The sequence below is a fragment of the Mytilus californianus genome, unplaced genomic scaffold (assembly GCF_021869535.1).
Source record: "Mytilus californianus isolate M0D057914Y unplaced genomic scaffold, xbMytCali1.0.p SCAF_7, whole genome shotgun sequence".
Classification (NCBI taxonomy): Eukaryota; Metazoa; Mollusca; class Bivalvia; order Mytilida; family Mytilidae; genus Mytilus; species Mytilus californianus.
Genome location: NW_026262723.1, coordinates 75,921,149 through 75,993,237, shown reverse-complemented (window position 1 = coordinate 75,993,237; position 72,089 = coordinate 75,921,149). Strand labels below are relative to the sequence as shown.

Sequence of the window (72,089 nt, the reverse complement as noted above, 5' to 3'; positions counted from 1 at the left end):
GATTCAAATAAAAATTCTCTGAGACTGACATTATCAAGATGCTTGATTTCGTGATTGACAGCATATTTGTTATGTTTGGACGACGTGTTTTTCAACAAACAATCGGCATTCCAATGGGAAGAAACTGTGCCCCTCTTCTTGCCGACTTTTTCATATGAGGCTGACTTCATACAGAAGAAAGAAAAAGTTAGCAGTATCCTTCAACTTTACTTTTCGCTATATAGATGATGTTCTCTCACTAAATGATTCAAAATTTGGTGACTATGGTGATCGCATCTATCCCATCGAACTTGAGATAAAGGATACAACAGATACAGTTAAGTCTGCCTCATATTTTGACTTACATCTAGAAATTGGCAATAATGGTCAGTTGAAAACAAATCTTTACAATAAAAGAGATGATTTTAGCTTCCCAATTGTGAACTTTTCATTTCTATGTAGCAACATTCCAGCAGCGCCTGCATACGGGAGTATATATCTCCCAGTTGATACGATATTCCAGGGCTTGTATTTCCTATCATGATTTCCTTGATAGAGGGTTGCTGCTCACAAGGAAGCTAATAAACCAAGAGTTCGAAGTGGTGAAGTTGAATTAATCCCTTCGTTAGTTTTACGGATGCCATCACAAGTTGGTTGACCGTTATGGAAAATCCGTTTCACAGATGATAGCGGATATGTTCATAATGAAGTAACTACAATCCCGTCCCGTTTTCTCGAATGTGACCTACCGACTTAGACTTATTACCGGGTTTGTACTAACATGAGCAACACGACGGGTGCCACATGTGGATCAGGATCTGCTTACCCTTCCGGAGCACCTGAGATCACCCCAAGTTTTGGGGGTTCGTGTTGCTCAGTCTTTAGTTTTCTACATTGTGTTTTGTGTACTATTGTTTATAGATATAAGAAGATGTGGTATGAGTGCCAATGAGACAACTCTCCATCCAAGTCAAAATTTATAAAAGTAAACCATTATAGGTCAAAGTACGGTCTTCAACACAGAGCCTTGGCTCACACTGCCTTTTCCTTTTTTAGCCATAGCGTTGTCAGATTATTTTCGATTTATGAGTTTGAATGTCCCTCTTTCTTGCTCTGAACAAGCATACAATATTTTCTACTGAAAGTTTAGCAGTGAATTTTCAATCAATCAATCATTATATCGGCTGAAAAGGCAATCTTGGCTAAGAAACATAAATGCTGTACAAGTAATTCTTCCTAAATGCTGTGTTGCATACATGAATAAATAATCCTACTTTGTACATTGGATCGTATTGTGGATGATCCCTTGGTAGTTCAGTCTGGTTGTTGTTTGCATGACTGTAGATTTGAAAAAAAATTGCTAAAACTCTGTCCCTAACGGTAATCGATAATGGAACGGAAGGAGTTTTCGTATCTAAAACTTGTTTTGTGTTTATCAAATATGACGCTAATATTGTATTGTTAATGATCTTGTGCTGGTGCTGTCTGATATGTTATTTGCATGCAAATTTGATAAAACTGAACAAAAAATCTGTCCCTTGCCATAACGAAAATGAAGGAATGAGTTGAGTTTTTCGTTGCGTAAACTTTTCATGTGTTTTCCAATATGAAGCTAATGTTGGTTTCTTGATCATGCCCATATGTAGCAAAATTCCGATGAACGCTTTCATTTCTTCATTAAGGACTGGACGCAACATCTAAAGCCACGAACGCGGTTTCGAATTATGAAGGTTAACCTTTTGCAATTTTAATAAGCATGCAATATTTCCCCTGGAAGTTAAGCAGTACATTTTCGATCAATCAATCATTCTATCGACTGAAAAGACAATATTGGCAAGGACACTTATATGCTGTACTTGTAATTCTTTCCAAATGATTTGTTGAATTCATTAATAAATTATCTTACTTTGTTCATTGGATCGTAATATGGTTGATCCCTTGGTAGTTCAGTCTGGTTGTTATTTTCATATAGATTTGATGAATCTTTTCATTGCAATAACGGATCGGGAGGAGGGAGTTTGTCGTAACCAAAACTTGTCATGCGTTTCCCAATATAAAGCTAATGTTGGTTTCATGATTATGCCCTTATGTAGTAAAAGTTCGATGAACGCTTTCATTTCTTAATTGCGGAGTGGACGGAACATCTCAAGCCTTGAACGTGGTTTCAAATTTCACAGTGATATCCCATGTTTAGCATATCGTTGTGTTTCTTATACCAAAATATCTACTAGAATGTTCTTCATATTTTCTGGGTCAGTCACCATAGATAAGCTAATCTTTAAGTTTTACCGTTTCCTTACGATATTCAAATACTTAAAAAAAATAATTTTGCAGACTGTTGTTTGTCTTTTAATTGTTTTGTTTTTTGTCATGGCGTTGTCAGTTTGTCTGTTTAAATATACCATTGGTATTTTACGCCTCTCTTATAAATACTATTGAATAGAAAAAATAGTATTTTCCATTATTAAATATATATACTAAGTCATTGAAATGTTCAGTCCACTCTATGAGTGTATGTGTAACACTTCAGCTTGTTGTATCCATATGATGTTCCTTCTTATCGATACACTTTAAGGCCATAAAAAGTATTTTCTTAGGGACCGGTCATTATTTATCTCCGGGGGGGGACGGCAAAAAAGTAGGGGGGGTCATGAAAAAAAATTGAATCTGATAGAGGGGGTCATTCTTTTTCAGGTTGATCAAGTAGGGGGGTCATGAATTTATTGGCCAGAGATTCATTGATCGCCATATACAATGTACCATGACCATAGACTATACATGTAAAGTCAGAGCTAACCTGTCTTCTAGTTTGACTCTTTCACAAATATCAAACTGTCACTTTCAGTGATCTACCTAGAGCTAGTCACTTTACTCTTTGACTAATTCTATTGTCAAGTCACTAATGAATATTACCAAAAAATGTGCAAAATAAGTCACTTTTCTTATGTTTTTCTTAGCCATGATGTTATAGAACTAAAAAACTAGGAATAGAGACTATAAAATTGGTTTCATAATCCTGGCTTCACCACAGCAAAAGTAGACTTTGCTTTTTGAAGGTGACACCATTTTTATTTTTCAAGATGAACTCATATGTTTTACAAACTGTTGTTTTATGTGTACAAAAAAATATTCTATAAAGACATTTTCAAAGCATTTTATTTTTATTTTTATTCCATATCTTAAATATACCTCATATAGATTTCCACTATAAATAAATATATGAATGATTTTTTTTACATGTATAGTGGATGGGCCAGAACTTATTTTATAGGAAAAATTTTGCTTTCAATTTTATCGGTGTGTAGGAAATTTCTTTTGCAGGCACAAAAAACATAAAAGACATGGTCTCAACAAACTGGTAGCTTGGTTAATTTCTGTCAATTTTAAGGATTTAATTAAAGAATACAAAAGCTAGAATTTTCTTTTCGGACTAATTTCAGATAGTCACTTTTAAAAGTTTATATAAATTTTCAAAACCACTTGGATTTTCATATCAATTGTATTTTGACCTTATATAATACCAGGTTGTTTGATAGTTTGGTGTATTGCTGTCAAATTTATGGATTTTATTAATAAGAAAGAAAAAAAATCAAAAATTTTCAGTTTAGGCTAAATTCAGATAGTCACCTTTAAAATTTTTTATAACTTTTTCAATTCAACTTGGATTTTCATAAAACTCTACACCTATCTCATTCATATATTGATCTTACAGAATGCCAGGTTGATTGGGAGTTAGTGTATTGCTGTCATTTTTATGGATTTAAAAAATGGGTTAAAAAAAGCTTAAATGTTCAATTTAGACTAAATTCCGATAGTCATCTTTAAAAATTGATATAAAGTTTCAAATCAACTTGGATTTTTATATAGCTCTACAACTATCTCATTAACATATTGATCTTACAGAATACCAGGTTGTTTGGTACTTTGGTTTATTGCTGTCATTTTTTGTGGATTTAGTTAATAGGTAAAAGAAGCTACAATTTTCAGTTTAGGCTAAATTCAGATAGTCATCTTTAAAAATTGGTGTAACGTTTCCAAATCAACTTTGATTTTCATAAAACTCTACAGCCATCTCATTTATATATTTATCTTACAGAATGCCAGGTTGTTTGGTAGTTTGGTGTACATGTATTGCTGACAAATTTAGGGATTCAGTGGCGGATCCAGAAATTTTTATAAGAGGGGGCCCACAGACTGCCTAACAGGGGGCCCGCTCCAGTCATGCTTCAGTGATTTCCTATATAAGCAACTAAATTTTTCACACAAAAAGGGGGACCCTGGCCCCCTGCCCCCCCCCCCCCCCCCCCTAAATCTGCCTTTGGGATTTAATTAATAGGTAACAAAAGCATCAAAGTCAAAAACATGTCTGCCTAAATTGTTTTAAAAAGACCATAATTTCTTTCTTGAAAAGTAGAATGGATAAAGGGACATTGTATATTTGAAATATAAGAATGCTCTATTATAAAGACAATAATTGGTAATTCAGCATATGGTAATATGTTTACTAGTCTTAAGAGTTATTGTCCCTTAATTTAAATTATTCCCTTTATTTTAAATTAATATGGTATTTTGAAAATTGTATACAAATTGGATAGTTAGTTAATATTTTTTTGATTGTTAACAATAGTTTGAATAAATCTTTACGTCCTATGGTCACAAAAGGGGAAAAAAGTGGTGACCCTCAATTATTTAATAGAACAAAGACTTAAGAAGAGATACATTAAACTGTTTCAAATTTAAGATGACCTCAGATTTCAGAAAAATATAAACTAAGTACATTTAATAGTATGGTTAATATTTCTTCATATGTTTTATGACTTGCATGAATATTGTTAGCACTTCTTAAGCCTCTATGAAAGGCTGGCTGATATAGTATGCTATTACTTATGTCTTGAAATTTAATTGTGATATTGTATATATCTGAGGCTGCACATATAAAATCAAATCTATACATGTATATTCATACTGGTTTTAAAATTAATAAAATGTATGTTTCTGATACACACATAAATATATATATATGTGGAATTAACTAGCACATTTTGAATTTTGTATTTATACACCAAAGTCTATTCTTTGATTTCCAGACATAAACATGCAAATATTAAAATAGAAAAAGAACCTAAATCATTTTTGATTGTCTTTAAGTTTTAGAGGGGCAAGGACTCTTTTTATAGTTTTTTTTAGATGGGCAAGGACTTTTTTGCAGAATTTAAAAGGATGGACATTAACTTTTTTAATGAAATAATATAAAGAATGCACCGGCCCATCTATCTGGTATATATTGAACGTTCCTTTACATCAGTGTATTCTTCTATCGGATGTCGTCCTCAATGCATTCTCTGTGTATGTGTATCAAAATACCTTACTAGGAATATTAGCAACATACAATAATTGAATCATTTGAAACCTTTCAATTATAATCAGAAAAGAGAGGGGGGTCAAAAGTTTTTATGTACTTGAAAGAGGGGGGGTTAAATTTTTTAACACATTTTGAAAAGGGGGGGGGGGGGGTCAATCATTTTGTATCATTTCAAATTTACATTTTGCCGGCCCCCCTGGCGATAAATAATGACCGGTCCCCTAAACCTTATTACATAAACCATTGTAAACAGAGGTTTTGATTTTATTACCTTATCTAGTATATTCAATTACTATTATTTTAATCATAAATATCCCCGTGTTAAATAACACGAAGTCATATGTAAATTCAGTAAAGGAATAAATCAACTTTAACATGAGACTGAAACATCGCAGTTTAGATATGATCCCTATGACCATGTTATTACAGTCCAAATTGACATTAAAATAAAAAAAAAATACAAACAATCTTTGATCTGATTCAGATGATAAAATGATATGTATTTCAATAAAACATTACAGTTTTTACTTATAATATAGCTTAAGCACGGGTTATATAGCCATAAAATGGCAGTGACTTTAGTGAAATGGCGAAATTATGCAACATCTTAACGTTTTACTTGTATATGTCAAGAATAAATATAGAGCACAGCCGTCGCCCATAATCTCGCTAATGGTATCACAGTAAAATTGTGTCATCAAGGCTAAGATAATATTCACATTTTCTGAAAGCATTTCTACTTAAAAATGTAATTAATGAAGCTATCAAACATTGATTTATTTTAAGGTGAATATACAAGACCTAATGAAAATGCAACATCCCTAATTGGCCTCACTAGATATATCCTTATTATGTTATGAGTTATATAAGTATTGTATCTTTTTTTACAATTTGCTTATCTTTCAAAGTGTTATCAAATAGGTCAACCATGCTGTCATTATAACAATCAAGTTCACACATCTTTTTCACAATTAAATATCAAAATGATTTTATTAATTAAAACTGATATAGAAAACTGCTAAATTTAGAAGTTTTCTTTAACTATAAGACAACGACATTGCTAATATTGAACTCATTCAAACGACATTGTCCTAGTTCTAAGACGTCTGTCAGAAAACGACTGAATATAAAACTTTAAAGTTAAATGTAAATCGAGCCTTAAAATTGTTTATAACAACACTATACATGACAGCCGTCTACAATGACAATAAAATTAAAAGAGAAGTGCTATGATTAAAAATGGTTATTACAGAGTCAACTGCTTTCAAAATTCGACACACAATTGTTCAAAGATATATTCAAAAATAATTAAATAATCCAGCAAAATCGTTATGAAATTTTAGATAAGAGATAAAAAAAAACAAAAAAAAAAAAACGCAAACTTCATGGTAAAGATTGATTGTTACAGGTTCTCAGAAGTAAAAACTTTTACATCAGATAAAAATTTTTTTACATCCTCAAGACAGAATTTTGAACTACTCTACCGAGTTGAAAAAAATAGTCGGCTAAAAAAGGGAACTCGAATTTAAAAAATAAAAATTGAATGTGGTCTCTGCTTGAAGTAATAATCAGTAATGGTATTACAGACATTTGAAACTGAAGAAAAATCTTGGGTTTGTAGATCATAGATTAAAACAAGACCTTGTAAAGCAAAAAAAAAAAAGAAGAAAAAAATAGTCCCAATATTCAAAGGAAAATAAAACAAGTTGCCAAAATGAAATTGAACAGATTCAGTACAAAAATCTAGAACCAGTATGGTTTATGGACGCCATCACGAGTTGGTTGCCCGTTATGAAATATCTATTACAGGTGACCAAGTGTATGTTCCAATGGTCATAACTACAATCCCGTCCTCTTTTCTTTGATTGTAACATCCCCGAATGACTTATCATCGCATTTGTATTTGCGTTAGCAACACGACATGAAAAGCAGGAACTGCTTATCCTTCCGAAGAAAACGAGTTAATTCCCCCCTTTTTTTTTTGGGGGGGGGGGGGGTTCGTGTTGCTCAATCTTTAGTTTTCTATGTAGTTATTTGTGGACGTGTTTGTATATGTTGTGTACAAATTGTAATGTTGTACAAATTATAATTTGTACGGAATTTTTGTACAAGTTATCAGTGTTTTATGAACCGCTTAACATAAATGGATGATAAAAGCACACAGTCTTTTGTTTCGCATATTTCTGTCATATTTCCATGACTACATGACACAGTCTAATACTGAACATTGCTACAAAAAACATTATAAGAACACAAAAAGACTTTCTATGGATATGACTTTGGTATAAGGAGACAAATAAAAATAGAATTTAAACCATTCAGGTGTCCTATTTCCAGTTTTAGGACAAGGAGAATAGCACTAAATGTTAGCTTGAAGTATATAAATTTGAATTTAAGACATTAAGCTGATAAATTTTAGAAGATAAACTTTGATCACCCGGTGCAAAAAGGTGTGTATCAAAAAACTTATAACTTGTACAAAAACCCTGTACAAATTAGAATTTGTACAAACTTACATCTTGTACACAACATATATATTTTTGTCGTTTTTATTTTATTTTTTTTTTCGTTTTTCCCATGTCGTTGTCAGTATTTCTTCGAGTTATGAGTTTTGAATGTCCCCTCGGTATCTTTTGCCTCTTTTTAAGAAATATAACTTGAATGTTTTTTTTATTTTAATGAATGTTTTATTTTTATCTGAGTTAACTATTTGAAGCATCCTTCAAGTCAACTGTGAGGTAGTTTTGAAAAATAATTCTTTGTTGTCATTATGTTTGTGTATTTGTTGTTTTGTTTGAATGTAATATATTGTACCTTGTTTTATGGAGAGGGCTTACATAGGCTTTGCCTGTTGCCCAATCCAATTCAATTTATTTGAATGAAATACTGTTTAAATTAAACTAATGTTTTATTTACATTTAGAGCAGATTGATTTGTCCATGTTTAAGACAGTGAAAGGTATGAAAGATGTATATTTGTTGAAACAAAACTAACTGTTTTAGATCATCAAGACATTTCTTAAAATTACACTACACATCTTTTACAATAGAAAAAATAAAAAAAATAAAAAGGCAAATGATATCTTTGCATGCACTAAAAAATTTTGAGAATGGAAATGGGGAATATGTCAAAGAGACAACAACCCTACCAAAGAGCAGACAACAGCCGAAGGCCACCAAAGGGTCTTCAACGCAGCGAGAAAATCCCGCACCCGGAGGTGGTCTTCAGCTGGCCCCTAATTAAATTGTGTACTAGTTCAGTGAAAATGGACGTCACACTAAACTCCAAAACATATAAATGAACTAAAATTAAAAAACATACAAGACTAACAAAGGCCAGAGGCTCCTGATTTGGAACAGACGCAAAAATCTGGCGGGGTTAAACATGTTTTGTGAGATCTCAACCCTCCCCACATACCTCTAGCCAATGTAGAATAAAGAAACACATAGCAATACGCACAGTAAAACTCAGTTTAAAAGAAGTCCGAGTCCGATGTCAGAATAGGTAACAAAAGAAACTAAGCAAAATGACAATGATACATAAATGAACAAAGGACTACTAGCAGTTACTGACATGCCAGCTCCAGACCTCAATTAAACTGATTGAAAGACTATGTCTTCATCATATGAAAATCAAGCACAATCCCTCCCGTTAGGGGTTTAGTCTCATACCATCATAAAATATATGAGATGAACATAACCCGTATCATGCCAACAACTGGTTTTAGAATAAATGTGTTTATTTCCGATGCAAAGACCCTATGAGTGAATCAATATTAATACCAAAATATGCAATCCTTAATGACTTGACAACACCAAATAATATTTAAAATGTATTCATCAAAATGTCAGTTTGTTTAATTGTTACATAGATTAAACTCTATTGTAGCGGCGGCCGGGATACATTTATTTGTATTTTCAAACTATGGGAAAACACGTTATGTTCTACAGTTAAGCTTTTAATGGAATTGACTGTGAATTAATGTATTGTTAAAAATTGATTAAAATAAACCTAAGTTGCATTAATTATAGATTTTAATTCTGTAACTGGAACCATTCCAGAGTACATTTTATTATAATATACTAATAAATTATTAAAATAATGAAAGTGGTGTATGTTTAGATTAGGAGAATCTAAAAAGATATGATATTTCTCTTTTTACACCATAAAATGTGTACATAAAACATTTTAGAGAAAAATTAAACAATCATTTATATAGCAAATTCGAGAGTTGAAGAGAAAAAAGTATCGACGGAAAAAAAGAAAATAGTGTTGTTGAATATTTGTTATTGTCCTCTACATTATTTTCCTTCATTTTACTCTTTAAACAGAGTTTGGTCTAGTTTACTCACATTTCGGTGAGTGCTTGATCTCATTTAATCCAGTGAACTTGACATTTAAGGGTTGCTTCATATCTGGATGATCTTTTCTTCTTGAAATGGATACTAATAAACGACTTCAAACTATGATATAGATCAAACATGACGAATTTAGTTTTCACGTTATAAACTTTCCATTACGCAGTAGTAGCATCTCCCCTGCTCCCTTATATATGGCTTTCAAACTTAACAGTTGACTTTTCTCATCCGATGACAAACTGACAACGCTATGACAAAAACGAAAAACGACCTAAACACAAACAGCAAACAAAACACACCATTGAAAACTAAAGACTGAGCAACACGAACCCAACCAAAGACCTGGTGATAGCAAGTGTTCCCGAAGGGTACGCAGATCCTTACTCTACATGTGGCACCCTTCATTGTGTTCAAGTAAGTACAAACCCGGTGACAAGTCCAATTCGTTGATTTCACATAGTGAAAAAATACGGGGTTGTGGTTACGAAAATTGAACATCGTCGTCATCTGTGACACATATATTTTATAACGGCCAACCAATCCTTGATGGCGTCCGTAAAATTTTCTAATAGATGACGTCAACTTCACTTCTTGGAACGACATCAAAATTTGCAAAGCCCACACATTGGATTCATAGTTAAACTTTTGTTTCGTCTGAATATGCAAAAAATACATCAATCGATCCAAGAAAAACCAGAAAAACTTATTGAAAATACTTCAACACATAATGTCTACAGAAGATATTAGAGACAATCGAATACCTACAAAAATATTTTGACCTAAATCAACCATAAAAAAAATAATAACAGTGGAGTTGCATTACCTAGAAGAAATAGAAAAAGAAAAACTGATCATATACGAAAGATAAATATATTAAACGACAAATTCCAGTCTGGTTTGTTCTTTAAGTAAAACATATATTTACAGATCCACCGGAAAAGTCATTTAAAGTGAAATTATAATCATCCCTTCAAACGAAGTTTGAAAACATTCACAAATCTAAATCCACACAAAGCTGCTGGACTAGACATCAAACAAATGATACTTAAAGAGCTAGCAAGTAAAATTGATTCGTTCCTTAGCATCATTTACAATTTTCCAGATATTCCAGCAGCGCCTGCATATTGAGTATATATTTCCCAGTTGATGCGAGTAATGATGAGTAATGAGTTTGTCACACTGGTGTTCTAGAAAGGTCAGACATACATACCAGCAAACTTCAAAACAACATCGTTATATGCATTTGTGAAATAAAATAGAACTTATAGCCACAAGTAACATGATGAAGAGTGACGTAGCCAACAGCATTCTATACAAACAGATGGATATGGAAATGTATTTCCAAGAAATACAGTTAGCTGTTAAGGACCATTTTTCTTTTTTTAAATAGAAACAGCAACGACCAAACTCATCACCAGTTAGACTTGTTACGAAAAATACAGTAATCTATCTCACACCTTTCTCATACAACGATAGCCATAAACCTGAAGGAAACCTGGAAAAACTTTAAAAAATGAGTTATAACCTGAACCAAATACAGCATGTTCAGCCATGAAAAAGTGGTCTATGTTGAGGAGAAGCCGGTAAAGCCAGTCGAAGCATTGAATTCTTGCATCGAAACCTCCATATCAGTACCAAACAGTTACAGACGAGCTGCACGATATATTACCAGAAGAAAAAGAAATATTTTATTCTGCAAAAAATAACAAAATTAATTATCTTCTTGATATGGCCAAGAACAAATTACTACATAAGAAAATAAGAAGATCCGACAATACAGCCAGTCACTAAAGTAAATATGAATATAATTTTTAATGTTTTTTCTTCATACATTGTAACTACCAAGATGGGCAAAGTGCCATCGGATAACTCAAAAGAAAATGACAAACATCTCTTCTTAATTATCGATAGCATTGTTTTAATCAGTTTAATCATGCGTCATTCGGCAAAAAATGTTCTACATGTATAATCTAGGCATTATATTGAGGAAGAGGATTCATGAAAACTCAAATTCTATGGTTCAATTTAAAATGTGAGAGGAATATTAAAAACAAACAACTGATGAAAATTACAAGAAAGAAATACAAAGAATGACTTGATAAAGCTTTAATGGATTAACCACAAAAGCCGGAAAGCAAATTAAAACTAACATCAAGAAAGATAGGAAAGCGAAGATAGTCTATATAAATGATATCCATACAGTAGTGATAAAGAAAACACTGATCATTTTCAATGGTAAATAAAAAAATATTGTTTTGTATAGTATTGACTCAATATAAACGGATGAATTCTCTATTTACATGAGTAAACGCCACATACATATATAAATGTATATACAAGTCTAAATTGAAAACAACGTTCAAACCTATGATTGCGTTGGATAAAAACCGCAATGTTTATACGTGTGCATGTATATATATATATATTAGAATGGATTATTGCTAGTATCAATTGAAGAAGTTCATTGTAGTTTTTGAAATAGTTATCTTCCAGATGACTGTAATTTTACTTCAAAATGTGGTGCGATGAATTTAATCAACAGTAACGCCGAGTGGCAAATAGTACATGCATGTATAGCTTGCTGTTCGGTGTGAGCCAAGGCTCCGTTTTGAAGGCCGTACTTTGACCTATAATTGTATACCTTTTACACGTTGTGACTTGGATGGATAGTTGTCTCATTGGCACTTTTACCACATCTTTGTTTTTATATATAAGGATGAGAACAAGTTATGTTGATGCGACAGGAGTATGAACCCTTTGAACCAAACCGCAGAGCTGGATTTATAACGCGCTAGTTCACAAGGTAACATTCCGTAGGAAGACATGTCATCCGGACCCGGACATATTATTCTTACTCCGCGATTACCAGTCTTTGTCATTACTCCTAAATAGGGGTGCCTAACGGAGTAATCAAATATAATTTTTAAGGATTTTATTTAGTTTGGCCGGGGATGGACCCACTACCATCCGTACGTGGACAATTTTTAAAAAATATATAGGGTTACTTGTGAAAGAAATGGAGTAGGTTGGTACAGAAATATTGGAAAAAAATGAAAAAAATATAGAATAACTGATCGAATAATTCAAATATAGAAAAATATTCAACTAGTTACCGAACAAAAAACATTAATTCACGAATGTGCTAGTTAATTGTCTGTTTATTTCGATAGTTTAATTTTGCGATTAGTTGTTCTTTTATTACATTGACCAAGTCAGGAATATGACAGTTGTTATCCATTTGTTTGATGTGTATGTGCTTTTGATTTTGTCATTTGATTAGGGACTTTCCTTTTTGAATTTTCTTCGGAGTTCAGTATTTTTGTGATTTTACTTTTTGCTTGACCCTACTCTTGGTCCTTTATATTATTATCAACTATGAGATTTTGGATTTTCTAATATTTTGACTTGGAGTGTCATTGATAAGACATCAATTGTCGAAATGCAAATCTTGTGATTTAAGTTTAGTATCGTTAATGTTTTTGATTAATAAGTCTTTGCACGAAAAATAGATTTACATTATTAGTTCTCAAAAAAAAATAAAAAAACGACCAATTCGATACGGATTCTTGGAGCTTTGAATACACAGGATTAGGAAATACTCAGTGTGTTCTTGCTTTTGTTTACGTGTTCATGCGATGGAGAAGCTATGATTGACTTTATAGATATAGAGACTTTAATTTAGAAGACTAACATACGTCTGTGCTGAAATTTTAATGCTATAATGTTCTACTGTTCTTTCAAATTTGCATAAACATAAGAACAATAGATGCAAACCAAACAATATAGTCTTAAGTTGCAACAAAAAGTAAAATAACAAAAATATCGAACTCCAAAGAAAATTCTAAACGGAAACTCCCTAAGCAAATAGCAAAATCAAAAGCTCAAACACATCAAACGAATGGATAACAACTGTCATATTCCTGACTTGGTACAGGCAATTTCTTATGTAGAAAATGGTGGATTGAACCTAGTTTTATAGCTAGCTAAACCTGGTTTTGACAACGATGTGTGAACAAAACAAACAGACATAATAGGTAAAATGTCAAAAATAGGGGTACAGCAGTCAACATTGTGTTATGATCTTAATCACTACAAAAACAAGCAAATATGTCAACAAAGACAAACAAAAAGGCATATAGACAAAGCACATTAGCAAAAACGAAAGATAAGAATACAAAAATTTACCATAGCACAACAACACAATGACGGGATGTACAAGTACCGAGCCACGTCATTTGAATCACTACAAAAACAAGCAAATATGTCAACAAAGACAAACGAAAAGGTATAAAGACAAAACTATTCTTAACAGAAATCTTCGTAGTGCGATTCATTAGGTCTCTCCGGGGACTCAATAAATTACCGGTTCAACTTGATTTCAATGTGCGAGTATTTAGATGAAATATACACTGGATCATATGGCTATATTGGGTTGATAAAATAGGCCACAACTATTAAATTGCCTTATTCTCATCCTCTCATGTCAAATTTGGTTAGAGGGAGATATTCACTTAAATTATTTTTATTTTTTATGAAATACTTTGGAATAAAATATGAAATTTAATCTAAAAACGGAACGGTCGAGGTGTTCATGTAAGATTTTGGAGAATAGTCCTGAATTTTTATGGTGTTTTTTAACAGTAGCAATAAATAGTAAATCACCGTAAATAGATATTTGTGTGAACGACCAGTGAATTTCACTGTTGATTCATAAAAGCAGTATCACTGTACAACTTCGGGATACACCATCCCCAATGGAGCTTAAAGTATGCAATTTGTTTTATAGAAAAGCATAGTACTATCCTTTGATCTATACTTTATAAATTATGATACATTTTTTTGTAATCATCTAGAAAGACAGGTATTTATTCTTACAAAATATTTTACGATTGCAATATATTTCACAGTTCGTTCTTAAAATACAAATTGCGTTGACTTACCATGTTGAAGATAAATTTTATGATAGTTGTTGCTTGCTTAACGGCCCGTGGCAAAATTCAATGATTCATTTTAATATAACCTGTGCAAATAAATTATTACATCTCATTAGAAATTGATGACATCCGATAAGCAAATATGTTTAATGGGTGTCCTTTATTACATAAACTCTAACTTTTCCGACTAAATGTTTATAGTACTCGAATGACATTGAATATATTAACTGAGTGCATCCAATTGTAGTGTGACTTTATCAACAGTTGGATACGTTTTAAAGGTCAATGGCTTACCATTCCTTCAGACAATAATTAGTAAAATTGAGAATGGAAATGGGGAATGTGTCAAAGAGACAACAACCCGACCAAAGAGCAGAAAACAGCCGAAGGCCACCAATGGGTCTTCAATGCAGCGAGAAAATCCCGCAGACATAAAAAAATGAAGTAAATTCTTACAAAATTCAAATGCGTGGGTACTTCGATAGATGACGTACCAATCGTAGTATATAAAATATTTTAAAAGTTTTATAGATTAATTCTTTTGTTTTATCCAAACCACCTTTTTTTTAAAAAAAAGTATAAGAGAATTAAAAACTGGAAGAAATGTCAGAAATCGATATTCAAAAAACAATGTCAGAAAGACACATGTTTAAACAACAAATGAAACAGATAAACAACAGGTTCTGTGGAAGTGTTATTTATGAAGCAGCCATCATGGTCAAAGCCGCTAGTAAGTAAAATTTGCGGATTATGAGAAATCGTTGTTGTAACACAGTGTATTTCGTATACAGGTTTTTTTTTTTAATTTTTTGTATTGTTACAAGACAGAAAAATAAAGATTCTGAAAATGATTGAATTCCACTTATTGGGTTTTGAATGTAAATTGTTGATTAATTGTGATTGCTAAGTTAAATATTTATATATATTTTTTGCATTGTTCCTCCGATGAAATAGCTTTTATATACATATGCACATTCATGGGTCTACAATCTGTCGATACCTGTATCTTGCCATTGCACATTGTCATGTTTTTTCTCTGACTGTTTATGACGTCTTTACACTAAATCCATTGGATGTTGGGTGTGTACTGATTTATATTTTAGTCTTGGATGTATGATTTTTTTTATTAGTTGTTATTGGATTTGAACTAGCTGTCAGTAACTGCGAGTACTCTCAGATCTGTTCTTAGTGTCTTTTTTATTGTAGTGGTGTATGAGTACCCGTCCACGTCCACTCTTGTGTTTTTGTTAGATGTATTTATATGTGTATTCATCTGATGAGTTCAGCCTTTTTCAATTGATTTTATAGTTTGTTCTTATGTTGTACTGTTACACCACTGTCCTAGGTTAGTAAGAGGGTTGGCGCCTTCAACCGAGTTTAACCCCGCCACATTATGTATGTGCCTGTCTCAAGTCAGTAACCTGTAATTCCGTGGTTGTCGTTTGTTGCTGTGTAAAATATTTGTTTTTCGTTCATCATTTTGTACATAAATTAGGCCATTAGTTTTCTCCTTTGAATTGTTTTACGTTTGTCATTTCGGGGCCTTTTATTGTTGACTATGCGGTATGGGCTTTGCGCATTTTTGAAGGCCATACGGTGACCTATAGTTGTTAATTTCTGTGTCATTTGGTCTCTTGTGGAGAGTTGTCTCATTGGCAATTATACCACATCTTCTTTTTATATTCATGCGATTTGTTATGGAGTTGATCTTTCCCTGCTTGGGAAATTTATTGAGATTAGCAAATTCGAGAAACAACATTGAACAAATAAAAAGTGGTTGTCTATTCTTATACTGGTACTTTATCTTTCCATTAAAAATTTATAGTATATTATATATAATTTCCTGGCTTTTTTAATTCACGCTTAAGATAGCAAACGAAAAGTTACCGAAGTGTAAGATAACTGATTCCAGTCGATAACATACCTTTAGAAATTGATTTTATTTTCATTTTTTTCATTATTATTATAATTTATAGCCAATTTACAATTTATAGTCCCGCACGTGGCAGGTGCACTCGACTCCAATCTTTATTGACTATGCTTGTCAGTTTTCCTACCGAAGGTCGGTTGTTCTCTCCGTGCACTCGGACTTCCTCCACCAATAATAACTGACCGCCACAAAATAGCACAATAGTGTTGAAAGTGGCATTTAACACCAATCAATCAATCAATCAGAGAACAATTGAAGGTCTTGTTCAAATTAAATTTTATACAGATATCCCAAAAAAAATTTTTTTTAAAAGTTACCCTCGAAAAAAATTAAAATACTTCATTTTGCACAGATTCCATAAATACATAGTTTGTAGTTCTTTTTCTTTTTTGAATAAGGCAGATTCTCAGCTCATTCCGGTTTCAAAACGGCAGATATGGTATTAACTGATATTTTTCACTGATTTCAAAAACGTATGGTTTCTATGTATTTCCCTTGGAAATAAGGTAGAAAATTTGCCAGCTGCGGTGTACAAAATGCCAATTCTGATGACATATGATAGCTTGATATTCTACACTGATTCGAAAAATATCTGGTTTCTATATTCTTTTGCTAGAAATATGGCAGCTAATTTGAAACTTCCTGTTTACAAAATGTTACTTCCGGTTCATATACTACGTCAATTCACACTTATTCTAAAAAGTCAGAATCAATAGAAAGGTGGATAGACCTAAGAAGTTTGATTTGGTTTTTTTTTTTAATAGATCAGATACGCAGCTAGCACAAGAACTCTTACTATAAGGTTAAAAAGGTCAACGTTAAACGTATATAATTTTTGTGTACAGATAAGCCATTTTGCCCTTATTTACTGTCAATACAAAACCTTTTTTTGTGACAGCCTTGTTTTACCAAATGTCTTCCCTTCTACATATGTAAATTCCCTAAATTCATAAGCGTGAATGCTATGTTGTGACATATGTTTACTTACTTTCATACATTTATTTGTATCAACCTACCTAGGAACAATTAAATGTTATTAGCAAGGATTATATACCTTATGCACTTATCGTTTTACCGTTATCGTAATTTTGCTCACTTTTTTTATAATTTCCTGAAAAATTCACAGTAGAAGCCCTTAAAGTAATTTGTCCGAATTAATAATAGCTCAAACTTTCTTTAAAGAAAACTTATAATTTACCTCAGAGTTTGCGCATTGTTAACGTTTACATTATACAAATACTAAGGTCTATGATTATCAATTATTTTTCCCGTCTAAAATATATAATGTTGCCCCATAACAAATTTATTGACTTCTATCTTATTTTCAGGTTTATTTTTAGGTTTAACCCTCTTCACCGTGCATTATTGCTAAAAGGGTGCTAAACATGCATCCTTATTGGACGCCTTTATAAAATTGTTGCATTCATTGGTTAAAAGTAGGATCTTAAAATTTGTAAATACTTAATAAAAAAAACTCCATTCTTATACTATGTGGATTGATTTTCTCGCTGTGTTGAAACCATTGGTGGCCTTGGGCTGTTTTTCCCTCTTTGGTCGGGTTGTTGTCTCTTTGACACGTTGCCCATTTCCATTCTCAATTTTACTTTCGTTAAATTAATATAGATTAGCTAATCCAAAAAATTAGAATATAAAAAATATTCAACGAGTGACCGAACAACAGTGGGAAATGAAAGAAGTCGAAATTGTTGTCAATCCCTGACAAAATTAATAATGGGCGCCTTATTATGTTTAAGGATTTGACAACTATCTGGATTTAACTTAATGCACACAAAGGCGTCTCTTCATGAGAAGAATGAAAGTTCATTATACAGTTATAACTTTCAACATGCCTATTTATTTTTTAATGCTTTTTTTCTTCTTTTTTTAAATGCGGGATTTATTGAAAGTAGACGTGTATGTATTTGTTTAAAACAATGGCGAAGAACCCCCCTGTTATTGTGAATATCTACAAACTTAAACATTTTTCGCGCATTTAAACGGATATTTTAATGCATGCAAGTTCAAAATAATGAAGAGTTTAAAAATAACATGCGTATCATAGCGATCAAAAATTAAACAAGTTCAAAAACTGATTACATCAAACATTATAAAACATTAAGTGGTTTGTTATAACGCATGTAAGTATGCAGAAACAGCAATTTCAATTATATATGATCAGTTCAACAGCCTTATAATACAAGATGATTCAAATGTCGTTACACTGCCAATTTATTACAAAAAATATATTTATTACTGACATACATATAAGCATGTCTTTTATGACCCTATATTTCATTTATGATTAACTCAAATTTCACTATTTGATTGATACAGCTTTTAGAGTACTAGTATTGAAACTATTTTTCATTGTAGATATAAATCTAGTTCAAAGAGAAAAAAACTTCTAATTTCTAATGATTATTTAAAGCTTTCGTTTTCACCGAATGTCATTTGTATGAATGATCTAATATATAATAATTAAACAGTAAACAGTTTTTGTAATAATTTTAAAGAATTACCCAAGGATAAAAAATATTTCTGGCTGTTCACAAATGAGCATTTACCAACTCTTATGTGCCTAGGCAATTATATAATTAAGTGTTTAGAAATAAGATCCAGGTGGATACAAAATATATAAAATTATTATGCAATTATTGTTAATGTTATGTAAGACACATGATGTGTTAGGCTCTGATCCTGTCCAATATATGATAGTATTATATTAGGATATAGTTTTTCTTTTTTCCAATCATATTGTGCTTAATATTGTTGTAAATGATGCCCTTTATGGGTTCTTGATTAGATTAATAAAATTCTTATCTTATCTTATCTTATAATCCGACATTGCATAGAAAAACGCAAATTATGTGAATGTAACTAATGTATAATAATGTGTGGTACGAGTAACGTACTTAATCATCTCAAATAATGTGTGGTACGAGTAACGTACTTAATCATCTCAAATAATGTGTGGTACGAGTAACGTACTTAATCATCTCAAATAATGTGTGGTACGAGTAACGTACTTAATCATCTCAAATAATGTGTGGTACGAGTAACGTACTTAATCATCTCAAATAATGTGTGGTACGAGTAACGTACTTAATCATCTCAAATAATGTGTGGTACGAGTAACGTACTTAATCATCTCAAATAATGTGTGGTACGAGTAACGTACTTAATCATCTCAAATAATGTGTGGTACGAGTAACGTACTTAATCATCTCAAATAATGTGTGGTACGAGTAACATACTTAATCATCTCAAATTCAAACACTCCACACAATTTTCTGAGGTTTCAGACTTTTTACAATTTAAAATAATAATTAAAAATAAAACTTCACAAGGACTGCTCAAAGCGAAGCCTTAAAACACCCAAGCGTAAACTAAAAATCATCTTATCGTAAAACCGTGCATTTGTAGAGTACTGAAGAACTTTAAAACCCCAACTTAACCACCGGTTAACCGGTTAATCGGTCGAAAGATTGTCCGAGTTACCGGTTATACAAGACTGTTTAATTTGACAACACTAATAAAAATATAAAAAGTACTAAATAAGAATAGATTATGGAATAAATAAACAAATTATAAACCACAGAACTGTATGCCATTGGGTAGAGTTTCAGAGGAGTTAGGAAAGAGAAGCGAAGAAAACCAAAGGGATGATCAAATGCATAAGTCGAAAACAAACTGACAACGCCATGACAAAAAACAAAAAAACGTCCAACAGACGAATAACAATATATAAAACAAAACATAGATCAATAAAGATTGAGCAACACGAACCCCTTTTGTAATATGGATATTTATACATAAGCATAAACTAATAAAAAACGAATTCTTTAATTTCTTCATAGAAGTAGCTATGCACACTGGACAAATTCGAACATCATACATAGTTAAAGAAACAAAAGCGTTTACAATACGTTTAGTTCTATGTAACGATAACTGTTATGCCTAAATTTTGCTATATTAAAGATCAATACACCATTGTGAAACTATATATGTATGGGCGATTCCAGGCAAGGGATATTCTGAAAGCGATTAACATCATTTAACTTATCTATTTTCTAAGATCATACAAGTTATCTCTTTGTCTATAGTTCTGTCAATAACATGACAAAACCATGACAAAAAAAATGACTAAAACACAATCAACTGTCTACAAATCATTACATATAAAACAAAATCGAACAAAAATCCAGGGGTTATTACAGGTACTCCGGAATGGTAAGCAGGTCGAATTCGACCAGTGACATCCGTTGTGATGTCATAATCGAGGTAAAGCGGACGGTATTGTTACAACAATTGGAATATATCAGTAGTCATCTGTGACACAGATATTCCGTGATGTTCATGGGCCCAACCAAATCCTGAAGTCGTCCGTAAATATTCCCAAGGGATAACTTCAACTTTACCACTTGCAACTCTTTATTCAATAGTTTCCTTGTAAGCATCAACCCTATATCAAGGTAAATATCATATTAACGCAAGCTCCTGAATATCGTGTCAACTGGAATATAAATACTTTATATGCAGGCTGCTGGAAAGTTGCTGAATAGAAATGGAAAGTTCGGAAATTGGAGATGTTTTGTTCTCAACTGACCCTTATTGTCAATTCCTAGATGTAAGTTTAGATTTCAGATAGACTTAACTGTATCTTTGGTATCCTAATTTCAGTTACGATGGGATAGATTCGTTCGACAGAGTCATAAAACTTTGAATTATTTAGTAAGACAAAATCAACTATAGATAGGAATGTGATGTTAAAGGATACGACTAACTTCAATAAGTTCTTCTTGAGAAACTCCAGTAAAAAGTATGCCTCACATGAAAAAGGAAACAAGGAAGAAGAGGAGCACAGTTGGTTCCCATACAAATGCTAATTGTTTGTGCCGTCCGTCCGGAGCGCTTCTCTGGATTTTCCTCATCAGAAGCGCTTAAACCAATACATTTCAAAACCAATGATGCTAAATATGTGAGGAGCTATATGACAATAACCAGCATAAAAAGAATAGCCAAATTTATCTAAGGTCACTGTTCGGAGCGTGTTGCTTGTACAGTTAACAAGAACGTACATTTTTCTAAACATGAATTATCCTTCTGTTATGATTTAATTTACAACTTATTCCATGAAAATAAATGATGCTCGTATTTTGAATCGTAAATGCAACTATTAAGACTTATACCTCATATGAAAGCAGATCTCTACAATATATTTTTCGGTCTGCATTAATCCTATGATTGAACATTGTGATGTCATAATAAATTAGGTATCAATCATTGCAACAATCTAATTAAAATATAGATCTCTTATAACGAAATCAGAGATCTATATTTTAATTAGATTGTCATTGCAAATAAAATTACGATTCATAAACTATTCTTGCGTCGTATGTAGTAGAGATGTAGTACGGTGACGGTTATTGTATATGATATCGAATATACAAAATTGACACTATACGTAAATGGTGAATCGAATAAAGTAATACCTTTGACATTCAATTATTTTCTATGTCGTGATCAATTATTTGTCTCATAAATAAATAAAAACAACACAAATTTAGAATTGGCGAATTTGTCATGGCTTTAATTTTATAACAACATCATAACAACAATCAGATTTTCAAGAGGCCAAAGAATAAATCATTCAATGACAATTTAATTATGTTTTTCCTTGATTCAGTAAGGGGCAACCAGCACTGAAGAGGTGGTAACTGGGCTTCCAGCACCTAAATAAGATAAATTCCGCCATACACATTGATTATTAAAATGGATCACAGCACCATCCATCTTATGTCATAATGATCAAATCATTATTCTTCAAAGCCATGACGATTTGGTAAAGACTGCATACAGAATCTGTAATTATAAAAAAATATCAGCAGCAAACAAATAATTTTAGGGAAGTGTGTGGTGGGCTATTTTGTCCTTCCACTCCGTCAAAAGTTTGTAAAACAATGAAACAATATGTCCGAAACAACTGGTTTTATTATTGTCTAAATTCCCGCCTGTTAATGCACGAGGTAATTGCGTATCGCTTGTGTACAGAAAAATATATAGTATAAAACCGGTTTAATATGTCTCTTGCAACAATCAAAACTTTTTAAAAAGGGAGATAAATCAAATACTTATCAATTCAATAAATAAATTTAATTCATATTGATTTAATTTCATTATGTTAAATGATGTTTAAAAGAGAGGAAATGGAATTTGACCTCTTAATACTAACAGAAGTAAAATTGAGAATGGACACGGGGAATATGTCAAAGAGACAACAACCCGACCAAAGAGCAAAAAAACAGCCCAAGGCCACCAATGGGTCTTCAACACAGCGAGAAAATCAAGCACCCGGAGGCAGGCTTCAGCTGGCCCCTAAACAAAAATGTGTACTAGTTCAGCGAAAATGGACGTCACACTAAACTCCAAAACATATAAATGAACCAAAATTTTAAAAGTATACAAGACTAACAAAGGCAGAGGCTCCTGACTTGGGACAGGCGCATAAATACGCCGGGTTAAACTTGTTTTGTGAGATCTGATCCTTCCCCCTATACCTCTAGCCAATGTAGAATAAACAAACACACAGCAATACGCACAGTAAAAACTAAGTTTTAAAGAAGTCCGATTCCGATGTTAAAATAGGTAACAGAAAAAACTAAGCAAAATGACAATGATACATAAATTACCAAAGGACTACTAGCAGTTACTGACATGCCAGCTCCAGACCTCAATTTAACTGATAGAAAGATTATGTCAGTAGTACATTTCACTTTGAGTTAAATGATGATTATGAGTTTTTAAATTTTACGTTGACCATCACAACTTGATTGACCAATACGTTGAGTTTGTATCTCAACTCACTAGCGACATGTTTTCGTAGTCTTTTATCATTATATACCTGAAAATCGTTTGATTTCTAGATATACTGATTATGTCCATTTCCCGATTAAGACATTTAATTTGAGTTGAGATTTGAATAACGGGGGTTGAATTCGTAGCAGGAGACGCGTACCCTATCGACACATCAGGTCTCGCTTCTTTTTGAGTTCATGCGATTTCCTCTGGTTTTTTAATTTGTTACCTTGATTTGTATCTATGAAATTTGAACATTGGTAAACTACTAGCACTCTATCTTTAATTGGATCTTTGATCAATTAGAGATAAAGTACATCTACTTTTGAAGGAACGTGTTATGTTATGCTTCAATCTGTGGATTATATATTTGGAAGTTAGTCATATTTTAAAAGGTTACATATCGAATTTGAGCGACTTCTATGGAAGTTGTGGCCTTTAAAAATACATAATTGCCTGACATTATGTTTTTTTCCTTTCCTTTTTCTTAGAAGCCTGACTCAATTGATTAAATATTGTTTTATATAGTCATATTATAAAAATTCTGAGATCGAGTTTAACTTTCATTCAACTTAAAGAGATTACAGAAGAATTTGCGACCCTTTGACGTTGAAAATATTTGAAATTATGTGTATTATGAACTTTTTTCTGTAATGCCTTAATATCTAAATTTGTAAAACTTAGGATGTAAAAATCGAAAATCCGTTTTCCACTTTTATTTCTGTAATGCCTGAATCAATCGATTAGATATTTAGTATATAGTCCTATCACAAGTGGCAGATCACGTTTGGTCCATGTGTCCTATAGCCATTTTCCCCCATGCCATTTTTTCCGGGGGGGGGGGGGGGGGGGGGACTGGATCGATCTAGTTCTTCCCCCCGGAAAAATTAGCATCATCCCTCTTTTTCATTAAAGAATAGTTACCTTTTTGCGTGAACCCCTGAGGGTTCACGCATATTAATTAGTTAGAAATATAGTCTATGGAGGAATATTCGGAACCCTAATTATTGTTCATTCAGAACATTTATATTTCTTATCTGTATTAGCTTCCTGCAATTAAGAGTACCTCCATACGGATCATTTAAGATATCTAAAACTTGGCAATAAAGAACTTTACACAGATCGCTTAACCTCACTTATATGCTTTATGGTAATAAAAGATATAGTTGATAATCTATATAGATAAAAATAGAAATAGATTCCCATACGTATAATTCTTAAAGAATAATAATGATTCAAAACATGGACACATGTACCTCAGTCTTTCAAAAATTCATTAAATTAATCTAGAAATAATTAAAGAGGCATTGAGCATAGATGTAATACCCATCATAATATTACATATTTGAATTGAGTAATGGTCAACTAGTAGGAGACATTAATTAATGTTCCTTACAACTGATCATCAATAAGTGTAACTCTACCACGAGACGCATTGAGAGATTAAATGATCTAATATAAAACCATTTTTGTAGAGGCATAACTTTTAAGTTCAAGATACTGAAAAGATTTCATTAATAAAACACACGAGGGAATGCATTCTTATTGCCTATGATGAAACGTAAATGTACACAAATATGATCATTGATACAAAAGAATATCCTTTAAAAGATTCTCAACAAAAAAGATTAAACTGCATTTGTTTAACTAATTCTAAGAAACAATAAATTTGAGTTTAATGGAAAGTTATACAAACAAGTTATAGGAGCGCCCCCTCCATAGGTGGTATATTCACCATCATGCACATATCTGCATCTTTCTGTCCTATTAATAAATATCTTAGATAAGTTCAAATGGAAAGAAAACATCATATTACATTGTCAATTTAGAGATTACGGTTTTATGGTCTTCACATGCAAAATAGAGCAAGTAGAAGATTTCTTTAACATAGCGAACAAAATTTCCCCTATACTTAAGTTCACATATGAGGTAGTAGTTGGTAGACTTTTGAAAAGGGACCCATGCTTTAAAAGTTAACTTTAAGCAAAAAATCCAAAACACTGTTAAAATTCTGAATTATAGGCAACAAATATAAGTTAGCAAAAAACAGTGTAAAGTTTTGAGATTTATTACGTATGTTGATTTAAGGAACCGCATTTCATAATAATCGAATTATCCTGCGACTGATATGATTATATAATATTTGGTAAACTATGCTTGCCAATAAGAGAACTTTTCAATAAACATGGCGTTGAATGTTGAGTCTTAGCAAAGCGAGCTAAATGACATCAAATTGACCAGTGTTGTACAAGATATAAATCAATGGCAATATTTTTATACAAAAAAAAAACGAAAAACAGACACTATAATAAGCAAACAAAAAAAAACAGGCTCCGGATTTGGACAGGTATATTAAGTATACATGTATAAGCAGCAAATTGAATGTGTTAACTGGATCCAAACCCATTTCTAAGGTGGAACGGGATTTTACGGCACAACATAAAATGGTAAGCAAGTAGATTTTGTCTTATTTGGTAGGAATAAAACTTTCACATTTTATGAAACAAAATATCGTACTTGCTTTGAAATATGTATTTTAAAAAGAAAAAATATATAAATTTACTGAGGGATTCTAGTTGAAATATTACCTCTACCAATAAACACCCTAGAAGTGTCATCCATTAGTAGTAGTTTGACCTTTCACACTGGTAAAAATAAAGCTAATACCATCCAGAAATGAACTATTGAAATTAAAACATTCCTTATCTCCCTACTTTATATTTAACACCACTCTCAACATTCCATAATTGTCCTGATTTACAATAAAAAGAAAATATTATACTCCACACACATGGTAATGAAAATACTGAGATATAATTTACAATTCAGTTGAAATAATAATTAGCATAAAAAAAGTCCTAAGGTCCACGTATTGACTTTTTTTTTAAAAAGCAACTTGTTTAATTAGTTAAGCGTTACCACACCAACATAGTATTATTATACATTTAATATCAGATGATTAATATATATATATATATATATATATATATATATATATATATATATATATGTACAACCAAGTCTAAATTGAAAACAACGTTCAAACCTATGATTGCGTTGGATAAAAACCGCAACTTTTATACGTGTGCATGCAAAACAAATTTCTTTGTAGAGGGGTCTAAATACAGCACAAACAACATTTTCCAAAAGACCAAAAAAGTGAAAAAGTATATTTTAACAAAACGCATTTGACTAGCAGGTCGAACAACGGATGTTCTTAAACCCTGCTGACTGCCATGGCGATTGCCAAATAAACGGATCACAGATGTAACACAATGGATCTTAATTATATTAATTTAATACCAAACAGAAAACAATAAACTTGCGGAAAAGATGGTATACCGTAAACATGAGGTGCAAACATTTGTACACCATATCCGGATTTCGACAATTAATGTCTCTTCAGTGATGTTAGGAATCGAAACGGTATTTGGAAGGCCATATAATTTACCTCAATTTGGGATTGACTCTTGAATTTTGAAGAGTCGAAATAGGATGAACGGATCATATAAACCCGAAGGCAAATATAATACAAGCCCAAACGAAAAAATATAAACAAGTCTAAATTGAAAACAACGTTCAAACCTATGATTGCGTTGAATAAAAACCGCAACTTTTATACGTGTGCATGCAAAACAAATTTCTTTGTAGAGGGGTCTAAATACAGCACAAACAACATTTTCCAAAAGACCAAAAAAGTGAAAAAGTATATTTTAACATGACGCATTTGACTAGCAGGTCGAACAACGGATGTTCTTAAACCCTGCTGACTGCCATGGCGATTGCCAAATAAACAGATCACAGATGTAACACAATGGATCTTAATTATATTAATCTAATACCAAACAGAAAACAATAAACTTGCGGAAAAGATGGCATACTGCAAACATGAGGTGCAAACATTTGTACACCATATCCGGATTTCGACAATTAATGTCTCTTCAGTGATGTTAGGAATCGAAACGGTATTTGGAAGGCCATATAATTTACCTCAGTTTGGGATTGACTCTTGAATTTTGAAGAGTCGAAATAGGATGAACGGATCATATAAACCCGAAGGCAAATATAATACAAGCCCAAACGAAAAAATATAAACAAGTCTAAATTGAAAACAACGTTCAAACCTATGATTATGTATATATGAAGCACATTCTGATGTGGTGATCACATCTATTATCCTCCGTGAACCCTTGGTATGTGTTATGTGACTTTCTGTAGTAGCCTGTAAACCTATGTTCTAGTTGAAGCCCACATAAAGAAGGAATTTGGTCGGATGGTAACAATTGTTGTAGGAATGATAGATCATAACCTCTCTCTTGTTTATCACTCTTTAGTGTAAAATTCTTTCTCCTGTAGATATATATATAAGACCATTATTCTGTTTCAATCAAGTACTAGTGAACATGGAGACAGATAAGTGGACACATAGACAGTAGACAGACTGGTGAACATGTGGAATGACTGTTGGACACGTAGACACACTGGTGCACATGTAGAGAGACATGTGGACATGTTTACGGATGAAACATTTTAGCCTATCATATGTCAATGGGTTGCAATTTTATTAATATTTTCAACAATTAATCAATCAATGGTTAAAATATCTTTATGAATATCAAATAAATTCATTCCTGCGTTGAAAGTGTTAATCTCCAACTTGTACAGTAGCATTTTATCATCCACAGTAATTATGAATAGGAACACATTTTCATGTCAGTCATAAGAAGAGATTGGATTTTTGTTTTTAATTACCTTCAACTAAGTGATTTTAGTTTTCCATTGTTTTAATTCGAGCGATACTGATGACACTTATTCTAACAAATCGTACGTCTGGCGTTTTTAATTAAAAGCCTGTATCTTTGATTACTTTTTACATTTGTATTTTATAAACAGATAGAAGGCATTGAATATCAACCCACAAACTATCGAATGCGTTCAACAGTTTGCTTTAAGTGGTATATAGCTCAAGTTCATTGTCTAGCTTTTTTTGTGTTCATTGACTAGCCTTTCTTTGTTCTTAAGGCTAGTTCAACTATATTTTATATTTTCCGACAATGCATATATTTTGTAAATTTGTTGTGCGGATCTATTAGAAGTAAAGCAAGGTTATGTGCTATAATATTGATGTTTTATGGAAAAAAATATACGTCAGTCAATTAAATTGAAAGATCGATTATTTTGTAAAGGATGGTCAAATTTTGATTCAATTAAGATAAGAGTCGATAAGTATGATCTGAAACTTTCATTTATAAGAATTTATTAACAATTTCCTGTTTCCAATTTCCAGTAGAGTTGGTATCATTAATGTGATTCCTGTAAGAAAAATTGCATTTATTAATGTGCTGTTAAGAGAAATATGTTTGGCAGACCCATCTGTTTCGTCTGTACGTGTATAAATGACAGACACAAACATTAAATAGATCATTGAACTGTATGTTAGTATATTGCGTAGACATATTTGAAAGCAAGCATATTTAGCTATTTCAATTGGAAAGACTTTTGGATAAACGTTATGTAAAAGTAGATTAGTTAACAGGCAGGTGTTCCCCCTGTGTTTGCTAATATAGGAAAGCCATTGACGAGTGAAGGAAAATTGAATATTAACAGATTCTGAATTTTATATGTTTAAATGTGTTTAAAATATGATAAAAACCCTTTAGGTTGCACTTCTGTAAATATAGACAATGCAATATCACATAGGAACTCCTTTTACGGCTAAAACTGTGCCACTTTTACTATGAAAGTTCGTAAAAAAATTATATCCTAGACTGGGAAGTGCATTTACACTCCTTTTTTACAAAGGTCAAAACATAGGGCTGTGTGGCATATTGTCAACATTTATATGCCTCGAACTTCTAATAGTTTAAACTTGTACTAAAATTCTGTACTTCCACTCCCTTCGCTTTAGTCTTCCTCAGAATTGAATTTGGTCGCTATCAATGTGTATTTATACTCGTGAAAAATCCAATATTGTGTCTGTATGGGGTGAAACACAGAGATCATATATTAGAACCAGTAGGTAAACAAAAAAAATATCTATGAATATTAAATATCTCCCAAAATGAGGCATGGTTTGTGAAACATCTGTATTTACAAAGTGCAACCTATAATGGTGACCCCATGAATTCGTTGAGAGGACATTTCTTACAAATAATGAAATACAAAAAAAATTTATACCCCCAGAATTAAAAACTTCACCGTTTATGCTGTTATAGTTGTTACCAGTATAAATAAAGGCAACAGTAGTAGTATACCGCTGTTCAAAAGTCATAAATCGATTGAGAGAAAACAAATCCGGGTTACAAACTAAAACCGTGGGAAACACATCAACTAGAAAACAACGGAACAACAGAAACACTAAAGTGCAATAAAAACAAACGCCAACATACATAGAAACGGACTATTTGATAACAACTGCCATATTCCGGACTTGGTACAGGACATTTTAAGAAAAATGGTGGGTTGAACCTGGTTCTATGGTTAGCCAAATCTGTATTTATATTTAAAAAAGAAAATAAACACATAGAAATAAGGTCAAGGAACCAAACAAAGACTGACGGAATCGTATGAACTCCAAAGGAGCGAGACTGAGTGAGTCGAAAGAGTAAACGTCTCTTGTTTTACATGCATCACCCGCCATGCAAAACAACACCCAGTCAAAGTGTCACAACCGTGTTTTAGACAAAATCGGTTAAATTACTAATTTGACGACTATTCTGGTATTTAAAGTTCTAAGACTACGAAACATGTTTAGTGAGTTGAGAAACAAATATCGAATTGTTCAGCCAATTCGTGATAGTGACCGTTAAACTGAGTCGATTTCAGTCGTTCTTCCTCACAAATCTGCTGGAGAAGTTTTTGTGTAAGAACTACACCCCTGGTAAGGAAGTCCGTATATTGTGAACATTCACAAGCGTAATCTATAAATAGAGGTATGCAAACACAATAGAATTAGGCAGAGGTTATTTTACTGCTGAGAAATAGGAAGTTAACCATTATGGTGTAAAATTGTGTACGCCAGACTTCGTCTACAAAAGACTCATCAGTGACGTTCAATCAAAAACGTTAAAAAAGCATACGAAGTAGGAATACGACTTGAATCGACACAACAAAAGTGTAATGTCGTAATCAGGAATGGGTTGACCGATATAATGTTTCAGTGCCTCAACCCACAATGTCGCGGTCCATTCGTTTGATGTGCTTGAGCTTTTGATTTTGCCATTTGATAAGGGACTTTTCGTTTTGAATTTTCCTTGGAGTTCGGTATTTTTGTTATTTCACTTCTTAAATCTTGTGATACCAGATGAATCGTCTGTGAATGTACCGATTGTGTAAAATTTTCTATTTTGATATGGTGAAGATTGGCATGACGGTCGATGAATGCATACAAGGAGACGTGCCAATGACGTCGCACCCGCTCAAGCTACGTTTTTACTTCATTAGGTTTCATCATGTTTGTGTTTCTCCTTGATTTGTACATTCTTAATGGATTTTCGAGATATGAACATCGGTAAACTACTGCCTTTGAATTACTTGTATAAGTAGGGTTGTTCAATTAAACGCCTGTCTATTATCTAACATGTAAAAAGCATGGAACATTCTTTACACGAGACATTGCATTTAACGCCCCGATCCTGACCGATATGCTGTAAATATATACCTCTCTACAGCCAAACGGACGCTTCACTTTGGAAATGGCTTTACTGACTGTCGGAAGAAGAAGACAAATATGGTCATATTCTATACCCCAGTCAAACCTGGGATGCTAGCGATATCCAAAAGGGATACGGGGATTATTAAATAAGCCTATAATAAACGATCACTTTGACTGTAAGACAACTACTGAGTTTAGCTTGGTCTAACTGTGAGATTTATAAATATCAATTCACGTCCGGTCTGACGTTAAAAACAGTGTACATAATTGGACCATGCATTTGTACGCTAAAGAACACGAACAACTAAAACTAGTAGAATTCCGTATGTGACCCTTTTCTAAGGCTTCTGATCCCACAAAAAGGACAATGTTTTCAAGTGGCAGCTGTCCAAATGGTTCGTCTGTTTCTTCAAGTGAATTCACTTTTCATTCACTAATAATTGCTATACTGTTGATTTTTCTCTGTAATATTATTCACTGAACGTATGGCAATCCACCCACAATCAATCGTGACCTGTAAAAATGTTTGGTGTAAATAACTTGACGTGATTCGGTTGTTTTTATAAAGATATAGATAGTCTGATTAATGTCTTTTTTACTACTCAGTATCATTTTCTTCGCCTACAACCAGAAGCATTCAAGTGCATTATAGTGTTTTGATGGCGTGCATCATTCATATCAAATACTACAATGATCTATAAGATAACATAATCTATTTGTTTCAAGGTTACTAGTATTCTGTATAAGGTACTAGCGAGGAATGCGGACATTTAGTAAAAATATCACATCAACAACTTAAGATAAATGAAATTTTGTCAAGTAAAATTTTGAGATATTTCAAATAAAGTTGACACAAAAAAATCACAAAATATCGTTTTTCGCACTTATCTTTACTTGCAAAAAACAGTCAGTAACTTTCATCATTGTTAGCCTGAAAATATGTGATAGTGTGAACATTCTTGCACAAGTCAGTTGAAAGCAATGTTGGATAGGTGTGAATAGAAAAATTATATACAGCTACTATTTGAATGTACATTTTAAAGCTCAACTACTGGGGATTGTACATCATTTTTGTATAATCCTATTGCAAATCCCAGTTTCTTCAAACCGGATGTATAATGCAAATTGCACACAAACCAATCGCAATATAAATTTAAGCACTCAGTTTGCTTTATAATCTGGATGCATTTATTTGATCTATCATATATTTATATTTTGTTTCCTGCATGGATGCCTTCGTATTCTCAACTCGTTATTGAAGTTGTCTGTATTCATGGTAGATGTTGTACAGATAAATTTAAAGTCCATTTTCCATGTAAAATCCTGTGGCATGCAACTTATAAGAAGGTTTCGTATATTTTTCTTGAGAGTAACACACCAGCTTCATTTGAACCTCTTATATAGAGACTTATTTTGGTGTCATAAAACATCTCAAATTTTAAGGATTTCCTGATTTTACTTAAATCAATCCAAATATTTTACAGGAAAACTTGGTTTTGAAGAATATCTTATTTTCAGAAGTTTTATGAATACCTGAACATACTCTCAAAAGAACCAATTTATATAAAAAGACATGACGATATAAAAAAATACCAGAATTAACATGTTGTACGCCAGACGCGAGTTAAGTCTACAAAGAATCATCAGTGACGCTCGAATAAAAATAGCTAAAAAGGCCAAATAAAGTACGAAGTTAAGTAATCAATTCCTTGGGTAGAAAATCCTTGGCATTTCGAAAATGTCAAAGTTTATAAAAGGACAGTGACTCAAAAAAGAAAACAAAAGAGAAACAGCTAGAGGTCAGAATACCGTAAGCAATGATGACCGTGCTTGAAAGTCACATGGCAAGCTCTTATTGCCGTGTCCTGAATTTAGATAAGAAAAGCGAAATTCGCATTCGCGAGTGAAATTAATATTTATGCATGAACGTGGTATTTTTGCGCAAGAAATAGTAAATAAAAAGCATACGCACTGATACTCTGGATAAGAATACGCATTTGCGTCATCACATATATTAATCTAATAGTTGAATTCGGATGTCAAACTACCTACCTCAAGTGTTTTGACTCCGGATTCATTGACATTTTATCCGGAATTTTTGTGCACGCAAACCGATAGTGTGCGTGTGAACAGGGTGATGTATAATGTGAATGAATGAAGACGTGTAGGATAGCTGACCAACACAATCAATACAATTTTTAAAACCGTACCATAGTACAAATATTTAGATGCTATAAGGTTGAACTAATAAAATTAAAAAAAAATAAAAAAAAATAATTAACATTATGATAGTATTTAAATTTTGTTATGATTAATGTAAAATATTAATTACGTTTCTTGTGAGATGCAAGGATTTAAAATACTTGTGATTTGAAACCACGCAAGTATTTTTTCAGTCACGACCGTTTAAAATTTAGATATTTAGCTAACATTGGGTACGCATCCCTGCTCATTGGTGCTCATACGTTACATATAATTTTCCTAAATGTAATGACTGATCAAACCTGTGAGATATAATGCACGTATACATTACAACTTTAATTATATTCTATAATTATTAGGAATAACTTCAGTCTCAGTTTTACCTTAACAATGAATATTCTCTTAGTCTGGTAGTATCTACTAATGAAATTATATATTTTTTTTTACAGAAAAATCATTTTGTTTGATTATCTTTCTGCTTTCCGACCACTGTGTTTCCGACCTTAGATAAATATTTTTAACAGAAATATCGTTTTCTTAAGTTTCTTCATTCTTTCCGACATTTTCTCATGCTGTGATTGAAATACTAAATATCAAATGATAAACGTTCAGAAATAATCAGTTTATAATGGGTCATTGTATATCAATAAACTATTCCCAGGTTTATTAAATACAACACACACAACGCGTAGAGGGACCATCTCAACGCTTGAATTATATAATTGCGTTATCATTATACATACTTGATATTTAATAAACATTCTCATTATTAAAAACATATATGTTTTGTCAAAAGGCAAATAGGTTCTAACATATAAATGATTTTTAGAATGCAACCTAGTCTTTATTGTTTTACTTTCAAATCTACAAATGTACCGTTTGTCGGATTGTTGAAATATACAATGTCTTGTTGTAGCCTATCCATAGAGGTACCGTATCAAAGACATAAATAACTACCTTTATAAATGATGGAGAATTTTCGAGACGTTCCGAGAATCGTGATTCCGAGGATATCGAGTGACCCATAGGCACTTCCAAAACTCGCCAATATATAAGCGTGAACCCCCGAGGGGTTCACGCAAAAAAATTGCCAGATATTAATACATGTAATGATTTTTTTTTATTTTTTAAACAAACGTTCCTGTTTATTTTTTCCTTCACCTTTAATTAATTCACACAAACGCCATTTAGTGATTGACTAGAATTGTTTTGAAATTGTCTGGAAAATTATTAAAACAAAAAGTGCAATAAAAATTGTTATGTGTTTTTAAAGTCTATTTTCTCAGTTTAAGAAATTAGTTACTAATCGTTTTTTGTGCGGTTTACGTATTTCAGCCTTTAGTTTTACTAGTAGTGTTTTGTGGACTTTCGTTTTTCCTTGCGTTTCTTTCAGTCATGGTCTGTCTTTTTTTTAATTCATTGTCCTCTCCTGGTATTTTCTTATTTATAACAAATACTAAAGCTTAAGTTTCGTCTTTTGAGACCCAAACGTTGTACCAGAGAAACAATTTCTTCAATACTTACAAATTGCACAATAAAGCATAAAGTATGCACAAGTATTGTCAAACCATTTAATCAGGTTTTTTTTTTATTTATTATATATTATCAGGTCTAATTTTCCTCAACTAATTTAACACATCAAAATATACATTTTATAATTTTATAATATCAGGATACAGAAACGATATCAAACTTTTCATTTTAATGAGAATTGTCATCACTATAGAGCGATTTTGATTAAACACCGTTTGTGGGATTTATACGTCTTTCATAATAATAACACTCAAAAACCTTTTGTATTCCTCTTAACCCTTAGCATTATTTGAAAATTTAGTCACCACTCAATGTAATTACGCAAGAAAAATTTACAACATTGAATTATCACTGTCCTTTTAACTCTAATAATGATAAAAATGACAACAGTCAGATGGATAATTACAAAAGCTCCAAACTAGAATGATCATACAATTGTAGTATCCCTCGGTCCGCAGTCTACTCTGAAGAATAACAAAATGTATTATGAGCAGCGGGGATATTTCTCTAAGGAGTTGAAATCATGAAAATTTTAAAAGTGACTGTCTAACATTAAAAATGTAGTGATAATTTATTTTGTTATTAGTGAATATCAATAAAATTATACTATTTCAAACATTATGAGAAATATCTTTTATATATAATTGGTTGTACTAAAACATATTTTGGAACGTGAATTTCTGTATACCCATAAAACAGGTTTTAACCCATTACATATATCAACAGATTGATAATAACATGAAGTAACAGCTGAACGTTTTCTAATTACTTTCTTTCAAACAAATGAACGAAAAGTTAAGATTTTTGAAAAACATAAAACATAAATTGCGATAACCGATTTCATTTCCCGTTAAATTAGAAGAAATGTTAAAGAGAGGTATTCGTCAGCGCGTACAAGTTAACGTGTCACATATTATTTTTTTTAATAAGTTATCGGAGTATTACATTCTGTTTTTAGAATCGTTTGTTTTTTCCGTTCGTATCACTGTTCACGCTACGTTACCATGTCTTCACATTGACATGCCATGGATCACTTGGTATAGGAATTGTGTCTATTAAAATGCAATCATGTTACTATTCCAGGTAATTGTTCTATTGATAAGTTCCATATTTAACATTTACAAGTCACCTTTGGAAACTAACATAATTAGGTAAAATCTGTATTGCATCAGATTGGTTTCTCGTTATCAAAAGGGATTTCAACATATCTGTAAAGTCTTCCTAATTATTTGTAAGAAGATCGTAATTAATAATAACGATAAACTTTAAGTAAAAACTGTAGGAGTATTAAATCTACCGCTAAGGAAAGTATATAAAACTTAATATATAAAGTATATAGTAATAACAGTGTAACAAACAGATGACTGTCCTTGTGAATGGTCGAAAGAGTCATAATGAAGGTGAAGAAAGTAGACAGCAAATACAAACATAGGTTTTAAATAATTTCAGGAAAATAAACGTGTCTTTAAAAACATCTGAATTTGATTTCAAATAAATGTGTTCCAAGCTAAAGTAAGCTTATGCTCTAAATACGTTAGTTATACATATACTTAATAGTGTATAACAACACATATATGTTACATATACTTAATAGTGTATAACAACACATATATGTTACAATGAGTCAGGTCATCGAAAAGTTAAAAAAAAAATATAAAACACCACAACATCCAAGACACGACAAGGGTACTAGGTACATTTTATTTTACTAAGATGCGCGCACATGCTTGTTAACTTCGTACATTTTTAGCCTTTTTTAACTTTTTTTATTCGAGCGTCACTGATATAAGTCTTTTATAGACGAACGTGCTCCGGAAACCCGTTATCATATTTGACATTTTGTCTAAAGTAAATGTAAAATGCCTATTTCAGTATGCAAGACCGGTAAAATTTTCTTATTATGTAATAAATCAAATCCAATGTTACTCAAGAACGGGGCACATTGGGAAATATGTTACCCCGATTCAAATTCAACAAACTCGTCATTGTCATCATAATTTACAAATTGATATGCACTTTATACAGGCATAAATTTGAAGGCGTTTGAAATCATTTAAATATGATACAACAAAATGTATTATTGGACGGATTTTTTTCCCTTCAAAATTCAAGAAATTGCCATATCAATCCCAAAGGTTGAAGCGTAATTGGAATTTTATGTAAAGTAGCTAACATGTTAGTGCGTTAATATCTACATTTTAGAATGAAGTAATTATTCATATAGGCGACAATGGTAGCCTTTTTGGGTTCTTCTTTTTAACTATAAAAATTCCGTTTAAAAAACTGTCAAATTCTGAATTTTCGATACCTTTGGTTGTGAATAAAACTGCAAAGCACATATAGTGCCCAGCTTTTTTGATAGAAAAAATGCATTTTTAAGGGTACTCTATGGTTCCTGAATTTTCGAATTGGTATGAATGAAGAACACCCCTTGATTAATTTTGTACAGAGAGTTTCCTCCAAATCTCGCTATTTCTACACAACCAACACTCATTTCTCACTATTCTCGGCGAGCACTTTAAAATTCGATAATTTTACTATCGTGATTGGCTAAATCAGATAATCCACGAGTAACTATGTAAGAATCTGTTTCTCAAATGAGTATAAAATAAATTTTCATATTTGATAAACCAAAATCCCCTTGGAGGTCCTCCACATTCATGCATGATTTCTACGTCCTGCACTTTTGAAATTGATGCGCAAACACTTCGGTTATTCATATATGGATTAAATAGAACCAAACATTAATAAAAGACCACTTTTAATCAAGAACATTGCATTTAATGAAATATATATTCATATGCAAACTCATCGAACCTTTAAACAAACTTATTAGTAAAGGTTATCTTACCAATGTTGTAATTAGATCTTTGAATATAGTTTACATTGGCACAAATATCGATTTTGTCATCAGCAGATTAAAACATAACTAAATATGTAAATATGCAAACGTTTTTTGGGATGTATAAATACACATCCACGTTCATTTTCTATATAGAGATAACTCTTTCTATATATTACATTATACATATGTATAAACAGCTTAACTCCTAACTATCCTACTGCCTGTCGATACTTTTATTTTGGCATTGCACAAGTCATGTCTTTTTTTACTGTCCATGGCGTTAAAACACTAAATCCCTGGGATGTGTTTTAGTTGATTTTAGTCTATGATGCATATTTTTTTATTATTAATTGCTTTTGGCTTTTAACTAGCTTTCAGTAACTGCGAGTACTCGCAAATCGTTCTTTCGTGTTAATTTGACCTGTTGATACAATTTGTAATGTATTTTTGTTATTTAATGTTTATTTATTCAGTGTTATATCTAGTCCTACTATTTTTAATATATACCTCCTTTGATAAGTGTTTAGTATGACGATAAATTTTCACTTTTGTTCTCGTACTAAGAACAACAAAATTATTTATTTTGTAAAAATTATTTCCGTACTCCATGTATACCTTACAACAAAATTATTTTTATGTGCGTTATATTTTTTTTTTGGCTGCATTTTGTACAAGGTTATGGTTGTCTTTCTGATATTGTTAAACATCTGACCCCTTGTTGTATTAATTTTGTATTTACATGGTGTCATAGATCAAGTTTATTCGTTCAGTGTATGCTCACTTGTTTTTGTTAATATGTTTTTTGATTGAGTTAAACCATTTCAATTGATCTTTTATAGTGTGTCTTTCTGTGTTGTGATATTACACTTTTGTTTCAGGTAGGGTGAAGGTTGGCGCCTATTAAAACGTTTAAACCCGCTGCATTTGTTTGCACCTGTCCTAAGTCAGGAACCGGATGTTCAGTGTTGGCGTTTGTTGATGTGGTCCATAAATAAAGGCAACAGTAGTATACCGCTGTTCGAAACTCATAAATCGATAGAGATAAAAACAAATCCGGGTTACAAACTAAAACTGAGGGAAACGCATCAAATATAAGAGGAGAACAACGACACAACAAAAACACAACATTAAAATGTAACACACACAGAAACGAACTATAATATAACAATGGCCATTTTCATGACTTGGTACAGGACATCTTAAGAAAAAAATGGTGGGTTGAACCTGGTTTTGTGGCATGCCAAACCTCCCGCTTTTATGGCAACGTCAAACACAACACCAAAACGACAACATCACATGACAGGACCACAATACAAATAAATGGGAGAACATATAGGACAAAGAAACACACGAATAATAGCTAACAAAAGGTACTAGGCTTAAAATTGTGTTTCTCGTTTTTTTATATAGATTAGACCGTTGGTTTTCTGTTTGAATGGTTTACACTAGTCATTTTGGGGGCCCTTTATGACTTGCTGTTCGGTGTGAGCCAAGGCTCCATGTTGAAGGCCGTACTTTGACCTATAATGGTTTACTTTTACAGATTGTGATTTGGATGGAGAGTTGTTCTATTGGCACTCATACCACATCTTCTTATATCTACTCGAGTAGAAGTTCAAAAAGTGAAAAGTTTACGGACGACGGACGCCAAATGTAATACATCCGATATGAAATCTTTCTATCATATGCCTAATCAGAGTGGAAAAACCACAGTGTAAAACTTCTATATTCACGATAAAAAAAATCAGCAACACAAAATGAACACAGTTTGGAAAAGTTAACATTTCTAAAGTAACTTGCTAAATTATGCTGGAAACTTTGAAAAATGCATTTTATTGTATCATTTGTTTTGCATTTTACATAATAATTTTTTCTGTTTCCTCATATTAGTTTTGTATCCTACTTTCTTATGTTTTTCACTGAAACGTACCATTGAGGTGTATTTTCCGGGATTTGCCGAGTAACGCCGGAATGCCATCCGATAACGTTACGGAAAGGCATGCGATAATAGCCGGATTCGGATGATAAATTGTTCATATCAGCCCGCTAAGCACCATTTCGGAAAACATATGGAATTCACGTAAATTTAATATTATTATCATACGGTAAAAATTATAAGTTATTTACTTTCAGTATATGATAAATGTATATATCTACTGTTGAGAGGTTAATTGAAAACAATAGCTCAGCAAGGCCCGTATTCCTTGAATAATAAATATAATAATCTACGGGGGTTGTTGTAAACTCAATATATAATCTAAAATATACACTTTTAAAACTTAATAATTCAGATTTTAGTGATTTTCAGAGATTTTTCCAAACACTCTCTTTTAAAAACAAACATTCTGGACGGCCAAAAGTCACTAGTAAATTATATCTAAAATTAGTTTGAAACGACCATTAGCGGATCTAAACACGAGATCTGGTGAAATATTATCTTGCTAAAAAAATGAATTTTTAACAACACTTTATAAATTGCATGCGTCCGAAGCACTTTTCTGGAATAACCTCTACCAGGAACACTCAATGCTAAATGTTTGAAAGGAAAGGATGTATAAGAACCGGAAAAAAGGACCTAATCATTATAGCCGAATGTTTGAAAGGCAAGGGTGTATAAGAACCGGAAAAAAAGACCTAAACATAATAGCCAAATCCCCCTAACGTGAACTAGGTTCTAGGATCTTTTCATGTACTTCATTTGTTTAAATCCCGACGCAATGAGACACTGCATGAAGTCTTTTCAGTAAAAGTTCTAGTATTTTTGCATAGGTAAGTTAAAACAGAACCCTTGAAATAGATTGAACATAACATCCTTATTGACTGCAACCGAGATGTCTGAACAGTACTAAATTTTCTGATTTTGAAAATGTCTTAAAATCGTTTAATAGATTGGTTATGACTTTTAAAATAATAGGTTAATGTTATTCAGAGAAATAGAATATGAATAGTTTACTCCTACGTTAAATTCAAATTGATGACAGCACTAGACATGAAGTTTATTATCTCAAAGTCGTTAGATAGTCATCATTATCCACGCCAATCATGGCAGACGGTCACACATATAGCTTTTCTCTCGAATAAGATAGATACATTTTAAAGTAAACGCGGTCGTTCAAATTGTCAATGTGCTTTACGTATGTGTTCAGTATGACGTCTTTGGTGCTTGGGCAGTTTCTCTAGTAATAATTTACCCTAAAAAATGTATAAATGACCAGATGTGATATCAGTCTTGAAAAAATGAACCCACCAGCCTAACTTATTGTATGTGAAATTCGCTCAAATAGAATGGTACAAAACATTATTAAATGAAAATAACACTTTTTAAAAAGTTGATAAATATTCCTATAATGTAATAAATCGTTAAAAACAATTCATTTGGCAAATGTATCTTTCTAGTTATATTTATTCTTAAACATTTAATGAAAATATATATGAAAAGGTCAATTTATACGCCATCCTATAATCGGATTTTCACTAGTATTGAGTATTAAATCGGCGTGAATAAAGCTTATCATATTACACTACTAATGTTCTTTACCTGAATATATCACTATGATGGATTAATATATTACGGTCATTGTTACAAACCCAATGTATGTGGTCATTTAAGGTCGTCATAGTATTAAGAAATGGATTTTTCTATTACCTTTGAAATAATATCTGTGTTTTCAAATATTTCTGGTTGATGACGTAGAAAGCGTGATAATAACCCAGATTAATAAAACCACATGAAAGCAACAAGCCTTTTTTTTATTTCAGTACAATTGTTCGTACTATTCAAACTTACCAAGCCAAGATTTGTTTCGGTATTGCGGTTTTATGATGTACAATATATCCGAATGGGTGCATATGGAAAAATTAGGTAGACGTGTTACAGTTTTATTTTATTTCAAAATCAAATTTAGATATCAAGATAATAAGAAAAGATGTCAGTGAAGTCTCAAATTTTGAAAGAATAAGCTATTCCTTGTTGGGTTACACCGCAAGGCTAGACTATATTTGAATGATGAATTCACAATTAAAATTTTAGAATGGAAAAAATATAATGCTAAAAATGAACTTGTTTTTAGTAAGAATACCTTTAGATTTATTTTTAAAAGTTACTTTATATATACATAGTATACAAGGTTGTCGAACTCCATTTTAAAGAATCCCATGGAGAAATAATAAACTTACAAGGGAAAAGATCTTGAACAATGTTATGGAAAAGAAATTAGAGATTTTGATCTAGGCAAAAACATTTCTTGATGACAGTACAAGACATGAAGTTTAACACGAAACAGACCATGGAATCTCAGACAACTATTATTATATTACTATTTGACAAGGTTTATAGAGTCGATGGAATACGTTATTAGAGTCAAAGGTGACTCGAAATAATACCCCTGGAGAATCGTATCTCAATATGAACAAATATGTTGTGAATATATCAAACAGTGCTTTATAAGATCTACGACATTAGGTTGACTTGGTTATAGGTCTCTATTTTCAGTGACCTTGGTTAAATCATGGTGGCCAGTTTGATAGGCGAAGAAAGTCTGAAAACACCGAGGAGAAAAAAACAGACCTTCTTCAAGAAAAACTGACAATCCTTTTACCTTGCAAACTAGCATTTAAAAAAATTGGGCTTAATGTGTCGGTTTAGTACAAAGCAGAGTTCATATTCATAACAATCATTGGGTATTTTTATATCATGTTCTCGTCCTGTATATGTATAATATAAACGCATTTAATTTGCCTATGGACGTTTAACAGCCATCCATCGTCATCATAGGCTACAGAGTAAAGGTTTTCAGAAAATATAAATATTAGCAACCAAACTGAAGCTTTGGTGACACATGTTAACTGCGACGTCATTAAAGTGACGTCAAAGGAAAGATTTTTTCTGATTATTTACAAAAAGACTTATTTTGAAACACGTAATAACAATAACGGTACCAATTTCTTCATCAGATGCACATTTCGATAATCAATATCTCTTCAGTGATGCTCGAGGCCGAAATATAACAAAATCAAAAACCTCGTACAAACATTGAAGGGTTGTTCAAACCAAAATGGACCTCATATATAAACTATAGACAAATAAAGTGTGAATATTGTTTGTTCAACGCTTGTGCTTTGTATTATTCTAAAGCCTTTGCAAGTCAGGTTTTCAAGAATTTGTCCCATTTTACTATTTTTTTTGTTATTTAATGTTACTTTGTATAACCAATAAAAACTACAACAGAACAAATTATTCCGCGTTTATGTCAGAAAACGACTGCACCAGAAGAGAAACAAAAAAGAATGTTAACTTGAGTAGACATTTTCCCCATAAAGCCAACTGCGAACGAATCAAGATAACTGCTTACAAGGGCATTTAATTAGTTTAAGAGACTGACAATTCAGAAATTTTGGCTTTAAACGATAATTGTACCCAGTGATCTATAACTCTGACCGGCTAAAAGTATACGAGACCAGCTTCATATTGCAAAATTTTGGGTACTTTGTTTTCATCCTTCCCATTTCGTAAGTAGTCAAGTTTTAAGAGTTTTTCCTTAGATATACACAACATATTTGTAAATATTGGCCAAAGGAAGTTTTCAAAGACATGCTACTTTTAGATCCAAGACGGAAAAGACTAAATTATCCGCAAACATAATTTATAATTTCAATCTTCAACTAAGGAAAGTAATTTAATCAAAACGGCCAAAGTCACGCGGTACAAATCATATGAATAAAGTACTTAGGATTTTGCCATGTGTATCTTTTGAAACCGAAATCAGGCTAAAGGTGTTCTTTAACACACTAAAAATCTCCAAATTTACGAGAATAAATAGGTTTTGATTTAGAGCCTAATTGAATAAAACACACACAAAATCCGTATGATTTATATAGGGGGGGAACATTAGGATTTGGTTTAAATGAATAGGACACAAACACATATATGAGTCCATATTTAAGCTAGAAATTTTGATAAGGGCTATTTGTGGTTAGGTACTGGCAAAACTACAAGGCAAAAAAAAAAACAATTGGAAAATGAAGACCTACAAAGTTTTCTTTAGCTTATATAAAAAGATTGACATGGCTACTTATGAGCATGTCACCGACTTAATGATATAAACTCTGACAAGACTGATAAATTAAGGTATAAGTATAAGTTGTATTGAAATCAATTCGCTTGTTTACAGTTTAAAACTTAAAAAAAGGTTTTCATTGTTTCTTTACTGTTTTCGCTTGCGCTTTTGCAATTTGAAATGTACTAGGAAGTACGTAACATCTACCGATATAACAAAATAGACAATATTTCTACATCAAGTACTTTGAGCTTGCTCTCAATTAATATGATCACTCTATTAGTTGGCATTACTTATTGTTTTACGTATAATATTATCGTCTGTAATTTATGAAATAAAGTGCTTATCTGAACTTAATTTTAGTGCATTTAAGAGATAACTATATTTTATTTGAAGCTTGGCCTACGTAAAACGTGGGTTTTACTGTCGCAAATTGAGTTTACATAGCGAAAAGTAGCGGAGTTGGTAAACGGGTATTTGCGACAGTAAAACCAAGTTTGTTGACGTTTGCTACAGAATCCCTCTTTTTGTCCTTTTATTCAGATCATGTAATAACAATTAGTTTGATAAATGGACATGGTATTTCCGACATTACAAAATCTACTTCTATATTGTATATTTTTAGAAGTATTTGTGTGTTTACAATATTCCTTTGATACTATTTACTAAAATTAACCTTTGATATTTGTAAAAAAATAAAATATGTATAAACGGTCATTGTCTTTCTAATAAAATTCGGACAAGGTTGAGAAAAAGTAGCAGTTATGTTTATTTTGGTTAGCAGATGACATGTTAATGGGTGGCCTTGTCGATCTCTATATACATATACTATATTTATAGGAAAATATTGAAGAGACAAAACTATTTCCTAACAATCATATTACAATTGATGGATTTATCTTCTTTCAACATGACTTGTTAGACCCCAATGATAACATGTAATGCGAATTAAATGAATTATTATGCCAAATTTAATTTACGCATATGTTATGAAGCGAGCATAGTAAACAAATAAAATTTCATTCATAATCTGAATTGAAGCAAGCTTATTTAGTTTACATAAATACTATTTTTCGTGTTTACTTTCATTAAATCACCTTTAACAAGCGACAACATTACCTGCAAGAGTGGATACATTCTAAATAATTTTTTTATCAAATAGAGTTCATTTTGCCATAACCTAAAAAAACAGCGTCACGCAATAATAAAGTTATTAGTGAGTTAACAAAAGAAGGGTTACATATTTACGAATATGGACAAATCATCCTCTGTCGTATTTATGCCAATAAGATAAATGAAATGACCTTAAAGATTAATGTATTAGAATCGCCTACTTCAGTATAAATACTCGTACATCACTGTAAGAATTGATCTTGTTAGAAATCAGTTTTAATACCAGTAGAAGGAGCATGTGTATTATATCGACAGGTGTTACGGTAGTTATGTGTATTGCTATTGGTGCACGTGCAGATTTACAGGTAAGTCAATTAATAAACTATTATGAGTAGCCTTTTTTTTATTAAATGAAATGATTTGTTTTCTATTTAGTAGTTTCGGGTAATTTTTCAAATGTTAAAAATGCAACAATAACAAAACTCTGAGGAATTTTATATTTTCGTCAATTTATTTCCAATCGGTATTGCGTATATTTCAAAGTAAACCTCGTGGTATTATTTTACCGAATTCTGCAATTTTAATACTGACATAAATGGTTATTAATTTGCCATTTTATATTTTATTTGATGACTTAAATATTACGTGATGGATTGTATATGATTGTAAGCACGTATAAATTGGTTTTACATTTGAGGAAGGGTATTCTGCAAATAGTTACAAACTCCCAGGATATATATTAAAACTAGGATGAAGTGTTAAACAAGTTTTAATGTGCACATATATTATTATTTGATTGACTTGTGGCCTAATTACAAATCTAGTCAAAACGTTATTTTCAATATGAATTGAAATATTGAATATCTGTTTATTGAGAGAAACGTAAAATAAAAGGAGAAAGTGACAATTGTACTACAAAACAAACGTTCGTGTGTTATAACTATTGGTTTGGCTACAACCAGAACAGTCTCTCCTTTTATTTTTTTCTTACTAAAACTTATATATAAAAAGATTGCAATTTGAAATCTAATTTTGAACTTCAATTTGAGAGGAGGAATTTATTATTGAGTAACGGTTTCTGTAATACATCAAATTGCATAATATTACCGATCTGAAATAAGCTTGGATGAATGGAAATCATACTTAAATATTGTCAATATTCGCCCTTCGACCTAATTTAATCTCATAAAATCTATGTAGCTAAATAAAGATTTAAAATATAAATTCTTTTAAACTAGACATTATCTGAATATCCAACGGTCTGTCTTAATCCTAATCTGACAAAAAGTACTCAACATTCTTTTGATCAAATTTAATACTTCACAGTTATTGTGTCCAATGTCTTGCATATTTTCTTTTTTTTTTTAAATAAATTGAGGATTCTCATACCCTACCCTTTCCGCTACGTTGTGCAATTAATAACCAGAATTAATACACACATTCTATTGTCGTTCAAGGAGTATTAAGTTGTCAACAGACAAACGCGTCAAGAGTCTACATGTAGAAGAAAAAGAAGAAATTTTATTCACTAAATTAGGGCCACATGAGGGGCAAACAAAACAAAACAATATGATGGGAATAAACTTTAACATAGAATTACAATTCTGAACATACATGAAGGGGTTCAAAAGGAAGTCTTGCATACAAAAATACTATCTTTTTGTAAAATGACTTAGTTCATCAGGTTGTGCAACTCATATAAATGTAGATTAAAGAATTCGAGAGCCTACATAAAAAAATCACGGTATTTGGTATTGTTTTCAAATCTAACTCAAAACTCTATTTATTTTTATTTATCATTTATTAAAGTTTGTGTGGGTTAAAAGTTTCAGTACTAATCACATCGAACCGACTTTACCTTTGAATTCTTTATTAAGATTATTATAAGGAGGTGTGGTATGATTGCCAATGAGACAACCATCCAACAGAGAACTTAAGACGATCTAATATTAAATTATGTGGATACGACGACTTGATCAGCGAAAGTGGACTTCCTTTTAACCCTGAACACCTTTAGGAAATTGATATGCTAGATGTGTAGGTAATTGTTTTGAATGATTTGGTCTGGTCGTCACCCTTGGTAATTTAACGACTGTTTTATATATACAGTTATCGGTTTTTATGACGATTGGTAAACTGCTTCTTTAAAAACATGCAGTGCAAATAATTCATTTATATTAAAGACGAGAACATGTTACAGTATGAATGAGGATAAAATGTGGGACGAAAAGGCGAACAATTTTTACTCTCATATAGGATTTAGCCTTGGAGCGGTTAATGTGAAAACCTCTTTGAATACTTTTATATCGGTTTCTTTCACTTGCAGTGTACGTGCCATACTCCCAACATGTGTTTTGGATTTGAAGTTCTTATAAAACCGTTTAAAGGGTTTGACGGTCTGATATGTACTGCCCATATCTTTTAGACCAAGTTAGAAATCGATAAATATATAAGACGATACTATGATCGAAGGAACAAGCATTTTTGCAAAAGTAACGTGAATAAAAAAAAATTACACTTTTACAAATAGACTATGAGTTGAATCATTCAGATGAGCCATTGCGACAAATGTATGATGTGCAGGAAACTTTAAGTAAAATTTAATTAAAATACTTCAAAAATAGAATTTGAACTTTCCACCTTTACATATTTGTACACAAAACATAAAACGTAATTATTTTTTTCTGTATAAAGATCAGAGATAAAATTCTTAGAATTATTTCTAAGTTTAAGCAGTTGTTACATACTTGGCAGACTTTTTTATGTCAGATTCTTATTACTTTTCCAAGGAAATGTTTTGTAATGTTTGATACTGTTACAGGTGGAGTTTAGGATAAACTGATAAAACGTTCTATCCTATAATTCACAGACTTTTTGATATTTGGCTTTTTTCATTTTTATAAAATACTTGGTCGGTTATAAAATCATTAAAAAAAAAATAATTTTAGTAAATGTATTCTCGATCTTTCAGGTTTAAAGTAAGCTAACCATGAAAAAATTAAATTATTATATTACTCCAAAAGTTAAGATATCTTTTATTAATTTTGAAAACACGTGAATGCCTCATTTTGCCACTGGATGTGATGGCGCTGTAAGATGGTTCTGTAACAATTATGGAAACTAATTTCATCGCTCACCTTCGAAACGGGGCTCAAGATTTTTCTGAAAAAAGCTGATTGGTAAAAATGCATGATAAGTGAAAGAATTATTGTCCAACTTTTAAGTAAGGAAAACAAAATATTATTAAAACCTTATATCCGTCACGTAAAATGATCTCAAAGACTTAATATAAAGTCTTGTTTGACAACGAAGGATTGAATTTGTTATAGAATTATATAAGATATGATGTATATAATTTACACCATGGTATAACGATTAAATACAAAATTATACCTTTCAGGTATTTAGGAAGGGGATCGTTCAGCAATATAAGCTTTTTCATGGAAAAACATGATAAATTCATGAAATCCAATTACTATAGTGTGAATGACGATATTTGTAAACCAGTGTGTAATTGTTTTCCATTTAACTTAAGGAATTAATACACTTCTTTCACTTCTTCCGTTCCTTACCCCTATTAACAAGTCTCGAATATTCCATTTATTTTCCATTTCCATTTACCAACAATCAAAGGCAGATAACAAGTACATTAAAATAAAGAACACAGTACCTTTGGCTGTGTGTGTGTGTTTAAATGCGCAATTAACAAGACATTAAAGTTTCATGTTGAAAGCTGCCAATATTGTAAGCTCATATTTACGAAAGGAATACTGGGAAAAAAACATTTAAAAGTGGATAGTATTTGTTTTGATACTTTACCTAGCATGCCTTTGTCGTCGTATTCTTCAATCACAAGATCCAATTAATCGAAAAGTTGTTCTTGTCTTCATAGAAGACTTATTATTTCGACTATCTCGATATATAGTATCAAGGAATAAACCAAATTCAATAAAAAAAAAATAACATGCAAAAATAAAATGCAAATACCATTTGTTATATCGATTTCGTGTGAGATATATTGAAACGTCTATAATCGGTCAATATACCATGCATATTCAGGTCACAGTTATCCCAACGGGAAATACGCTAGCATAAACTATGGAAAGCAGTTAATACTAAATGACTTAGCAATGAAAGTGTTTAAAGTTTTTAACAAATGAAAGAAATGATATAACTGAAAACAATGCTTGAGTATCAACAGATAAGCTTATTTTACTCTGTCTTCAACTTCGTACTTTATTTGGCCTTTTGAGCTTTTTTTAATTCGAGCGTAACTGATGAGTCTTTTGTAGACGAGACGCGCGTCTGGCGTACAAAATTTTAATCCTGGTATATTTGATGAGTTTATTCAATGAAATAACAAAAAACAATCTTGGTTGTTTTAAAAAAAATTGTCAGAATTAATTTTATTTCTTAAAGATTTTTCCATGGAGCTATAATACATCTCCGTTATCATATTTTCTCGTTAAATTACCGAAACCTCCGAATTATTTTGATTGTAGATTATACTGTAATTGTGTAAATGATTTTGTCTTGTATAGATGTAACTTATATGTTGTTTTTTTATATTTTCAAGAGTCATTTATATCTTTATTGGTTAGTAAACATTACTCATTGTCTACTTCGTTCTTTTATGAGAATCATAAATAGTCAAAAATAGCCTTTTATTCAAATAATTTTACAAAAATAAATCTGTGGATCTTTTCATATGTCAATATAGTATTTCCTTGGTTCTTTGAAACGATGTTAAGCTACGAGAATTCAACTGTATCAAATATAACATATACATATAATTCCCATATTCTAAGCTTTGTGATGTTCGTTTCTCTTCCTCTCCCATGTGGTTCCTTCATTGGTCAATGATGTCAAATTTATTCGCAGTCTTTTTGCTATTGTGACGTCGCGACGAAAAGCGAATGACATCTGACCGATAAATCAAAAAGAATTTGCAGATCATTGAAAAACGATAATGTTCCTGCAAATCGTTTAAAAGTAATACGAGAAAAACAAGTTTGTTCACGTGCAATACGATAATTTCCACGACTCTCGATCAGCGATCAGAACCACCAGAAACAAAAAGCGATATGTACATTTCCAAAAAGAGGGATGAAACTAACAGTTTAAACCACCTAGGTAAACTTTTCTCGACAAAGTTACAAACTTATATTTGACAGATGTACGGCATATTTAAACTGTATTTGAAGATTTCCCATCGTCAAATCCCAAAATGATGGTGGCTACTCTTTCAGTACAGCACTGTTCTTTCTACTCTAATTCAAAGAACGAAAGTATTAAAAATTGGAAATTGTAAATATCTCAGAAATGTCGATTGTGGTTGCGAAGCGTTGTTTACACTGAATTCGAACGTCAACTGTTGAATTGGCGGCATGCGTTGTCCAATCAAAATTGGAATAAAAACTAACATATGTTTCCGGAGAATTTTTTAAATTGGAGGGAATATTACTAATAAGAATATTTCTATTTCCCACTGATTGAAGATGTTTACTAAACTGTGCGGAGCTTAGCATACTATATGACTGACACAAAGTTAAGATTACATATTGTTTGCATATAAAAATAAGGAGATGTGATATGATTAAAAATGAGATAACTATCCACCAAAGAACAAGAGCATGTTTGTGAGCGTTCAGTCCTCCCCTTACCAGAGACAGTGGTATAACGCCACAACGTAACAACAAACTAAAAAAAAAACAGTTGAAAAATGCTGGACTCGTCAGACCGCCATTAAGCACAAAAAGACAAATTCCAAGTTACCGATATAAGAGCACTCGCTGTTGCTGAAAGCTAATTCAAAGACAATTTCAAACTAATAAATATGTTTCCCCAGACTAAAATTTCAAGCATTACATATCCAATTTAGTTTATTGTAATGACTGAAAACAGTTTGGTCTTGTGCAATGCCAAAATAAAAGTTTAAACAGGAGGTAGGACTAAAAGTGTTCGTATCTGTATAGCCATACATATCTTGTCATATCTGAATTATTTAAAACAGAATCGATGTTACATTTAGTATCGATGAAGACTATGTTCAAAGTTAAATTAATAACTTTCTTAAATAACAACTTTATTCAAAGGATTTTAAGTCATATTAAAAAAACCATTCCCCATATAGATCGAAAATTTCTGAGAAAAATAAGCACCTTTGATGAATGATAAGAAATGTCAAACTTAAATTTGACAAAGATCTGTTTACATTTGTGCGCAAAATTGACCCGTCTTTGAAAAAATATTGTTTATACATTTATGATTAATAGGTACATTTTTTTTGGTTGATATTTTGAAAAGCAAAGAGTATTAAAATGTACTTCAGTCGCCATCTTTGATTCTTCCGACTAATTTAAAAAATCGATCACAGGAAAGATCCATCTTTTTATAAGTGTAATGGGGTCTATTACATCTATGCGATCACTTCAAAATGTACTTACAGTGACTTGTCTTATTATTTCGGTGCTTTGTTTCTGTTGTTTTTATGTAAGTTGTTTTGTGCCTCGTACCGATCTTTTGAGTTTAGCGATTTGTTACTGATTTTTACAGTTTGTTCGTATGTTGTGTTGTTATACCACTGTCCTAAGTTATGGGAGGATTGAGAGCTCACAAACATGTTTAACCCCACCATATTCTTTATGTGCCTGTCCCAAGGAGCCTGTAGTTCAGTGGTTGTCGATGGTTCATGTCTGTCGTATTTGTTTTTGTTATAAAATAGGCCGCTGATTTTCTCGTTCTAATTGTTTCACTTTTTTCATGTCGAACCTTTTGTAGCCGACTATAAGGTATGGTTTTTTTTCTCATTATCGAAGGCCACACGGTTGCCTATAGTTTCTTACAATGTACATCCATTTCATTTTAACTCTGGTGGATAGTTGTCTCTTTTGCAATCATACCACATCTCCTTGTTTTTATATAACAGGTATGAATTCAAAGTAAAATTAATACATCTCCTTGTTTTTATATAACAGGTATGAATTCAAAATAAAATTAATACATGAATTCAAAATAAAATTAATACATCTCCTTGTGTTTATATATCGGGTATGATTTCAAAGTAAAATTACTTATTCAATTTGGCCTAGCGGGTTTTTTTTTTTATCTTTAAGTCAAATTTACCGTTCTTATCTATTAAATCTGTAGCTAGTCCTTACAGACATAAGGTTTACCGTAAATTAGTGAAAGATTGTCTTCATGATTTAATACTTAATGAATGATTACAAAATAAACGATTTTTTTTCAGTAAATATTTGTGTTATACAATAAAATCAGGAATTGATAAACGTCAATAATGAACGAATGAAGTTGAAAATTAAGTTTATTAATATGTTATTGGTTACTATTTAAATGTTAAAACATTTTTTTTTTTTGATATACTTGATCAGAAGTCTCGATAAAAATAGGGGAGAAAGTACAAAGAGGGTGTTTAGGCTAAATCATTAGATCGAAGAAAGGTCAAACGAAAAAGATAAAATACATGTATGATAAAATAACCTTTAAGTTTCTTTATCAAACGTGACCTTTAAAAGTTAAAGTTGCTTTCACAATTTGATTGTATCTTTATGTCAGTTTTACCATTCGTATGTACTAAATTAAAACTATCAATTTTTCCTACCTATGGAAGACTTCCAATAAAATGAAAAAAATAATATTTAAATGAATGATCACAACCTGAATTTAAACTTCCACATTATTTCTTGCATCTTGATATCGAAGTAACCATTCTTGCATAAATGTACCAAAACTATTAAATTTTCATACAAGTTGAAGATATCTAAATATCATAGTTATGAATAAGCATTAGCATGCCTTATGAATGATTAGGTTTTCACATCTCTAAGTCAAACGAATCATTTACTACATGCAGTAGATGATTATTATACTAAAATTAGCAATTTCTTCCATACTGCTTAAAGATTTCCAATAAAATGAAGGTAATTTTTGAAATAAACTATATACAAACAAAAAAACTGGCATTGATATCATCTACAAAGTATATTACAAGGATACAAAACTCAAGATTTCCCTGACCTTTTTGCAAAGAAATATGAAACAGAATTAAGCTAACAATAAAAATCATTATCTGTATTCAAAGTAAAATTCAGCATTCTGGTGCATCAAAACTGTTGCAGATTTCGATTCCACGTGAAGAAATATTAGCTTGCAGTCAACTTGAAAATCATTTCTCGTTTTATTATTTAAATTTTTTTGATCAGATGCACCAAAATTTTTGCATTTCCATATTTGTTAAAGATATTGATCGAATTAGATAAAAGTACATTGAAGTGAATGAGGACATCATAAAAACTCTTTTTATTTAACATCAATATGTCATGATTTGTTCTTTCCCTGCAGTTGATGATTTCCAATAGATGAAGAAAAAATAAGCATACTATATGAGTGACAACAAGATTTAAATTTATTCGTCGCATTGTACATGTATGTTAACGTCAAATTAACCTTTTCAATGTAATGAAACTATAAGTTCTTCATACAATTAAAAGGGAATCCTAATTTATTTGATATAAACAGCAAAAAAAATTAGAATGACGTCATTAAAGAACCTTTTTACACGATTTTATGTATGTTTATGTCAAATTTATATGGTCTTGATTTATCAATTTTCTTACTGGTTAGATATTTCCTTTTATTTTTGAGATATGTTTACCTTACTTAATGACTAATGCAAATTTAAAATTATGAATTCACGTTATTTCTTTTATATTTATGTCCAATGCAACAATTTGATTGATTTTTAAAAAGTATGAATATTCACGTACCAAGTATTAACATTAAAAGTAAAGTCATAAGTTGAAGGACAGATGCTACCATGTCTAAATGTAAAAAGGCGTAGGAAAACAATATTTCGACAAATTATTAAACGGAAAACTAACGCTAATCTGTACCCCGTTTAACCCGAGTACGAACTCGAGTACTCCGTAAGTATGAGCTATTCCTGCTCCAATAGTAGCTGCATCCATCGTGTTTCTGGTCACCCGGTGATAAGTCTTTTACGCTGATAAGAAATAAACGAGAAAAGGAGGAAGTGGATATGTTAAATGAAATATGTCCATAAACATTTGAAATACAAATGTAGGTTGAAGCTTGTTTAAATTTCCAGGCAGGAACTCGCTATCAAATTAAAGAAAACATAACATGAAACACAATATTTGGAATAAATTATCAACTGGGAGAAATCTTATTCATATGCAAGTTTTGTTTAAGTCGCTAAAAAAGAAGTAGTAGGGTAAAATCCCCCTATATTTGTTTCATCCACAGGGTCAAAATCAAAAATTGTAAAAGCCAACTAAAAATTATATTTTATTAAAGAGCCTATATATTTTTCATTTTTATTTATTAGTATTTGCATGATGCTGCATGATTTTTTATGTGATAGTCGGTTAAAGAGCTCACCAGAGCTCATGTTTTGTCTGTTATTATGTATATATATATGCCGACTCTAAATAAAATTTACTTACTTACTTACTTACTTACTTACTTACTTATCATAAACTTAGATATCGCAATTTTACATGTTTCAATAAAATCAAACAGTTAATCAGCGCAACATGTTGCTGTTGAAGGCATTAATACAAAGTTTTTGTCGTATTTTGCATCGAAGGACATATCTTACCAAAATGAATTAATTTGTATTGAAAGACAATACATACATGTAGCTTTTACTACTTTTTTTTCGGTTTTGGAATACAGTATTCTTATACCTTTTTGGGTAGGTACTCAAAATTTGCCAATTCTCTCAATATTGCGGTTGTGGGCGATTTTCAGGAGTTTATGAGCCGCTTAGAAATAAGCCATTGTATTGGAACACTTTTAGAACCTTAAAGTTCAATTTTTGGGCTGTGATACCATGAATTTAAGTAAAGATTGAAAGACCGTTTGAAAAATGCCTTGATATGAAATAAATTCAGGGGAAATTGACCTTACTCCTTTGCAAAATTCACAATAGGAAAATTGAAGATGTCTCTAAGTTCACTTCATCAAAACGTTGGTGTAGGTCAAGTGTCTCTAAGTTCACTTCATCAATACGTTGGTGTAGGTCAAGTGTCTCTAAGTTCACTTCATCAATACGTTGGTGTAGATCAAGAACGAAGAACGTTCTGTTGCATCTGTATCATCTTCCATTTCGTGCTATAAGGAAAAGTTGCGATCGATATTAAAGTAAAACAGTAATTATTCAGAGGAATTGCACAGTTCTGTACAGCCGATGGTAAGGTTAAGTAATTATTAAAGTATTAGATTTCTTTGATTCTTATTTTATTTCCATTGCATATAATGTTTTATGAAATTTGCAATTCTTTATAATTTTTCATAAAAAAAAGGTTTACTGGTCAACGAGTACAATGCAGATATATGTACCAATATTAAAGACAACTTTCCACCTTTACGTCTATATGTGGCTTACATAGATGCCAGTGTATATCGTTTATATTTGTATGCTATGAGCGCGTTTTTCTGTAATAAGTCAGCCTACATTGACATTGTACCTTGCGTCTTTTCTGTACGTTCTAGTGTACTGTCTAATCAATATAGCGTGTTATACCTTTTACACTTCAAGGGGTGAAAGCGTCTAGAAACAAGTATAAGCTTTCTTGATAGCTTTGTCGGGCCCTTAAAAGAATACCTACGATCTTCAGAAAATCGGTTGCGTTCCTTGTCCAACATCCTTGCTTTCCATTTTTTTTCTATAAATATGGAGAAATGAAGGAATGCCGACGTAAAAATACTAAATTTTGACCCAACATTGACATGCATTTATTTATATAGTGTTCATTATTTTGTTTTTCTTTTGTTGTACTTATTCATGAAACTTAAGGTACTCACTTATGATCTTCTGTTTAAGTAAAAGTGAACAAATTTATTCCTTTACCTTTTTTTTTTATTTTTCTTTTGTGACCGCCTTAAAATGGAGCTATGCCTTAGAATTTAAGTAAAGATTGAAAGACCGTTTGAAAAATGCCTTGAAATAAAGTCAGGGGAAATTGACCTTACTCCTTTGCAAAATTCACTATGCCTTAGCGTAGAGCTAGTCGCCTTAAGCAGAACATTGTTTGCACTCTATCTTGAGACACAATATTTCCCTATTAAAAGGATTTGGACCTCAAACTAAGGAAACAGTGAATGCAGTCAGTAATCTACAATGGATTTCAATTTGTTTTAAGTTTACTTTATCATCGTAATGTTCTCGATCTGTGACAAACCATTTGTTAGGTTGAAGTACATTTCAAAAATTTTACGATAACTATTATGCCGAGAGCATTTCTTCATAATATATACAACCATTTTTACCTGGATATAAAGTTCGCTGAACTTTAAGCAAAGTAATTAAGTTAAAGGAGTACTTTTGGTTATTTTTGGCTTCGTAAGTGTTTATTCTCATTTCTGTCAAATTCAAATTTACAATTTAGTTTGTAAAGAACATTAAAAGTAAAGAAAGCCGTAAAATATAGGCCCATAATTATCCTAATGTGTTTACTACTGTTTTGTTAAAAGCTGAATTTTCATGTCATCGACATTTTTGCATTGCAAACAAAAAATATTCTTTATGACTTTCAGATAAGAATAATCGAAATTATTATATCCTTTGAGCTTTAAAAGTATTTTTAGAAAACGATTAGTTTTGACCCACTTATAAAACTGTTGTAAATTGAAACACCAATTTTTTGTAGGTTATGATAAGATCAGTAAATAAATTACTTTCAACGATGTGGTGTAAATGTACTAATGTATTTTTGTTTCCGGATAGTGGAATACCATTTCGTCATCCTAACATGCGTGATTGTTCTTATCATTACAAACTTCCCATTTTTTTTTTTATTATTGCAAATTCACAGTGCAAAAAAGTCATAGGACTGAAGGCCATATGGCAGATTGTGTATCCGGCGGTCACTATCAAAGAAGTATATTGGCCGAAGCGATTCGAGATTCCAAAGTTTGCTTTTGTTGGTTCTTTGTTTTTGTTTTTTGTTTTTTTGTTTTTTTGTTGTTTTTTTTTTGGGGGGGGGGAGTGAGGGGATTGGAAAACGGTTCATAACCTGTCATTTCAATTGAAGTGTTTAAGTGCCGTTTGAATGAAACATTGATACATAAATACCATTGCTCAAATATACTTCATAAATATATCATTGTTCAAAATATACCTCGCATTTACAAAAAAACGAAACAAGAACAACAGATCAGTATAATAATTTAACAAATAATTTTGAGGCAGTCCGGATTTCTCTATTCTGGATTACGTGGAGAGTAGAAAAATTGATTGATATTAAGGACAGGAAATACGATTGTATCTTTCCAAGGACCAACAATATGTTATGGTCAGAGATGATTTAATTTAGTATAATCAGTTTGTTATTTTCTTACTTGGTGTGATTAGGAGACCCCGAATGACAACTGAAGGGAAAGTCAGGCTTAAAGCAATAATAACTACGTTAGTCATTATAAATACGTTAAACCAAATGGCTGTTCAAACAAACAAAAAACCTGCAGGGTATCGTAGCTAATACATGTGTTTTTTCTAAAATAATCGCAGGATATGGACGAATTTCTCATAGCTCGTGAAAATTTTGGTATGTAGTATTTTTTCGCAAGTTAGACATCGTTATGGGTTTCGCAAAACCATCTCGAGTGACTAGTGTGAATATTTTGGATGTTTTAAGGTTTTTTTTAAATCTTTTCCAAACGAAAATATACACCAAGACACCCACCCGTATTGCTTTTCACAGACCAATCTATATTTGCCCCGTTTAATTTTTACTTTTACGTATTATTTAGGTTATTATAAGAAAGTGCAACACGCTTTCATTATTTGCATCGGGCAGTATGAATTTATCATTGATATTTCGTTCTTTGATTATAACATAAACAATAATTAACTTTTCTTACTCTTTTAACTTCGACGCTGATTCTATTTTTTCTACTAATTTGGGTCAACTACATGTAGTCCTACATGCATCTGTAGCATAAAATAATCTGGTATTATATGCAGCATAATGATTTATAATCGATCATCATCTGCAGAGTTAGTCACAAATAACCGTAGATGTATACTTCCCTTTTCTAATACAAATGTTAAGAATAAGAATACGAATATTTATTATTCCAATTAAGAGCCCTTGATGGGCATCATGACATTTATACGGTGTCTTCCTCGTATTCCCACTTTTTAAAAATCACTATTCCTTCTATTCCCACATGCAAATAACAATAGATGTTTTGATAAACAATTTGTTTTTATAGCAATCAAGGTCAATCAAAAATTCACCTAAGATTTACCTGTATTTCTTAAAAGGAAACATATTTCTTACACTGTTTAAGTATATTATTTAAAAAAAAACATTAATGCACTGTTTATTTGTAAAATGTTTTTTCTTCTTCAAAGAATTACCTTGTAGAATAATTCCGATAAACAGAATTAATATAAGATTAAAAAATCATTGAATTTGTAAACCTAAAAAATTGTCACCCTTACACATAAATTGATGATAGATAATATAAAAACAAACTTTCCTATCTTGCAAGATTTCCATGTACAACTAACACAAAACGAACCTACAAGTTTTACCAAAAAAAAAACGTTGATGAAATCAACATAGTGGGTATTTGGGCACGTGCTACCACATGTGACCCATTCTTGCTGACAGACGACAACACAGTTGGGGGTGTGTTAATCTTCAGTACTCAAAAGAATCTAACACATTAGCAGCATCAGATATCATATACTAGTATGGTAAAGGTACGTTTTACTCCTGTCTAAGCCTATTTTTCAAACTTTTCACATTTCACGCAATGGTTGACGGCGCACTGTATCCACTGGTACACAGTTTACCTCCAGCCAAGAGCGAACTAGTATACACAAGGTTCCTGACTTTACTCACAGATGTATGTCACCAACACCAACTACAACTTCAGCATACCACTATCTTCTTGGACTATGAAGTCGTCATCCGAAATGCAGCACAAGGAACAGGGATTCATGTGTCATACAAGAAAGACAACAAAATTCATCAACTAGTACGCTGTGCCGTTGTCCGTCCACTTGTACCTACTGCTGAGGTCGAAGATGTGCGGTATAATGCCCTAGCCGACATAGATCAGATTGATACTAACATCAACTATACGCCCTTTACAGACTATGTAACAAAATACTGATTGAACCTTTACACAACACAGGGACTGCGGACTACACATCATCTAAATGGATAGCAAAGCAGCGGAAGAAACATTCAAGCACCCACATACAAACATCTTTAAGCTCATAAAACTACTGAAACATGAGGAAGCTACGCCCTGACCATGATCCAGTATGCAGCCGGTTGGAAGAGAGTGGCCCAAAAACGAAAGTATGTCGAAATCAACAACAGATTAGAAGAGCTTAAGGTTAGACGCCGCTACCAGAATTTCATAACAGTACTGTTTGGTGATGCAGCCTCCCACCTTCTTCACGTTGAATAGATTAATAAACTTTGATAGACTTATAAACAGTGAATTTCTAATGTGTGTGCTACAATGTGTGACTTGTTTTAGGGCTGTTAACTTGTATTGTTTATTTCATATTATAATGCTTGTTTGTTTCTACTGTTTACTTTGTGTTATAAAAGAAATAAGATAATTTACTATGTTTGTTTCCATTTCTTTCATGTTTGTTCAAATTAAAAACACAGAATTCATACACATAAAAAATAACCTTTCACCTATCCAAAATCACTGGTCAATTAAAAGTTGATTAAACAATGTTTTCACAGTGTAAGTGTTATCCTTTGTTTGCACAAGTTTTCCTCCTATTCCGACATAAAAATTTTAACTTTTCTTACCGTTGATTTATAAAAAGTGGGAATAGGAGGAATGAACCATTTATACACACAAAACAATACACTATGATTTTGTAAAAAAAACAAAAACAAAAAAATACGTTGAAATGAAATATTAAATGTTCATATAGTTTCAAAGCTACATATATTTCTTCATCTTATTTAAATCATGTCATTTTATTCCAGGCAGTACCAGAACCATTAAATCATTACAATAATCATCGTTATTACGTATATTACTTTAAGTTTCGTCTAACATCTAGACATTTAATAACATAATTCCCTAAAAATTTTAGGACAGACACATTTTCATTTGTAAATAGGTACTAGCATCATTATTTCATGCAAAAATACTAAAATCTTCACAATTTTAGCATTTGTGCTAATTTTAAGACGGTTTTTGTCTAAAATGGAAGTGGCCGCACTTGTGTTCAGTTTTAATATTTAAATATATGTTGTATTTAATACATAACATATATAAATGTTGAGACGGAACACGAATGCGGCCACTTCCATTTTAGACAAAAAAACATCTGAAAAGTGACGTTTTATGGCATATTTGATAGATTTTTCATATTTAAGCTTGAATTTGAGTCTATTTGATGACCAAATCAGTTAAAATCTTTAACATAAACTAATTAAATCGACTGAAGTAGACACTTAATTGTATAAAAAATGACAAAAATCTTTCATCAGATGCACTTTGAATATTAGGACCTTCTCCTTTTGCCTCTTTTGAGAGATCTGAAAAAGTTATGACTAATATAACATTGTTTATCTCCTTGAAAAAATATTTCTCAATCATCACTGTATGCTGGACAACTAATAATAAAATTTTGTTCATCTTCAACCAAATTAAGGGATCATTTCTTACAAAGCCTCTGATCTCTTTCTATATATGTTAACCTTACGACCGAATCTGCCTTATTACCATCTTTTGCTACTAGGCAATATGCTTATCCCTCCAGAGCACATTAACATGTCGATTTTGATAAGAGTGCTTAAGATTTCTCTGTTCGTATGCTTTTTTTGTTGTTGTTGATTTTAGTTTTATTTCTTTACTTTGGATTGTCTCGTTTGTGTGTATTGTCTACTATATTTTCATTTTTGATGCGTTGGTTAAAATCTTGTATATGCTATACTGAATTGTATGATGAAGATTGCCGACTTTTTTGTTGTTTTGTGCGCATTAGATTTCATCTTTTTTCTGATGTTTATGTGTATGGAGACACTTCTTTACATGAAGTTATCTAAATCATCTTCTATATACTAGATTCACGACCAGGCAGCCAAATATCCGTGGTTTTTTTCTGGATTGTTTAAGTCACGATTTTGAAGATCCATTTATATATATATATATATATAGAGAGAGAGAGAGAGAGAGAGAGAGAGAGCGGAAAATTTTTCTTGCTACCATATTTACCGTAGCATGAATTATAAATCAGGTATCGGGCAAATAAATAAACGACATGTAATTGTTCACTAGAAAATATGCTTAGTACTCTTGTGGTAGAGTAGCATGTAGTATAACGTAATTAATAGAAATTATTACAAATACAGTAAGTTCTGAAGACAATCCCCAATGTTTTCAATTTATCTTTACATAATACGTATTCTAGTTTTTTTGTTCTCTTCCTTGTATTAGAAATAATTAATTCTTTATTATGAGCAAACAGTATGGTTATCTTTGAAGTAGAAAAATATTGTACACGTAAACTTCCCATTGACGATTTGATCGTGACTTAGTTATATGGAACTAATGGAGAAAATTAATATAGATTTCTTTTAAGCTGTATTAAACAACTCCTGTTAAATATACCACTGGCTCTCAGATAAAAATATCTCTAGCAAATTGAAGTGTCTGACGTTTCATTCAAATCATGACTACATGTATGAAAATGAAAAAAGTCGTCCTCATAAATTCGTTCTTAACATAGAAACAACATTTCTATTTGACTTACTATTGCTTACTTTGCTAAACTATTTCGACATTCTAAACTGATGTTTCACGTTGTATCATTATGTCTTTCTTGTAAAACGCAGCACATGTGATAACCGAAAGCCTACAAAATAAACATATATTATCGTGCTATAGTTTAGGGAAGTGCATTCTCTTGGTTAAACGGGTATTTGTAGAGAAAATGATTTAAATTTTTTTTTTTTAAAAGCATAATAATATGAAATTACTTTTCAGTTGTATAATTTCTCTACAAAACTGTTGTCGAAATTTCGAACTACGTGCAAGAACTGAAAAAAAAATGCTAATCCTATGAATTCAATTTTCGTGGATTTCGTGGGTATAGGCGAACCACGAATCTTAATGTTCAAACTAAAAACGAATCCACAGTTTTTGAAGTGGTATCATCACGCGTCCTTAATAATACATGTTTGAAACAAAATCATTATCCCGTCCTCTTTTCCTCGAATGTGACCACCTGATTTAGACTTACAATCGGGTTTGTACTTACATGAGCAACACGAAGGATCTGCTTACCCTTCCGGAGCATATGTCTAGTGAGATCACCCCCGGTTTTTGGTGGGGTTCGTGTTGCTCAGCCATTAGTTTTTTAAATTGGGTTTTTTGTACTGTTGTTTGTATTTTGGTCGTTTTTCTTTTTTAGCCATGGCTTTGTCTATAGATATAAGAAGATGTGGTATGAGTGCCAATGAGACAACTCTCCATCCAAGTCAAAATTTATAAAAGTAAACCATTATAGGTCACAGTACGGTCTTCAACACGGAGCCTTGGCTCACACCGAACAGTAAGCTATAAAGGGCCCCAAAAAATTACTAGTGTAAAACCATTCAAACGGGAAAACCAACGGTCTAATCTATATAAAAAACGAGAAACGAGAAACACTTATGAACCACATCAACAAACGACAACTACTGAACACCAGATTCCTGACTTAGGACAGGTGCAAACAAATGCATGTTTGTTTTCGACTTATGAGTTTGAATATCCCTTTGGTATCTTTAAATTCGCTTCTCTGTTATGTAACAGCATCTCTGACTTAAAATGAGTTTTTGTTATCTTTTTTGTTGTTGTTGTAATTGTCTAATTTCTTTTGGTCTTGCGAGTTTTTACAAGTTTATTTTCTGTTACGTACTGGAATAATGTTTCCCCTTATTACATATGAATGCCAAATAATAGTTGGTCTTGTACGATAGTATTGCAGTAAATTTTGAAAAATCTTATTAGGGGAAAGATAAATTACTACCAATACATTTGTATGTATTTCACATTGAATTGTAATCGAAAGTTTGAATTACAGGTAAAAAAAATAAAGTTTGCCGTCTCCAGATGATATATTCGGAAATTCCTTTACATGGTAAATAAATACAAAGTATCATTATGTGTCCCTGTTTTGTTTTGTTCCTTTGTTCCGATATAATGAAATTTAATTGTTTTTCTTGATAAAACTTCAGCAACTCACCGAGGTTAGAAAATATTAAAAAAAAGTTAACATGCTCCGCCACATTTTATTGTCTGTTTCTGTGTGTTGTTTTGTAGTAAGTACAGCTTCGAGTTTTTTAATATTAATTACAGATATACATTTTTGCAGCATAGATTCATGACCTATCGAAACTCGTGCGATGTAAAGTTTACATTGATATTCAATGTTTTGAAATAATTTATCCGAATACCAAATAACCGGTTATTAATAGTTCTATAATTGTTCGAAGGTTATGCAAATTGGTACGGGTTTTTTTTATGTTGTATTATTGAACATGATGATGACTTCTTTTGGTTCCTAAAGACTATAACTTTTTGAAATTACAGTGTTTCTTTGGCACTTGCCAGATTTATATCGAGTAAATAGTTGTTGGCTTAATTTAGTCTTTTCCTCCTGTTTCATCTATAGTTTTATTAATTAATAAGAGTTTTTCCCTTGCCTTTACAGAAGGATGACCATGGTACCTCCAAGAATGTAACAAAGACATATACAGACAACAATCATAACTCTACCTCATATAACGACTTATTTGCTAAATCTTACTCTCCATGGACTGGTTGGTCAAAGTGTAATCAACATTGCCAACAGACTAGAAAGCGGAAGTGTATATCTCCGAAGACTTGCGGAAGATCCCGAATTAAAGAAAAACGTAAATGTAAGCGCAAGAAAGGGAATTGTATTGTTACATCGTATAAAGTACATAACTCTACAGAAAAAAATAACAGACTTGTGGATAATTTATACGACTTATTTTACAACCCTTGGACTTCATGGAAAGCATGCAATAATAGATGCATTCGTAAACGACGTCGAATGTGCAAGACAACAATTTGTGAAGGTGGTTATTTAGAGGAAGAAAGGAAATGTGTACCAATCGGTGGCAAATGTAAAAAGTCACTGGTAATACAAGGCAAAACATCTCATAAAAATACGGGTACGTGTATAACGCAATCTAGTTTTAAAGTACACAATAAATCATTTAAAGATTTCACAACTTTTGTATTAGTCTTTTAGAGTAAAAATAGGTCAAGGTTAATATATAATGCTACCTCTCTTATAATACATGTAACAGATTCTTAATTCATGTATTTTCATTGTAAAGATATACACAGCAACGACAAATTTTACTAATAAGCTGTAGTTAAGGGTTCTGTGTAGTTATTTTTCAAATTTAGGTCGGACGCAAAACAATTTCCCGTGTTCATTAAAATCGACTGATTAAAATTTAATACTTGTACAAATGTATTAACATTGCAATACACACCCCAAAAACTGGTTTCCTACCACTGCTCAACTCTCTATTTTTTTTTTTTTCGATTTCACGAGTATAGGGTAAATAATTGGCGATTCATTTATCCGTTATAACATACTAAACATTATTATGAATATTTCATTCATCAATTAAAGACAAATAAATATCTAGAACAATATAATGATCTGGACTTCTCCCATCCGGCAATAAAACCCATGCCAAAGAGGGATGGTTCCGTTTGACTGTGTGGGAACTATTTATACGCACGTCCGGTCGGAACAGGAATGTTAAATCCGATGCCTCGTTTGGGGGGAATGCCACGTCGTATCCACGTTAAAGAACCTTTGCAACAATTCTTCGAATATACTTGTAAATTATGCATGTACTTGTTATTAAATTACTTTAAAAATAACAAAGTATAAGCAAATTGCAATGTATGAAACAATAACGTTCGCATAATACAACACTATGTGGATTTATATTGTTGACATACAACATTAGTTACACCGCTTAAAAATAAAATGCTCTCTGGAAATATAGTTATTGATTGAATGATTAGCGGCAAGAGTAAATAATGCATGTATGCGCTTAAATCACTTATTTAATTGATCTAAGACAATTTTTTTGGTACAACAAAAGCCATCAAGAAAATGTGTAGAAACTTTAATAGGGCTTCCAAACAAATATCAACACCATATTCCCAGAGGAAATAAACATAAAGGAGATCTTCTGGACATACTTCTGGTTAAATACAGACACGTGAATACACATTATAGATGTAACTTTATAAGAGTACCACAATAACCGATGCTAAGGACAGTTTTAACCTTGTATTAATAAGTTGGAACATTATACTTCTTCCTTTTAGATTTTTTTTTATAATGAGTTTCTTTTTATTTGGCACAGAAGGTTTTTTTCATGTTACACTTTATGACTTTTTTTTAAAAATAAAGATATGAAAGAATGAGAAATTTGATATGTTCACATGATTATTAAGTCTATCAAACACAACTTTATTTACTATTGAGGACTCTGATCTGGTTTTTATTTTTTTCATATTTCGATAGAAATAAATAAATTCGCGTATAGCTTCAAACTTGTTTGTAATAGAAATAAAGTTTTAGTTACAGAATATGTATTTTACTGTTTTATAGTGTCAACATCATCAGCTGACGGAACCTGCGGTATACGGCCTGCAATATCGAGGCGATCGCTAAGAATTGTTGGAGGAAGAGAAGCATATCCACATAGTTGGCCATGGCAGGTAATATCTATAACATTGGGTTATGTCACTCTTTAGCAAAGAACATACTGATTTTAAACAAACTCATCACATTTCCCACATTTTCTTGCCTTTTACATGTAACCATATTAATTGCGTTCTTATACATATCGTATGTTCATCTTTATTAGATGATATATGAGGTAATGTATTATTTTATGACCAGTTAAGAAAAGCATTTATCGAGTTACACGTAGAATCTAATTTTATTTTGTTAAGCGCTCTTCTAGTTAAAATCTGTCGGGATACGCTTGAGAGACATAATGCATAATAAAGACAAGGAAATACGTACAGTGTCTTTTTTAATGAATGAATGAAATTTGTTCCCTGCAGTACTACGAATTTGCAATAGACTTTGTTTAGTCCATTCATCGGTTCCATGCATGAAAAATGAATAAATCAAGACTGTTTCATAGTCTTTTCTACAAGCTCTACAAGTGCTATCATCTGTTACGTAAACTTTGATGATTTCCCGACATAAATGCTCAATGTATAAAGGTTTAAAGCGATTTTAAAATGTTTAACCATAAAAACAGGTAGAATTCTATTTCAAAAATGCAAGGGGAAGTGAAAACCTTAATTTGGAGAAAGACAACCAGCATTTTGCATAGCCGAAAGAAAGAAAAACAACAGTTTTCGAAACGTTTCATAAAAAAAACTCAGGAATTAAGCAACATGAATACCAACTGAAACAGGGAAGAACTCAGTTGCTCCATAAATTAAACAGTTCCTACTCCGCTTGTGGCTACCGTAAGGATACTGATGACATGTACAAATCTGGTGTTAAGTCACGATTAGGATGTCATCATAGGGAACTGTGGACCGGGTCATGACACAGCACACATAATCCGTGGTCATGACACAGCACACATAATCCGTGGTCATATGTGATGATATTTCTTTTACTAAAAATCTCATTTACTATACAACAAAACAATTACCTGGCAGATATGTGCTGCCAGTCAAATATTAATTAATTAAGTGGAAGTTACAAAGACATTTTACATAATTAAAAAGTTTCATACATGAACTTATATACCAGAATACTTGACACAAAGGATTGCCTTTTTAAAGCCTTCAAGTCAAACCTATTTTTTCCTTCCACGTAAATTACTGCAATTCTCAACCCGTAATGGGATTATGCTATTATCTTTGCATGCCAAGCAGTTTGATGTAACCTGTTTCAGACAAAATATTTTGCATAACTTACTTCATAAAAAGGTCAACTTGTCCTGAATATTTGTGTTACAGACATTTGAAACAAATGAGCTAGGATGTTCATGACAAATGAGAAACATCCAAAGCTGTTTTTATATCTGATGTGGTTATTCCAATTAAGAAGGCTAGACTATGACAGCGTGTTGTGGGAAGTTTAAGAGTGCTAAGTTATTCAGTAAATCATAAGTATAGATGATAACCAGCTACAAGATATATGTCTAAGAAGATATTAAAAGATGCTTGACCTTTTTTTAAATTAATATAGCAATACAAAGTATTATGCATACAAAAATAGAAACTGTTATAGTGTTTTGCACGCAAGAATAGTGTTTTACAGAACTGTACTGCTATAGTCTACAGAGTTAACATTCATTTTATATAAGACCATCTAATAAACATTTGTACTATACGGTGCAGTACAACATTATTCTGGAGCAGGTTCTTATGTTACGTTTTATTTTTGATAAAAGAATATATAATCAATTAAACGCTTTGAAAATATTTTCCTTTCGTGTAGAATGTACTTCTATATTTACAGGCCGAGATTTTGATAAAGAAGAGAAAACACTTCTGTGGAGGGACGTTAATTCATCCAAAATGGATATTAACAGCAGCACATTGCATTCCAAAAAAAGTGAAGCGACGGAAAATACGGGTTCGATTAGGTGAACATAACAGAAAAAGACGCGAAGGAACAGAAATAGAAACGAGGGTGGAAGAATTTTATCCATTTCCTAAGTTTGATTATAATGCTGTGATGCATGATATTGCATTAATTAAATTAGTGAAAGAAATTCCATTGACAAATGTGACGAACGTAGCATGCCTTCCTGATAAAAAATTCAAAATAAAACATGGTACCATGTGTACGACTGTAGGTTGGGGTCGACAAACAATTACCTCGATGAAAGGTAGTGACGCTTTACAAGAAGTGCAAGTACCAATTGTCAGAAAGAAAAAATGCAAAAAGGCATTTACTTTTCCTATCAATAACTCACAAATATGTGCAGGTTTCAAAAAGGGAACTAAAGACGCTTGTATTGGTGACAGCGGCGGCCCACTTATGTGTCCTGTCAAAAGAAAAAATGGCGACATTGTTTGGTATGTTACGGGTGTAACAAGTTATGGGGAAGGTTGTGGAGAAAAGGGCAAATATGGACTCTACACAAATGTGTCTAAATATTTAAAATGGATTCAGAAAAAAATGTCATCGTAGTGTTTTTTAGTTTAGCCGAGTTGCGAGTTGTCAGACTCGGATTATCATACAATTAATGAAGTCTGTCCGTCCGTTAATCAACATTTTGTGTTTGCCCATCTGATCCAAATGGCCAACGTAAGCTCTTTTGTCACTTTAAGTCTGTCGCATGTTCGCTTTTGAAATTATTTTTCTCTGAAACCACACGATTCATTGACATCAAAGTTGACCATACTTAATTAAGAGTTTGTAATTACAGAATCATTCCGATTATACTGCCACCCAAACACCATGCATAGTCGTGGTAGTTATACACTGATCATGATATTCATACACAACAATTAATCTTCGGATAGAGGACCATAATAGGTAGAGATGTAGGGTTAAGGTAACAACTAAACTGAAATTCTCGTACAACCTTGTTCGTAACAGACCTTTCACAGATTTTAAGCAGGTCGCCATATATTTCCCAAGTCGATGCATTACCGTAAGATTGTCAATGGTAGTATATAATAAGTTTGTACTGTGTACATGTAGTTTTCATATTTCCTTTATTTCCCGTCAATAAGTTTTTAAATCTTTCCTTGTGGCGTTATGTTTGGCCCTGTGAGTTTCTCATAAGGGCATATTGTACCATTTGACATACCATGTTATTGTTTACTTATTTATCTTTTTATTATCAGTTCTATTTATTTTCCTAGCAAATACTCCAAGTCTGTGTAGAGTATTACGCCTTCCACCCAGAAATGCTGATGAATAGAGGAACCACGGTTTGATCTAATTTTATTGAGGTCCTAATGCCAGATACGAGGAGACAAAATTTTCCCATCATGTAAATAAAAACAAATTTTACTCTTACTGACTCTTGTTGTTCGCAACTCGGCTAACGCACCTTTTGAACTTCAGGATATAAACAAAACACATGTACATTGTAAGTCAACAAATAATGAAAACTGTAACTAGTTTCTTTGTGCTTAAATAAGCGACCACACGTAATATGTACATCTTTTGCATTAATTTAGTATCCCCATCTCAAATGTCAAGATAATTATTCAAGTTTGCACCGTTTTATTTTTCTATCTTTATATTTTTTTAAAACTGAATATTTCTATTACTGTAAACAAGTTTTCTAGAATAATGTCTTTAAAAGAAAATCTTTTGGATTGTTTAAACAATAACATTTTCATTTCATTTTCATTTCATTTATTATCATAATTCAATACTAAACCAACATCAAACTACTCTAAGAAACACATTAAAACATAATGTTGGCGCAAAAACTTCTCATCACGAAATCTGTGCATTCGTTGCTTTCAATAACTGTCGGATCAATGCAGTGTAAATAGCTCCATACATTGTTTTCCAAAATATAAAATGAAAATAACGTAAATTATAGAGTGTATGCATTGATTTCACCAAAAGAGAATAGCCAAATCCATCTAAGGTCAACAAAAAATCATCGTATAATGGCAGCCAAAAAGAATATCGTTTAACATGAGATTAATTATGCCATTTTACATTTCTTCAAACAAAATCCGGCCTTCATTTACCTTTTGGTGACCATGTAGTTTAGAGGTAGGGTTAATTTATGGTTAGGGGTAGGTTTAAGGCCCAATGCTAAAGTTTATGTAAGATATGGGTAAGGGTTAATTTAGTATAGCTATATATATGGGTTTGATCCCTTTAATTAAACGAAGGCCCGCAATAATATAAGGGACAAAACACTACGATATAACAGAAGACAACCACTGATTAAGTTCCTAACTACTGGCACATGGATATTTTGCAGGGTTAAAACCTTTTCTTTTTTTTTTGGATATCAAGCCTATGGTCTCTTTATTTTTTTTTTTTTCATTATACTGGCGTTATAAAAAAAGAGTAATATTATATTAAAGTTGCTCAAAGTTAATGATGAATTTTAAAGTAATGTAACTAGCTGAATTGTAATCAAGCGGTTTCACACTCTAACATTGACGACTATACCTCGGATTATACCTCATACGCCATTACCATAAACAATAGAAAGAGGAAGAAAACGTGTTGCACAATGCTAAGTAACTTTGTATAGTTATTTGCAATCTTGATTTATATTTAGGGAAAATGGTTATACAATTTAAGCAACAAGAACAGTGTTTTTATGTTAATAGTGTAGTAAATAAAGCTTTATGAACATCAATCATTTAATAATTTATCTTATTTATTATTACAAATAACATGCATACCTTTTTTCAAACATTGTTAACTTTAAAATTTGACTACATTATATATTCCAACATAATTGAACACGAAAGTGAACAACATTATATGTTACCTACTGTATTTGTTTATGTATTTTTTTTTATATATCTTCAATGTTATAGTGTTTTTTTCTTTACCAATTTAATCCTCAATTCGAAAGGCCATGTTCCGAACAAAACCATAACCGTATGGATTGATTGTAATTTGTTCTGAAGTCATTTGAAATTTCTCTGTTTTCTCGTTTTTTTATATTTAAATTGTACGTATATCATGGTTGTTAGACAGGGAAATCTCTGTCAGTAGTTCTGAAGGTTGGCATGTTGGTCGACAGGAAACTCTATCAAAAGTTCTGAAGGTTAATTGGTCCTGTTCAGATATATTAGCTCTTCAAGTTCGTATAAGTTGTTCGACTTTCAAATAGTTTATAAAGAGATGAAGTATACATATTTTCAGCTACTCAATATTTAGCTAAACATTACACAGAAAAGTAAAGACTGAGGAACACGAACCCCACCTAAAAATGGGGATGATCTGCCCCACTAGTGGCACCCGTCATATTGCTCATGTTATGTACAAATTCGGTGATAAGTTTGATTTGGTGATTTCATTATCGGGTAAAAGAGGACGGGGTAGCGGTTACGACTATTGGAACATGTCTGTGATCAACCGTCTAACGATATTAAACAATACCCATTTTACTGCAACAGATGCGCATTTCGACAATTAATGTTTATTCTCCAGTGATGCTCGAGGTCAAATTATTTAAAAGTCAAAATATAAAATAGTTTTTTTTTATATAGTCTGTCTGTTTTTGTTTTTTATTTTGTGTTTTTTTTTTTAATTGGGGTGCATGTGTTTATAACTATTATTATTTATTTATTTTACTACATATATTTCAGAACCGTTAAATTGAGACGATATCAAAGGGGGTATTTTTTTTTTATTTAACTTACTTAGATTATTACGAAAGCCTATAAGGGTCACAAAAAAAAATGTTTATCTCGTAATTACGAGGTATAATTAATATAAAAAAAAACTATCGCGTAATTACGAGAAAACTATCGCGAATTAACGAGATAAGAAGTTTTTTATCTCGTAATTACGAGATAATTATCGCGTAATTACGAGATAATCATCGAGTAATTACGAGTAAACTATCACGTAATTACGAGAAAACTATCGCGTAATTACGAGATAAAATAAACTGCTTCGCTGAGCGCAGCTGGATACGCCCGCAGAGGTCCAATCCTGAACAGTTAGGGCAAAAATGGACACAATATTCAAGCTTGATACAGGTCTGAATTTGGATTGTAATTAAATATTTGACATATAATAGGTTTCTGAATAAATGTAGTCAAAGAACTTGAAATTGGTTATATGAATTGAATTTATATTCAATTAAAGATTTCTTGCTGTTGTGCAATACACTGTGCTGTTGCGCAATACTTAGCAAAACTGTTGTCAGACTATAAACAAATAAAGTTCAATTAATTCTCAATGACATATTAGAAATTTATGAAAATGTAGAGGGAGCTTACATCAATAGATATAAACTATTCACCAAAGTTTCATGAGAATTGCTGACAGCATTTTTGAGTTATTGTCCGAAAACTGGAAAATCACCCCTTTTTTAATGAATAAAACCCAATAACTCAGAAATGATAGATGAAAAATTTATAAAATTCTAAACAGAGCTTACATCAATAGATATAAACAATGCACCAAAGTTTTATAAGAACTGCTGAAAGCATTTTTTATTTTTTGTCCGAAAACTGGAAAATCCCCCCTTTTTTA

At 31.8% G+C, this 72,089-nt stretch overlaps 1 protein-coding gene across 1 annotated transcript; it reads left to right on the top strand.

Annotated features, from left to right (window-relative positions):
* The first annotated feature begins 52,755 nt into the window (after positions 1–52,755).
* Positions 52,756–69,079, top strand: LOC127709524 (trypsin-like). Its single transcript, XM_052215129.1, has 4 exons — positions 52,756–52,761; positions 63,558–64,044; positions 65,517–65,626; positions 67,407–69,079. The coding sequence occupies exons 1-4, from the start codon at positions 52,756–52,758 to the stop codon at positions 68,076–68,078; spliced, it is 1,275 nt and encodes a 424-aa protein (XP_052071089.1). The 3' UTR covers positions 68,079–69,079.
* Positions 69,080–72,089: the final 3,010 nt, after the last annotated feature.

Bases quoted from the DNA above. Each gene is read 5' to 3' on its own strand.
- LOC127709524 (XM_052215129.1), top strand. The intron at 64,045-65,516 runs GTACGTGTATAA...ACTGTTTTATAG, and splicing joins AACATCTCATAAAAATACGG to TGTCAACATCATCAGCTGAC. The intron at 65,627-67,406 runs GTAATATCTATA...TTACAGGCCGAG, and splicing joins CACATAGTTGGCCATGGCAG to ATTTTGATAAAGAAGAGAAA.